The sequence below is a fragment of the Rhipicephalus microplus genome, chromosome 9 (assembly GCF_043290135.1).
Source record: "Rhipicephalus microplus isolate Deutch F79 chromosome 9, USDA_Rmic, whole genome shotgun sequence".
Taxonomy (NCBI): Eukaryota; Metazoa; Arthropoda; class Arachnida; order Ixodida; family Ixodidae; genus Rhipicephalus; species Rhipicephalus microplus.
In genome coordinates this window covers 14,271,641-14,343,729 of record NC_134708.1, presented here as the reverse complement: position 1 = coordinate 14,343,729, position 72,089 = coordinate 14,271,641, and positions in this window count along the sequence as shown.

Here is a 72,089-nt window from a genome sequence, read left to right as displayed (position 1 = left end):
CACAAATAATGGAATCACACACTCCAATTGTGTACGCAATTAGTTTTTTTTTGTTGTATTAATTTTCAAAAAGAAAAGGTAATACTTTTGAAGCTGGTTTTGAAACCCTCCTTGTCGAACTACCCGTTGAACATCGTAGTGCATTCACGAGAATGCTCGGTCAGAGACATACACAGCATACCGAGATTAAGTCAAGGTGTGTCAAGAGGAGCAAACAGCCAATAGGCGGAGGGCGAGCTCCCTGGAAGACCGCGTTACGTCTTGATCGTTTGCTGAGGGAATTAGTAAATACATGTATTCAATGCAAAATAACAGCAAAATTACCATGACGCAATATCAATACTGGGGGACATTGTTTTTGAAAGTTTCAAGTTCAAGAACATTAAAGAATAAAAATTTTGTGTAAATGTTTTGATTGAGCGCTATAGGTGTCGCTCAATCTCACTGTACGTTCGGTGAGAGCACTGTTAGCGATTTTCGATAACTATCGGCGCAGAATTGCCGTAAGCCAGACACAAAGCATGCTAATTCGATGTTCCGGCCCAAGCTCTTGGGCTTCGATCTAATCCAAGTCGTGCGGAGGCCGTTCTGCATACCGGAAGCCGGACACGACGGTGTCTCAGTTCGCCCTGTGCCAGTTCGTTGCCGAATGACAGACAGCACTGCCTTTCCTGGTTGCTTTTCTCACGTCTGACCGTCAGACGAGCCTCGACCGATTCCGTGCGGTAATATGTTTGCTCCCTCTCGTCCACTTGGGACGTTTCGTTCTTTTCTATCAAACGACGTGTGCATGATAGCTGCTGTGGTTTTAAACGCACCTAGGGCGATCTAAGCTGACTTGTCTGTTTGGTAGTCTCGTCCAACGAAGGCCAAGATCAGTACTGACTACCTCAGCATGTACGGAATAACGTTAGATGACAGGGCCAACATCTATAGAGACGATTATTCGCTTTATTGACGTCATTCTTATCATCGACAGCTCAGTTCGGCAGGACAGGTGATACCGCTGATAATGTAGGCAAACAGCGAAAAGCGCGAAATGGCGTTGGCATCAAAAGAACGGTTATGCTGAGGGATAAAGTGAACCTGCCACGTTGATAATGTTCGCGTGAAACTCCAAACTTTAATAGCAGCCATTTCGATGCCACATGATTAATAACAGTTGCTGAGGCTATATGATTTTCGTGATATGAATCACTATATGATTATGAGAGACGTCGTAGTGGAGCACTCCGGAAATTTCGACCACCTGGGTTGCTTGCTTTAAGTGCACGTAAATTGAAGTACACAGGTCTCAGAAATTTTCGCCTCAATTGAAGAAGCGGCTGCCACAGACGGAAGTGCAAAGCACGATCTTATATAGTGGTATGTTGATTATGGCGCTACAATCAATAGTGTGCCATAATCAATATACCCCCGTGGCGGGTTATTCGGACGTCACTGAGTGCTCTGCGCGTTGATGCGAAGCTTGTTTCTGTCAAACGCAAAATATTGGTCAGGAACAGTGAAAATCACTACAGTCGCGACTGACAATGTCAACTTTCTTCTCAACTTCGCCTACTTGAGGTATATCATACACTCTGAACGACCACAGAGCGAACCAGTGTATCACGCCGTTATGTCGCCGGATTGTTGAGAATCGTGGGTCTCGTCGTATGTGACATCAGTAATGTAAATGGCCTGCCGAAAGTCCCGCGTCCTGCTTGCTTATTGTCCGTTCTCGCCGTCCCTTCCGTCTCAAGAACCAGCGACGTGCGGCTCAAAAGAATTGTAGCATCACAAAGACTACTTGTCCCTCGCTCACTGACGCGGTCGTGCCGTAATCGTAACAGCGGCTGCAGCGACTCGTTCGCAGTTGTCCCACCTGCGATGAAGACCTCACCACCTTTCACAGTCTGTCATCCCGTCTACGTCGAGGTCATTACATATGTGTTTATGTATGTGAATGCTCGTGGTTGCACGTATGGGCACTTACATGACGCTTCTGTAGCACCTCTCCGATGACCTACGCTCTTCCATCATCCTCACTCAAAAAGAAAAAAAAAAGACTGCGGGTACAATGCCTGTTCCATTTACCCAACCTCATTATTCTCGCCGTCAACCCGCGTCTCCCCGCCCGTCTGTCCTACCTGGTGGATGCATCGTCGTCAGGAACCCTTGCGCCGTTTCATCTAAGTCGTAAAGATTGTGCAGTGGTCATACACTTCTCGAGGCTTGCCAGAACACGCCCAATTATCAGCAGGCGTAATGAAGAGAGAGGGGGGCAGGCTGGCTAAGGTGCTCTACAGATTTGCAGCCCACTCGATGGTTGGCTTTGCCGAAATGTCCATAGTCGCGCGCGATGTGTAGGCTATCGCGTGGTTGTCGATTCGCCTAACGTCCCAGGGGCCTAACGGCACGTTTTGGAAGAGTGAAAATCGAGATTGCGCATTGTTCTCTCTCTACATCGTGGGCTTTTCCATGCTATAAGAATCACCCCTACGGCAAACTCTATGCCCTTTCTCTCTATTTTGAGCCGTCCATTCTTTGTGATCAAGTGTATATTCTTCGTGAGCTGTTGTCTTCACGGGCGATTACAAAATTGCTGTGAAAGCTCAAAGATTGCGCTTTTGGTACACGGCTTCGTTTCAATAGCTCCCTCAGTGTGGAGTGACTGCAGCTGAAGGAACAGCAAAAACAGGGAGTGAAGCTTACGTCATACCACACTCTCCTTTAAAGAGTATATTCGGCGACGTGGTACTGTTGTAGTTTATAGTCGATGCCCGCGCGATAACCTTAAAATCCTGTTAGACTGCAGTTATATAGCGACCACTGTTTTGGACCAGCGTAAGTGCCCCGGCGTGACTCTCGGCAAGTGGTTTTTGCTAACTCGCCAAAGAATTGCTGCGCCCTCTTCGGCATCGCCATTTGTGCGCCTGTATTCCATTTCCTTGTGATGAAGTGTATTTTTCGTGAGCTGTTGTCTTCACGGGCGATTACAAAAATGCTGTGAAAGCTCAAAGATTGCGCTTTTGGTACACGGCTTCGTTTCAATAGCTCCCTCAGTTGGGAGTGACTGCAGGTGAAGGAACAGCAAAAACAGGGAGTGAAGCTTACGTCATACCACACTCTCCTTTAAAGAGTATTCGGCGACGTGGTACTGTTGTAGTTTATCGTCGATGCCCGCGCGATAACCTTAAAATCCTGTTAGACTGCAGTTATATAGCGACCACTGTTTTGGACCAGCGTAAGTGCCCCGGCGTGACTCTCGGCAAGTGGTTTTTGCTAACTCGCCAAAGAATTGCTGCGCCCTCTTCGGCATCGCCATTTGTGCGCCTGTACTTGCCATGGCGTCTACCTTAATTTTTAACTCGTTTGTCTTGCCGCTTTCATGCACGTAGTCGGTCACGTGGCGTAAAGGAACATGAAAATCCATGGAATGTAATGAAATTCCACCGTAGGATTATATACATCAAGGTTCTTTTACCTATACTACACAGGCTGCAGCCTTACTTGTGCAGGTGCCGTGATATTCAATCATTGCTACGATGTGCACGACGTGACGCGTTTTCCTGGGCCGCTTTGGTGATTGATTTATTAAAACTTTATTTTGGTCCTGAGGAGACGCAGCGCAGACCTCGCCCCACCCGGCTTATCCCACGTATATAGGGACCGTCAAGCCGAGCTTGGCGGCCCGTTCATGGACACTCTGGGCGGCCAGGGTTTGATCCTTAAGTTCGGGGCTGCGCAAGAGCGCAGCCCACTTGCCATCGCTGAGGGCGGGGCCGATGGCTTCCACCCACTTTCCGTAAGTCCTCTGAGAGACCTTACTTGTAGCCTGGTTATGCCAACACCACCTAGTAGTCTAGGTGGTGTTGGTTATACATGGAATTGACGTGACAACCGGAAGTGAAGCTATGACCGGATGGTCGTTCGCGACAGTCACTCGTGTTGGGCAAGCGTCAGCCTGAAGCGGCAGTAGCCCCAGGTTCGGCGACACCCTGCGAGCTTGGCAATGTTACGCGTTCGAAAAGCAGGCGCTCGAAAGTGGTATCAACGGGAAACCGATTGCGACTAATTCTTCATGAAGCCTTCCGAGTGTGTTGGTGCGAGTGGATGTGTGTTGCGCTTGACGCTCACAAGCAGTTGTGCCTGAACTCGCTGGCTGGAACAACACCGATTTGTCAACTGCATCTGCGACGTGGGCCTGTGACGACGTATACGTACGTTCCACCAAGTCGCGTTTCAGAAAATCCCAGAGGTGAGTCTGCCCTGAGGCTTATGGTTCGTTATGCATATTACAGAAGGCTGCTGACAGTTCTCCAAGAGAGAACTCTTCAAGAGAGAAGTTCCGGTTCCGATATGGCTTCCTGTTACACTTGATCGCAAGCAAATGCTGGGAAGTGTGAAAGCGTGCAGTTATTGGCGAATAAGCTATTGAACCTTTACATTTCGCGTGCATTGCTTGACTAGTTTTACTAAACTCGGTACTCAAAGTCAGCCGTTAGTCGTATTTGCCACTTTGGCCGCCGCAGCTTGTGTGCAACAGTACTAGGATTAAGATAGGCGAACCTTACGATGAATAATTGCACCGGTTAAAGGGACACACAACTGACAGGAAATTTGCCCTACTTGCGATTGGGTTTATTGATCCCGGAGGTTGCGGGATCAAATCCTGGCTGCTGCGGCTGTATTTCTGATGGAGGCGCAAAATGATGTAGGCCCGTGTGCTCAAGTTTGGGTGCAGGTTAAACAACCCCGGGTGGTCGAAATTTCCGGAGCCCTCCACTACGGTGCCTCTCATAATCATATGATGGTTTTGGGACGTTAAACCCCACATATCACCAAAACGAGCCGTCGACGTCCCAATTTGATTACGTCATGCCTCATCGCAGAAGTATGGTGTACTGGAATGGGGCAGCGTGCCTGCTTTGCAGCAAACTACAGGAACAATTGGGCACACTGTCGAACGGTGTGCCCAGCGCGCGTAATTTGAATTTGCATTGCAAAACTTCCTGCAGCTTTTGAGTAAGATAGTCACATCACACGATTGAAACTAAAAGTATTATAAAGGAGATTTATTAAGCAGAAAGGTTGATGCTCGGAAAGCGATGCACCAGCCGCAATTTCCGAGCTTGAGCCGCTGCTGCACACTCGATGCTGCTGCCTCTGCGCCGGAGTACTTCCTCTTGTTTACAATATATGCATGAATAAAACACGTTTAACGCATTTCTGTGTATGAATGACATAAAGCAAGTTGCTCCTGTGTCGTATCAGCTTGCACAATTCTTATTGCAGAGCAAGGACTCAGATAGGGTGCTTGCTTACTGTTTCAACTGCAGAAGGGATATAAAAAAAAAAAAACTTTGCTGTTCATTCCATGCATATGTACGCCTGCCTAGCGCTCAGATTAATTGAGTTTTTGCGACGAAACGAACGAGGAGACCCGGAAGGACAACGTCAGGACCACCCTCACCAGCATGATCCAGAAGAGTAAGTAGTCTCGATATAAAAAAAAAAAGCTCAACGATGAATACTGGTCTACATTTTTATACTATTTACTAATTTTTTTTATACATTTTATATAATGACCAGCGCGGTAAGTAGAACCGCCGATCTCAGAGGCTGCCCCGCCGCGTTGGTCTGTGGCTAAGGTACTCGGCTGCTGACCCGCAGGTCACGGGATCGAATCCCGGCTGCGGCGGCTGCATTTCCGATTGAGGCGCAAAATGATGTAGGCCCGTGTGCTCAAATTTGGGTGCAGGTTAAAGAACCCCGGGCGGTCGAAATTTCCGGAGCCCTCCACTACGGCGCCTCTCACAATCATGTGGTGGTTTCGGGACATTAAACCCCACATATCAATCAATCATATCAATTGATCTCGGAGGCTACGCCTCTTATCTTCTCATAAATTACCTCAAGGGGAGCCGACAGGTGGCGGCCATAGCAGTGCGATGTGCTTCGGCAGTCGCAAAAAGAGCCATGGCTTTTAGGGCCAGACAACACACTGCCCCATTTAAGTACACCATAGCAGATGGCCCATTACAACTGGCTTGCACAGAGGTCGCTGAACCTACGCTGCAGCACTGAGATGGATCACCCTGGTAAGCTAGGTTCACGGCGTCATAGGTACACTGTCAGTGCATCTGACGCATATTTCTGTCGTCGTTGAAGCACGCAGGTCAACAACGGTTCGGCCGCATCTCTATCCCAATTAAATCGGTTAGGCAAGGTGTCTTTGTTTTGGGCTGTTTCTCTAAATGAACTAAAAGAAAAAGTGTCATAGCGCAAGCAGACACGAACGACTGCTCGTCCCTCTGTGATCTTTGTCGCCCTTGTTTGATAGCGCTGTGATACCTTTGGACGAGGTTGGTTAGCCGCACCAGTCATGACGTCATCGTAGCCTTCATTTGGCAGCAGTACGTTAAGAAGCTGCGTCTGTGACGTCCTGTGCAAGCTACATAGACGTGACAAACCGAAACCATAAACAGCCAGCCAGCCTACTTTATTGGACGTGAATAAGAACGGCTGCTAAATTCAAGGAAAGAGACTTGCAAGGAACAAAAGCTGAAAGAAACGAAATAAAAGGGAGGTCGTGTTGAAGTGGAAGGTAACGGCCATAGAGCGTGTGCGGGGCTTTCGTTCTTGCATTTGCTGTTACGACTGTGTCAACGAAATAGAGTCATGAATGGTGTAAGGATGGAAGGAAGGAAAAAAAAGAAAAAGAAAGAAAAGAACAGTGAGAGAAAGAGAAAAAACGAAAAGAAGGAAGGAAGGAAGAAAAAAATAAAAGAAGGAAATAACGCTGCTTTTTCGCAAGACGGAGTTCAGTAGTTCCATTTCGTCACTTTGTCCCTTTCAAGCTCACCTATTCAAATCAGCTCACGAGACTCATGAAGAGCCACTCTTCTATTAGAAGCAAAAAAAATAAAAATAAAATAAAATAAACGAAAACTTCACAACAATCAAAATCACAAGTGTGTCATGATAAAGCCGCATACACGAATCATATATGCCAATCCATGTGCTACTTTCCATTGCCATTGTGGCTGAACGATTGCAGCGCCAATATTGCCGTAGTAAATGTCATACGGAACTGCATGAAATGAACGAGATGGAAAGTAAGTGATGCGGAGGTGAAAGAGAACTGCCATAGCGCACGTCAGGCATGCAGGGGCCGCCTTTTCCTTCCGTCGTCGTTACATTGTGTCAACCAAAGGGAGGCACGAAAGAAAGAAAGAAAAAAAAAGTGGCGTTCGGTGTCCCTCCACGTAAAACGCGTTTACGAAACGACGACGTTCCAAGGCCGTATACCGCTGTGCGGGCTGCGGCGGGAAGAAATGATGGCCGCCCTCCGTGAAAAAGAGAACGACCGAGAGAGAGAGATGGGATTTCTCACTTTCCTCGCAGCGTGCGGCTCCCCTGATGATGTGTGCGGTGCAGCGACGGTCATTGTGTCACGGTCGATCACGATATGCGGGACGTCGCGCCACGATGGCCCTGTATGACGTCGTGGTCGTGATGGAGCGCGCCCGCATGACACGGGACTCGCCGCTGCAGGCGTGCGTGTGCGATGTGTCCCGCTACGGTGCGTGCTGTACGCAAATCGCAGTGACGGAGGTGACGTCAGCGAAACGCCGAATTCCGATGCCGACTTGTTTGCTTGTTTTGCTTAAGGAAAAACTTGACAATGGGCTAGTTGGTTATAGGCGCGCGCAACCGGAGAAGGGGCAGGGGGACGGTCGACCCCCCTAGTCACTTGAGAGGGGAAGGCTAATATTTGCCACATACTATGAGGCAAGACTGAAAGTTGGGCTAGTTGGTGATACATTATGGGCAGAAACAGCGCACAAACTCACGGGAAAAAGAGACACAAACAGCGCTTGTTTTTGTCTCGTGAGTTTATGTGCTGTTTCTGCCCATAATATACTATGACTTAATAAAAACGGGGGGTGGGGTGCTGTGTCCAACCTTCCTCCCCGTCCCTCCCTTTGCTGAATAGGAACCCCACGTACGCCTATGGTTAAACTTGATGATCGTTTCTTGCTCAAGCTTTGCGAAAAGGAACTGAAGCGACAGCGACAAAAGACGTACAAACACACATTGGCGCGACCGAACAACGGTTTAATACGTAGATGAATAATAATACATATGTTATCCAGAAACTTGAAGCGTGCACTGGGCTGCCTCAGATACCGACGGCCCTTGTCCTTGTTTTACCAGTCCAATTTCCATTTGGCAGAGTGCTATCGACTGCTAGTTTCCTTTGCTCGTCTGCATGGTTGTAAAGGGGTTGGGGTGAATTCGGTTGGCATGGCGAGTACTCCTAACGACGAGCTGCAGCGAGGGTCAGCGAGAGAAGTGATGGCTATGATCATCACTCCATTTCCCCACGCCGGCGCCCCTTGTGGTATTCTGCCGAACTGATTTGCAAGCTCAATGGTTATTGAATCATCTATCCTCGGCGTGCGCACGATCCCCAGTTATTCGGAGGGGGGGGGGGGGGGAGGAGTCAGTTTTATATCGTGCATCATCATCCTCTGCGTGTTTAACGAAGGAAGTTAGTTGGTAAAAATTATCTGGAGCTCTCCACTAGGATGCCTCGCGTAGCCTGATTAGCTCATAAGGGAAAGCTGCAAGACAAGTGCATAATACCTTTTTTGATGCGGTTTTCCTACCGTCTGCTTCTTGCGTCTAGATATTTCACGTTCACTTCGTCATCAATACTAACCCTTGCAAAACTCTATTCTTATTAAACGTATTTCTACTTTAGCGGTACAATGCGTTTGTTTCAAAAAACACTACCAGCCGAAAATTTCGATGTAGAAGTTACACGTCAAGGCTTCGGTAGCATCCCCATTATTCGATGTGCCGTAACCTTTGCGACCACACTTCCGTATACGAGAACAAGCTTCCGTAGTCACATGTGACGCACTTTTCACCCGTACAATTCATGCATGGGGCACCAAGCATTCCAAAAATAAGCACATCCATATCACTTGCGTCACCTGCCTTCTGTACTTGTTCCTGTGTTTCCTTGCTTCAAACTCGTGCTTCAGGTTAGTTCTTAGAAAGAAAAAAAAAAACTGTTGACTTCATTTGCGCACGTGCATTGATTTCTGCGTAAACACGCGGTGACTCACCGCTTCCCTTATAACAACCATCTCGCTTGCTTACTGACGCAGGCAGCTGCCGAGTGACATGTGAACTGCTATTCAAACCGCAGTGTGATGCGCAGGAAGTTTCATTAGGATTTCGAGTGAAGTCGCTTGCAAAAATAAGAGCACTAATACTCCTGTCACACGGGCACCCGCGAATACCGTTTAGCTCCTTCGTCCTTACGTCACACGGCAACCCTCACGCAAACGAAGTTAAACGGAGCATTTCGCCAAGGACGTTCGATGATCTCCCTTTGCAGCAGAACGAGGTACTCTCGTTCCCAGTATCGACAGGTCAGAAATAGTCGAGCACGAAACTGCCACAGTGACAACAATAAATACATTTTGGCAATATTAAACGATCTTTTGTTGTAGTACTCATTCATAACGTGTTTCTTTGGCGCGGTGCGGAGGGCATCGTCCATGCGTGCGGTTCTTGTCGTCGTCGTGTTTGCGTGAGCCCGGGAGAGGAATGACTGACAGCGCTGCATCATTGTCACCTGCTTCGACTACTGCACGAATGGGTAATGGCACCAGACCTAATTCAAGGGTGACTTGGGATGCGCTCAGGAGGGAAGGAAACACAAGAACTTTGGTACACGGGCTACAAAACTAACTAGTCGCCGAGCACGGCGCAATTGTAAACAAACATAGCGTTAGGCACAAGGTGACCAGCGTCACTGCCAGCATTGCTTCAATTAGCGAATGTGTTTCTATTTGAAATAATTTTTAATGTTTTGTTGCTTTCAGACGTACTTAATATTGTGTTTTCGTAAAAATCACATAACGAAGATTCGCAAAAAAAAAGCATCTAGAGATGAAATTCAGATACTTCTGTGAAACTCAAACAGTGCCGGCTGAGCCCCCTCGCGGCAACTATTCCAACCTTGTTATTGCCGTGTGACACTGATACAACTCCATCTCCGTCGAACTACCTAGCGGAGCTTTACGGTGACGGAGTTTAACAGAGTTCTGTGGTGGCCACTAACTACGGCAAAGAAATGCTGCGCTTCCTCCTGCCGTTTCACTTGAATGCCATATCGTCTTCCATTTGAGTGACTGTTCTGATTGTAAGTGTAGTAAGCGTATGGGCACATGCCCCATTATTTTCTTATTTTTATTTTTATTTTTTTTTACTTTGGTGCTAATCTTGCGATCTTCTTCTCTTGCATCGTTACTCTTTTATTGATATCGTTTGTGCAAGGAAATAATTACGGTCATTTTTTTGAGTTTATTACTTTTCAATCTTCAAGCTTTATTATGCTTATGCTTTATTATGCTTATGCTTATTATACTTTATGCTTTATGCTTGCTCAAATTTTTGTACATTGTCACTGCAATAAAAGTGTTGCCTATGCTGCCCATTTGTAAGGGGTCGTGGTCCCAGTCAAGCCCATTAGAGGCTTTTTGACCACGGCCCTCAGCATCCCGAATGTTGAAATAAAGTTCAAAGTGTTGCCGTGTGACAGGGGTCAAAGATGGCGGTATGCCGTGAATATCGTTGGCGTTGCCGTGGCAGGGAGTGATAGAAATATAGCGTCCCTTAATGGCTTTGCAAACACGAAAATTCTATCTCGCATTGTTTGCGGTTCAGTTAATGAATGACGGTGGTGATAAGGCCGCGAAGAAAGGTTGTTTAAAGAGTGCTCTTGCGTTCTATCTACACTCAAGAAGAGAACGTCTCGTTTTGCCACTTCTCTGATACTCATTCGATTCTTCGGCGTATAACTGTACTTGAACAGTCTCGCGAGCTTTCCAGAGAGTCAATGTAACTCTCTATATATATTTTTTAAAAGTTTGTGAACATAAGTTTAATGATACATTTTTTTCTTTCACTCTGAAGACGTGAGTAGGCAATACAGAAAGCAGATGCATATCCATCATCAGCAGCGTGCATTATGCACACTGGAGGACTCAATCCTCTTTTACTCATTTTATGATTTACGCCATTTTGCCTCGGCTGGTGAACCGGAAGTGACGTGTTCGATCTAGGTCGCCACAGTCGCATTTCGTTGTAGGTGAAATGATTGAGACCGCTGTACTTTTTGTGGAGCAAGTGCAAGTTGTATTGTGTGAGCTTGAGCAGTTAATTGCAATGAGCACGCATTTAATTACATCATCATTCTGCACTGAATCACATTTCGTTTTGTCATAACCGAGAACCTTAGGCTCTGAAAGTGTACGCAATTAATTTTTCTTATTTTTTATGGCATTCATTTCAAGGGGAAAAAAAAGGACTTTCGACGTTTGGTCCCGAACGTGGCACGTCGGACGACTCCGTTGAAGATCGCAGTGGCTTAACCCAAGTGATCGGCTAATATCATAGGCAGTACACTGAGGTCAAGTAAAGTCGTACTGAGAATGCAGAAGGTTCAGTTCATCTAATGGACAATATATCTGCTTCTCCTTTCGGCCACATGCTGACGTAACTGGTAGAAACAAGTTGTGTGCACAAACAGGGGCATTGCCACTGTAGGAGACATGTTTGTACAAAATCTGTTAGTACATATCGCTGTGATGTTAGTACGAATTGTCGGTTGTGTTGAAATCGTCGATAGATCACGTGCGCCTGCATGACGCCATTATTGTGGGCCCCTGGCTTTATAAATAGGGCAACCACCGTTGCATGCTCGTACGACTGTTTTCACACTGTAACAGTCATTGTGATTCATCTCGTCAAAGGAGGCTGCCACGATGAGCGAGTTTCCAGAAAACTGCCACTGTGCGTCAATGTATAGTCATTCTATCCCATGCATGATGCACACTTTTTGACGACTACGCGCTAACCTTTCTGAAACGGTGGTCGACGTCATGAATTCGCCCATGCGTGTGTGCTGTAAACGATCACAGAAGTTCTCTGCGTGACTCACCGCTTTACAGAGGTCATCTTAGTTACCTTTTAACGCTGCCATGAGAATAACAAATAAAGATGCTTTGAAAACATCCCATCGAATGTATCGTGCATATCACGAATAAATCATTGTACATGCCAATGAACGGCGCACGTATTTTATTCACTGCTGGCCTGAAGGTCGCGGGATCGAATCCTGGCGGCTACGGCCGCATTCTAATGGAAGCAAAATGCTGGAGGCCCGTGTACTCAGATTGAAGTGCTCGTTAATCAACTCCGTGTTGTCAAAACTACCGAAGTCCTTCGCTACGGCGTCTCTTATAACGGTATAATTGTTGTGGCATGTAAAACCCCTACAGTTATTACACGCATGTACTATTTTATTGGGTCTTGAATACGCATGGTCATGGCTTATCAACATTCCTTAATTAGGCGGCGATAGTCAACGCTAGCAAGTTATAGTTTATGCGATGAAATACTACCACGCACGTTTATAAACATTAACTTGCTTTATGTATTCGAGTTTCATTTAAAAAAAAAGACTGCTAGCACTTGCTCGACGTGGACCGCGCCGCAATTCTTGGGAAGTTTGGCGATTCTTCTGAGACCATTCTGTTAAGATTGCGCGCAGCATGCCAGTAATCATGTTTCTTCGGGAGCTTACGTGAACACCAGCGATAGCGCTGGAAAGTTCATGATTGATTGATGTGTGGGGTTTAACGTCCCGAAACCACCATATGGTTATAAGAGACGCCGTATAGTGGAAAGGCTCCGGAAATTTCGACCACCTGGGTTTCTTTAAGGTGCACCCAAATCTGAGCACACGGGCCTACATCATTTCCCCCTCCATCGGAAATGCAGCTGCCGCAGCCGGGATTCGATCCCGCGACCTGCGGGTCAGCAAGTACTTTAGCCACTAGACCACCGCGGTGGGGCAACGCTGGAAGGTATGGTGACTGCTTCCCAAAACACAACGCGATGATCGGATTATCTACGGACGACCCTCTCTATCCGTTGCTATCGGTGTACAGTCGCGCGCTATAGAAAGGTTATCGCGAGAGCGTCGACAAAGAACAACAACAGCGTCACGTCCCAGAATACTCTTTCGAGGAGAAAGTTGTATCACGCAAGCTACGCTGGCTTCTTTTGCTGTTCCTTAAGCTGCGATGACTCCAGTCTTAGGAAGCTGATTAAACAAAGCAGTGCAAAGCAACAGTTTTAACACATCTTTCCCAGCAATTTAGTAATCACCTGCAGAGATAAGAGCCCCCGAAAAATACACGTAATCGTAACGAATGGAAGGACCATAACTCAGAAAAAGAGTGCGGGGTTTGTCTGGGTGGTTGTTGTAGCATGGAACAGCTAAAGAGTGGGCGAGAGGCGCTATCTTGATTTCCACTGTTCCAAAACATGCCGCAAGGCCCCCGGGACGTTAGGCAGGTCGATGCTCAGGCAATAACCTTCGTATCGCGTGCGACTGTACAGCGCGTATCACGTGTTTGCAGTTCGACGCCCCGTTTCCAGGGTACAAGTTCACCGAAATAAAACGTTCCGTATTGCCTTGTCCTTCCGGAGCCTTCTTCGCCGTCACGGCTACTTGGCAGTATACGCTGCGTTTCCCATATTGTGTACACCATTTCAGAAATAATTGACGTTTCATTGTGTATGCAGCCTTGATTACAATTTGACAGGATAATTCACATGTACTGTTTTGCATCACGAAAGAATTCTTTGTCAGCTTTAATATGGACGATTGCCTTTTATTATGTTAGCGCAGACAGATATTTGTACCGAAACACCACTTCAGTTCCACAGAATTGTTCGCTTGGTTTATGGCACTCGACTGTTAACCCGAAGGTCGCGGGATCGAATCCTGGCTGCGGCGGATGCATTATCAATGCAGGCGGAAAAGCTGTATACGTATACACGTTAAAGAACGCCAGATGGTCGAAATTCGCGGAGCCTTCCACGGCTTCTCTCACAACATTGTGGTTATGGGACCTCAAACCGCAGACGATGACGAGAAAGACTACTACTACTACTACTACTACTACTACTACTACTACTACTACTACTACCACTATTACTACTACCACTACTGCGACCACTACTACTACCACCACTACCACTACTGCGACCACTACTACTATCACTACCAGTACTGCGATCACTAGTACTACTACTAGTATTATTATTATTATTATTATTATTATTATTATTATTATTATTATATCGTTGTTTTGTGAATCAAAACCACAACGATTAATAACATCGCTTTGCATTAAAAGGACTGAGTGTACCACGTGCACGTGATGCTGAACATTATTTCCAAGGAACTCGGCTTCGGAGAGTACAGTTGGCGCAGCAGTTTGTTCTCGTGAGTGGCGTTTGCGCGCATGTTGCGGCTGACTCACCGCAACACTGCGGGATGGGAACGGTGAAGAATGAAACCGGTTCACGGAACGCGTAACTGTTTCGACGACGGTCCCAGTGAGTCGAGCGAGAGGTTGAAAAAAAAATGACGAAAGATTTTTCGTCGTCGCTGTAATGAACAGCCAAAGTTGTGTTTGATTGAACTATACGCTGCTTCTTTCCCTCTACAATGCCGCTCCTTTTAACTATTTTTCGGCGTTATGCGCAAGTGTTTATATCTATTTATTTATTTATTTTTATTTATTTATTTATAATAGTACCCGCAGCGTCTAAGGGCATAACACTGGGGGGGGGGGGGGAGAATACAAAATTTCAACACTGAATACAAACAGTCACACTTCTACATCACAATAATAAAGCAATTCATTGTCAACTATACGCAGCGGCACGTGGGAGTACACAATACAAAGCAGCTTCACAGTACCGTTTCGTCCCTACACATCCTCGCGAGTACACTACTCTAGACCCTCAAGTATTCTTGAATATATTTCATGGGAAGTAAGCTCCGCTACTGCAGAAGGCAACCTATTCCACCGCGCTATCGTGCTCGGAAATAAAAATGACGCTTTAAATGCGTCAGTGCTAACTGAGTGCGTAATGGATGACTAATGCCGACTTCTACGTCGAGCAACAGTCTGGAACCGGGTTCAGATTCGACGAGGGCGCAGCTGGCGGCGAGTGCCTCGAAAATTCGAACAAGTTATCCTAAGAACAATAACAAATAAAAAAATGAAAATAAAGCAGAAGCTGTCATTTGTGACCTCAGCTTTCGTGCTTCTGTCCTTGCCGCACGTGACGTCATCGTAGTGCTGAGCTTTGAGAGCTCGTTCGTTTGTGAGAATGACTTCGTTTAAGCCTTTGCCAGCCATAAATGTACTTGGGTGATTGATCGTGATTAATTATCGACGGATTGATTAGTCGTGCGGCTGACGCTGGATAATCTTCTTCGTCCTTTGTATTTGCCGTATAGCATCGTTCGCTCTCATGCCTGTTGGCGCTGTCGGTAGTAAAATAAATAAAACAGCTGCTTTGGTAAGGGTAGTTATTCTTCCTCCAATCAAACATTGGCTTAACCAGCGCAACAACTGTCGTGATTCTTAGGTCGTAACGAGCTGATGCAGCGAATCAATTGTGGCCTAATTGACCCCATGTCCTAAGACTATTATGAAAGAACAGCGTAAAAACACGACATTGAACACAACAGGACACGTCAATGTTTTTTTATCAGTTACGTGACGCCTATTATAGGTAATCATCTTGAATCTTCATAGTCAACATGAACTTCATAGTCAACATGAACTTGGCGCGGTCGTGTTGAAGTAGAGGCAGAGCACTTGCGTGCATCTTGATAAACAGTTTGGTTTGTAAAGTCAAACACATTGGCTTGTGGGGTTGATCGAAAAGTCCAGGAAGCGCATACTCGGACCGATAAACTCGATAAAATGATTGATTTATTGCTGGACAACGACTCATATTCGACAGGATCATGTAAAGAGATCTCCGACGAACGTGATCCTAATAAAGTTACGCAGCAGCGATTTACTAATTTAGTTTTGCATATGGCTATTCTGTTTCACCTGTTTTAAACGACTTGAGCTGAACACGTGCCATTTTTTTTTTTACACGGTTGCGTGAAAGGTAAGCCAGCTGATGTTGACCAACTCATTCACTTTCCTATAAAGTGTTTTATGTTTGTAGAGTAATTTTCATGTAAGATTTGTGGCCAGTAAGCCAAGGGCGACGGAACGTTTAGGCATCATAACCATATATATATATATATATATATATATATATATATATATATATATATATATATATATATATATAATTCAAAAAATAAATTTTGTGGTTCTGGTGCAAATATATTTAGGAATAAAGGAGCACACTTACGAAAATTTGATAATTGTTTACTCCACGTTTCGGCCGTGCCACGGCCGAAACGTGGAGTAAACAATTATCGAATTTTCGTAAGTGTGCTCCTTTATTCCTAAATAAATATATATATATATATATTGTGTGTGTGTGTGCGTGCGTGTGTCGTAAACAGGCTTTAAACGGCAAGCAAATAATTGACACCTTACTCTGCACACCGCACAAATTTCAACTAAGCGGCTTCTACAAGACAAGGGCAAATAGCTGCAGCGTCTTAAAGTATTGTTACGGGCGATACAATATTGCCAGGTACATTACAAGTAGTATTTGTAGGTGAATAATACGATAATTACAGATATGGTTTAGGAAGGGGAAGAATTCAGGCCCTTGTACTATGCGAAACACGTTTAAGCTGCTTCGCTCCGTAAAATTTCACTTCTGGGAATTAATCAATCAGTGAACTGAAGGCCAGCCATTGCCATGTAGAGCGTGTCATAGCGTCTATAAGATAACATCTATTGCCAGTGGAAATTTAGTTATCGAAAAGGTGTTTTTTTTTTTTTCGCTTACAAATTATCAGTACTTTGTCCACCAGCTACCGGCACAATACCTGTTTGACGTCTGTTCGTGAGACAGTGCCGGCGAAGCATTTCTGTGGAGGTGAGGCCTAAATATTAAATTTAGGTAATTAGTTAAATAATTTGTTTGTTGCCTGCTCTCCCTAGGCACACAATATAAGCTGGAACACCTTTTTTTTGCGCCATATATGTTATACTGCATATTATCGAAATTCGCACTCCTTGACCGCGAGGTAAAATGTAATCGAAGCGTTAAAGAACCCCAGGTGGTCTAAATTTCCGGAGCCCTCCACTACGGCGTCTCTCATAATCATATGGTGGTTTTGGGACGTTAAACCCCACAAATCAATCAAAATGTAATCGAAGCTTCACACTTTGTTCGCCTTGCTGCCTATGATGATGATGAATTATGCCTGAACGCTTTGTAATGACGGCGGCCTCGAAACCACCGACAGGTCGCGCAATTCATATCGTGTGACGCTTGGTGCGATTTTATGTTCTTGCCATGCAATATTAAATGTGCTAGCGCGACTTCTCGTGCTACATAATGTTCTTCTAAAACGATTTCAAGCTCCGGCATAACTTTGTGGTGGAACATGAATGAATGAATGAATGAATGAATGAATGAATGAATGAATGAATGAATGAATGAATGAATCCTTATTCATTCACAATGCATTGCACAATATGAGGATATACAGATGAAGGTCCTTGTAGTGTGAAATAAATATGGACGTCCTGTCAGCTGATAATAAATATTTTATTAACAACGACAGTATCAAACGTAGGAAGATTACAAAATAATAAATGATGAGATAGAGTTAGCAAAATGACGATTATTAAACTAAGTACGTCATGTTACAGAAGAAACTGGTTGAGCTCCCTGCCTTCCTTTTTTGTTTTTCTCTCACACACTCTCTCTTTTGCATATATTTCGATCTTTCGCCTACAACAAACGACACCCACGCCAAAACAAGAATTTGATCGAAATGATACCTCTAAATCGGTGGTGTTAAAAGGTGCATCTGTCGCTAATGTAAATGCTTTCCGTGCAGACAAATGTGGTGCTCAAAACTTCATACCCAATGGGTCGGAACACATCGTTTCATCATTAATGTAACGTTTCCATCCCCGACCGTAATTATGTGTCATGCTTTGTTCCAGCAAGAACCGCGATCGGAGCTTGTTGCGCGGGCCATTTAACATGGCTGTGACAAATGATCGATCATCGCACAAATGCAGTTAAGGGGTTCAGTTATATCTGCAGAAGCGGTACCCTACATTCGCCCAACTCACATTTAATTCTTGCAGTACATGTGTGGTACCTGCCTCCTCAGAAAAATGAAGGAAAGAAGTGCAAATTTAAGGATTCGTATTTTTTGTTAAACACAATAATACTGAGAACTAACAGAGAACGATGCCAAGGAAAGTATATGGGATGTTATTAGAAGTAATTTTAATGTAAATGTGAAGGAAGAAAAGTTGACTAAAAGATAACTCGTGACCTGCAGGCAGCGAACCTGCGACCTTCGAGCAACGCGTCCCGCTCTCGGACGCCTCTTGCCATGCTCAAAAAGTGTTGCTGGGCCCCTGTAAAATGTTTATGCGAAAAAGAGGAGATCTAGGCTACGTTACAGCCGGCTGCTCGATTATTCCGGCGTTGACCAAGTTGCGGTGTCATGTGATGACAGTACAGCGTGACATCATCACTTCACTGTAACAGTACTAAACGATACAGTACTGCCGTCACGTCACGTCAACTCCACTGTGACGTAATATGGCGGAGATGATGACGTTACGAATTCTGCCAATAGTGACGTCGCATGGCGACGTCTACTTGATGATTTTTTCTCATCACTCGTGTTGACGTCGCATACGTGGAACACCAGTAAATTATGCCGTTTGGTGAGGAATCCAAGACTTTCATCTGAATAAAGATAAACTCGCCACCCTGAATGTACTAAACTCTGTCCTTGGACAGAGTTTAGTACATTCAGGGTGGCCCGTACAGATAGGTTCCTATGCACCTGTATTACCTACGCTCCGATGCTACACTATTATGCCGCCTTTGGCTGGGTGTTGCATTCACAAAGGTGTACTCCTTTCGCATTGGTATGGCAGACACCCCTACATGCGGCTCCTTGGAGCTGAAGAGACCATCGAACACGTCCTGTGCAGCTGCGCTTGCTACGACACACAGCGATGCCAGCTCCGGATGGTTTTGAATCGACTTGACCCCGGACCATTTTGTGTGCAGAAGATACTAGGACCTTGGGCGTCTGCCTCAAATGCGCAGAAAGTGACTAAAGAACTCCTACTTTACTTGAAGACAACAAACATGAGCGTCCGCCTGTAGACAGTGTGTGCTTCCCCGACTGTGCTCGTGATTGTGTGTACCTTCTTATCTCTCTGCAACCTCTTTTCTCCCCTTCATCCCTTCCCCAGTGCAGGGTAGCAAACCGGATGTGTCTGGTTAACTTCCCCGCCTTTTATTGCATCTTTATATACACATCTCTCTCCACAGCTTTCATATGATTACATTAAAGATCAGTAATGTTATGTGTATGGTTTTTCACGCTGCTGCATTTACCGGTGTTTTCGACCGAATTGCGTGGTGTTGTCAAAATATGTGTACGCGCGTGGTAATACTAGCCTCTTAAGTATTGTTAATTATTGCCCACTTTTTTTTTGCTTTGGACTCCTGACTAGCTTTTGGCTATGCATCCGAGAAATTTCTTTAATTGTGTATGCTTCACGTCTGCTAATAAAGAAATGGAACTAAATCAAGGTTAAACAACAAAGAACGATTTGAATTACAAGCCGACAGCTCTTGGTGAATGCGAAAGATTGATAAGTCTTGTTTTTCAGGCCCTCCATGCCATGCCGTTCAGGTGCCGCAGCTTATAATTTTTCCGGGAAACCCTTTACTGAGCCCGAAAGGCGTCTGATTCATTCCGTTGTCTCTATTGGAGACGTCTGCGGTTGCACCTGCAGCAGCGTGCAGTGTTTGTTATTTCCCGGAATCATTATGCGCCACCTAATTGGCTCATTTCAGAGCGTCGAGGCAGGGCGTGCTTTCTATTAAAAGCCGGTCGCGTCGCTGACGTGCCAGCGAGGATGACGCGATTTTCTGAGAATCGCAGTCGGTTCACTCTGTTAGTTTATAGGTGCACGTTAAAGAACGCCAGGTGCTCGATATTTACGAAGAGCTACGGCGTCTCTCGTAATATTATGGTGGTATTCTGACGTTCAACTCCAAACAATTATTATTATCATTATGTGAATCTATCAGTGGCTTGTAGGTAACGAACACCGTGGATCTCGGGGTAAATGCTTGGCCTTTTTAGACGTTGCCGACGGTTGATGACCATGAAAGTATGCGTCGGTCTCCGATACATGTTTAACACGGTAACTTCAGTAAGCGTTTGAAAAGAAGATTTTGTAACTCGGAATATTTTTATTGCGGCGGCGTCAGCGTGAAACCCGGCGCCGGCGAGCATGCGGAAATGCTGTCTTCCGAATAGTCTCGCTCATGTGCGTATTTGTGGGCCCCGTTTTCCAATGATTGTTCCTGTCTCATACGCACGGGTATGCACCACACCGGGCAAATCCTGACTACCTGTCCACTAAAATGGAAGAAGACGATAGTAAGCCCAACAAATAGTCGTCGACCTTATAGTTTCGCTGAAAGTTACGCCCTTCCATGCATACCACACTGAAACCAGATATGTATAGGGAACAAGATGAAGGTGATGATCGAGGTGGGGATGTAGAAGTTGATGAGGAAGTTGAACAAGCACCACCCTGTAGGGTAAACATTTAGACACTTTATTCAGAAAAATAAACATTGCCCTTAATTTTCAAAATCTCTTTTCCCTTGGGGCTTCTTTTCTGGGCCACAGCAACAGGAGCGTCTGCGTAGAAGTTTGTGAACTTCTCAGACACAGGAAGGGTTGCTTGTTTGCCTATTTTCCCCTTTTTTACCTAATGAAATTATAGCTTTCTTGAAATTGTCATCCATTTATTGACTTGAATTATTAGCTATTTACCTACTTTATTCATAAGTCACCCTATGATTATCCACTTTTATATTGCCTAGACGACTGAATATATGTTTTTCTTCTTCAAAGTTTAACCATTCGTTTTCCCCATAACAATAACCGCCGGTTTATTGGCCAATCTCCCAAAAGTGGATACGAGCCGAGGCATATAGGAACAAGCAAGCAAGCAATCTATGTTCCGTCTCAGTTTTTCTTTGCCGTAAATGGAGCGGAGACACCCTTTCCTTCCCGGTTTCGCGCATGGCACCCCACTGGGGCCCCATCAAATAAATCTCTCTCAAAAGACTGCGTGCTTCGTCCCTTCCCAGGTTTCACGTTTCTGAAGCCGATTGGTTGATTGATATCTGAGGTTTAGCGTCCGAAAACCACCATGTGATTCTGAGAGATGCCGTAGGGGAGGGCTCCTGAAATTTTGACCCCCTGGTGTTCTTTACCGTGCACCCAAATTTGAGCATACGGGCCTGCAGTAGTTTCACCTCCACCGAAAATGCGGCCGCCGCAGCCGGGACTCGATCCCGTGACCTGCGGGTCAGCAGCCGAATACCTTAGCCACTAGATCACCGCGGTGGGGCTTTCTGAAGCCTAAGCAACCTTCCTATACGTGCTTCGTCCTTCACCAGTTTCTGTCAAGCATTTCTGGTCGAGCGCTCACTTGTGGTTTTCAAGACAATAAGAAAATGCGTTTTTTTTTGTAGCATCATAGGCGATCAGCCATTTGGAATGGCGATATAATCTTTTATTATCGAGGTCACGTGTAACTTCACGTTATTACATTTCATTGTTGCCTGGATATGGACGCATGCCCGTTCGTTGTTGCTCGTAGCAACTGAGGTGTTGCCCTGCTAAGCACCTGGATGAAAGTCTGATTCCCGGAATGGAGGAAGGAAATTTTAGGAGGGATCGTTGTGCAGTGTGATATAAAATATGAAATCATAGAACAGATGCATTGATGGATGTCATGACTGGATGAACTATGTCAGGCAAGCGGGACACCAAGCGTAGTGTGCTACCGATTTCTTGATACGGCAGGAGCTGCCGAATTTTAAACTGGGAGATAGAGACGGATGAAGAAAAGAGGTTTGGCGGTGCGATTGCGGAGGTAATGAATCGAAGACATCTTGTGCCACATGGATCAATGGAGCCCTTGAAAAGGGGAATGTCGAGAAAAATGTGAGCTGACGGGAACAAACTTGATGTTAACTAAAGTACACATGTGGCAAGCAATGCATAACTAGACAGGGCTGAAGTATAAAGATAAACAATATATATATATATATATATATATATATATATATATATATATATATATATATATATATATATATTGAGCAAGAGCGACAGAGAGAGCGAACACGCGACATGGGCTGAAACGTGATCGCGCATGCAGGTTTCTGTGACAGTGATTCTTGACTCTTCAGCAGCCAAAAGATCGTTTTTGTTCCCTTTAAGAAGTCGAACATTGAAAAAACGAACATTTTAAGGACCTTTACTTTCAAATGCAGTCCTCGTTGATACTGAACTTACTTTCAGTTTTTTTGTCGTTGTTGTTGCGGAGTGTGGAATATTTCGAATGATATAGCTCTTAAGCTGCTCTAAATGTCACTCTACTGACTGAATGACTAACAACTAGAAAGACTAGAAAGAATTGCTTCCACATAGGTATATCTTTTTAATTTCACCTCGTCAAGGAATCTGAGAACCGTTCAAATAAAATATTTTAGGGGAATAAATGTATTTGCTTTTATAGAATTCTGATTTGGAGTATAGGTTCCTGTTATTCATATTTCTCCTATCCAACTGGCACTTACCAACATAATAATTCTCTCCTGTAGTTGTAACTATACAGTTAGTGCGGTATATTTTCTTCCAGCTTTTCGCAGAAATAAAACTTATATAGACGAGAATGAAGAGTTTTGACGAAGGTGTTAGCGGTGCCTCTGTTGGGGGCTCCGTTCGCATGACGACGTGATTCACGAGCGCATTTCGTATTTTGTAATCGCGGCCGCCTGTTTGTCGAACGAAACACCTGGTACATCGCGTGATTCGCGGAAACACATTAATGCCACGCAGGAGCATGCAGCAATAATAATATTAACAATCAACCCGAGAGAAGCCACAAGAGTTTGAAGCATAACCTGGGGATGTCTGCACTTCGTTAAACAGCCGCTAGGGATCTCCGTTTTTTTCCTGGAACAGCCGCGCTTCGTTAATTAGTTTGATTCAGACATGAAATTAGGAATCCTTACCGCGCCCTTCGTTAGTTGACGTGCCTTCGCGCGCGAAACTATTACGACGTCAGTAATTATTTATTCATACCGGTCTCTCAATAGATGTCATTGTCACAGGCATATTGGTTCGTAGAAAAATAATTTCGCCCGAGCTCGTGGTTGGGTGGAAGGGCTGTTTTTTTATGCAGCAGGCAAAGAAAAAAAATTGTATTCTGGCTTCAAAGTACTATACAGAGACGCTAACGATAATAAAGGAAAGCTTACTTCGCTGCGCTTTCAAAAGAGTTTCCGCATAGATTGATTTAAAGGTGAATTTATTTCTTGTGGACGTGAATGCAACTTGATGGCGACTAGAATTGTCTTCATAAGTGAGTTTTGAATACGGTGCTTGAAACCGTATAGGATTTAGTCTGAAGCCTAGCAGCGTCTCAAACAAAAGTTTCTCATCACAGTGTCTTTCGAAAGTGTGCTTACTGTTGGGCCACATGCTCCATCCTTGTGAAGTAGGTATTATTAATGTTGTTGTTGTTGTTGTTGTTGTGTATTATACACACCCAAATATGCAATGCACACAAATGGGCCTGACGAAGTCATCAGAGACTTGTGCGCTATAGGGTGGGAAGAGTCGGTTGCAGCAACGTGGTTGCATGGTTACATCAAAAGAGCCAACAATTTTATGTGTCACATTTATGTCCTTTTACCTTCAGGCGAGACTAATGCTTTTTACATGTAACGAGTATAAAAGAAAAACGGCAAACAGCACAGATCCCCTAAAACACCGAATAACGGGCGTAATTCATTGATTGTCCATTAACCTTGAACACTTTCGTTATATATGCACTGCGGAGAGAGAGAGAGAGAGATCTAGATGCTAGGAAAGACAGGGAGGTTAACCAGACGCACATCCGGTTTGCTACCCTGCACTGGGGAAGGGATAAAGGGGAGAAAAGAGGTTGCAGAAAGATGAGAAGGTACACACAATCACGAGCACACTCGGGGAGCACACACAGTCTACAGACGGTTGCTGAGGTTTGTGGACTTCAGGTAAAGTGAAAGTGCTTTAGTTGCTTTCTGCGCAACTGAGGCAGATGCCCAAGGTCCTAGTATCTTCTGCACACAAAATGGTCCGGGGTCAAGTCGATTCAAAACCGTCCGGAGCTGGCATCGCTGTGTGTCGTAGCAAGCGCAGCTGCACAGGACGTGTTCGATGGTCTCTTCAGCTCCGCAGTAGTCGCATGTAGGAGTGTCTGCCATACCAATGCGAAGGTAGTACACCTTTGTAAATGCAACACCCAACCAAAGGCGGCATAACAGTGTCGCATCGGAGCGGGAAAGTTGTGATGGTAGCTTTAGCTTGAGCGAAGGATCCAGTTCATAGAATTGACACCTTTGGAAGCTGGTAGACGACCAGAACGTGCGTGTGAGATCTCGAGCCAGCAGGTAAAGTTGTCTTGCTGCATCATTCCTTGATAGAGGAATCGGGACTACATGGGATTCTTCATGGGCTGAGTGGGCTGCATCATCGGCTAATTGATTTCCGGTAATACCGATATGTCCAGGCAGCCATTGATATATAATATCATGCCCTCGTGCTAGAGCTTCATGATGGCAATGTCTTATTTCTTGTACCAGTTGGTCATGACTCCTCCTACGCATGACAGACTGCAAACTCTGAAGCGCTGCCTTCGAATCACAGAATATGACCCATTTTGCTGGACGTTCTTGAACGAGATATTGTAAAGCAGCCCTTATAGCAGCAAGCTCTGATGCCGTAGAAGTAGTCATATGCGACCAGTTCTGCAGTATGCACTGCAGAACATTTGTTTCAACCAACGATCTTCCTTTAACCGGCTGTATGGTCGTTGCAGACAGCGCCACTTATTTCGGTCAAAATCAAATCAAAGTGAAGGTTAGGTACAGGTTTAGTGCGACGAGGAATTCCTACAGCTGACATAAAAAAATTTAAGGAGCACGAAACGTTACACAAAGATGACGCTTTGGCATTCGGCCTAGAACATAGTTCGCACTTTGTAGAACAAGTTAGGAACATAAGTTCTGTGCGATTGGACCGGATACATTAGTGAATTGCTGAGAAATTTAAAAGATTTATGCAGACGTACTGGCTCGTACAATTTTCGACGTTGTCTGTACGTTGGCGTGACACATAGGTCGTCACGTGGAGACGCTCCTTTCGCGGCCCGTTACTGCTGCACGCCGTCGGCTGCACGAGGTTCGAGTGATGACGCACGTGGGAACAGAGTCATAAATGCGCATGCGCGAGTGGCAGTCTGTCTATCATCGCGTGCTCGCCATAAAGTAAACGCGTCGGTGAGAAAAACGCAAAAATGGAATGCATCTCGCGCCGGCTGCAGCCACGGCGAGTATGGAAACAGATGTGCGACGGCGGCCCGACGCAATGAGCTCGGGAAGTGCGCTTCTACTAATGCCTCGCGCGCATATGCATAGCCATACACTACCGTCACCTCTGCATCACTGTGACTCATGTGAACAGCCCCCTTTTTTGCAGTTGTGAGCCGTTCCTTTTATGCTCGCTTTCGTTTTACTGCCTGGGCGGAGCAGTGGTGTGTCTTCCGCGTGACCAAAGCGCGCACTTTTTCAGCACGAGGTGTAGTAACTGAACAGTTTCGAGCCTCGAGGTCGCACGAAATGCGTATATGGAAATTCGGTTTATACTTACGATAACTACTATCGTAATGTTGGGCCTCAAACCGTTAGCTTTCTGTTTTGTTGACTCCCTCTTCCTTGCAGACTTGGTGTTAAGTCACTGCATGTATACCTTCCAAGTCTCCCGGATTTCGACCAGTTCTACGTTTGTACAGCTGTCAGGAAAAATATCCCGGAAATCGAAATTTCTTTGCCTGATCTGGCCGCATGGACAACAAATGCAGCCCGATCCGGTCCAGGCTTTTTTGCGAACACACCTGATATTGTTGTAAACAGATTTAAGAGGCGTTCATCCAAACGTACAGTAGAATCTAAATGATGCGAGGCTGGCAGATACGAATTCGTGAAATTCCCCAGCCAATTTACAGTGTGTCCAATGGGCCAAAATTTGAATGTTCCGAACACCTTTATCGCGGCTGGTCGTATAAACGTTGGTATGGAAACCGTCGAAAGAATACCGAAGCTTCGGATGGACGTGCGCGGCCAGCGCATGCAGTGTCGGAAACAACTGCGCTTATCGTTTGCCACAACTGCTGTGGACGAAACCTCGGTCATTCTTGACGCGATTAAGTGCGCGGCGATGGCGTAACTGACTACTCCGAAAGATCACGCGCTTCAAACGCTGGACCGTGCAGTCAAAGCGACGCGACTTTCAACGAACGCTGCGGACAAAACCGCGGCAGATGCGGTCATAGATGGCGAGAAAACGACTTGGTTTTGAAGGCACGTGCGCAGCCATGCAGCGCACGTGGATTGAAAACGGAACTACCGTTTGCTGCAACCGCTGCGCGCGACACCGCGTTTGGGACATAGCGATTACTAACCGGTACATTAAACGATGGTTATAGCGCGAGAACAGAACGACGACACATAGACAAGGACACGAAGGACACAAAGGTGTCGTCGTTCTGTTTTCGCGCTATAACTATCGTCATGTCATACCAACTAGCGCAAGCTGCCACTCTTCAAAGGTAGATTAAAGGCACACTTCTTTCTTACATCCCTTGCAAACGGCATCCATATCTTTTATATCGTACCATTCCCTTACTTGTGCCGATGAGTAAGAAGACTGTGTCTGTAATTGTCTAAGTGTGACCACTTGTGCCCTGTTTAGTGTATTGTGAGGGGGTGCAAACTCTCTCCTTCACAGGTAGTAACGTTTAGTGATTTCATTATATGTCGTGGGCGTATTCCGTTGTAGATTTCTAATCCAGCAGAATCAAAGCCATGGGTAAAAGCGGCCCGGTCCGTAAGTTCGCGGGCAACGCAGTTGGCCGAATAATTTGGATTCAAGGGAATGTCATCGAGTGGTCCAAGAAGCGCCGGGAACTAATATATGTAATGTGTATCAACGACCTGTTTACTATTAATAACTCGAACTGCTTGTGGTGTGATCCTGCCCCTGCCTAAAGCTCTGATGGCTGGTTTTTGAGTCACTGTATCTCGATGTATCGATAATCTGTCAGGGCCAACGCGATGGCAACGTGTTCAACGATTTCCGGTTTGGAAGTGTAAGCCATGATGCAATTGGTACACTGGCCATGGTGGTCTACTACCACCGCTGTGAACTTATGGTTCGGTCTTTTTATGTGGCTCAGTTGACAATAGAAGCCCTGCTTCCTCCCTTATCCAACTTATACAACAAAGCTTTAGCTCGGGCTACCCTTGTGGCTATGTTGAAGGTTTGATGCATATTTCTTGGCAATGGGGCTACGATGATGCTCTCAGCAAAGTCATATGGTATCTTGGTGTATGTCTCCTGGTCGATGGTAGGGTTCTATCGAGGATCGATCTCCCCGTGCAAATTGTAGAGAGTTTTGCTATTCGGGGCCTTTCGTGAGCCTCCACAATTTTCCTAGTCGTGTTGTGTACCCCTAACGTCAGCAATTTTTGAGTGCTGGTGCAAAGTGGGAGATTCAGTTATAAATCGTAGCCGCTAATGAAATATGATATAACACGAAAGAGTTGATCAACCTGATAAGATTGTCGTCTTTCATGCCTTTTTGTCTCCCTGTAAGTCGCCCCATCATCCAGTAAGCGTTCTCTGTCTAATTTTATTAAGTGCTTCCTGCCATTTGTCATAAAAGGCCAAGTACCCTCATCGCGTCAACACGGGGTATATTAACTTTGTTTTCGGTTAATATGTGTATGCCACTTTCGGATAGTGGCTTCCAGTCCTGAGGTCTCTCCCCTTTCCCTCTTTCGTAAAGTAACAACTCCGATTTGTGTGGGGAGCACGTCAGACCAGTGGGCTTTCAGTATTCCTCCATTGTCTGCACCAATTCTGTTAGTGCATCCTGTACCTGTCCTTCGCTAGTAAAGTCATCGGCATAGATAGTGTGGTTTGGTTTGGTTTGGAAAAACTTTATTGACAAGTCCGAAGGCGTGCGCCCTAGCACACGGCGGGCCGCTCCCACGATGGGACAGTAAGGCCGAGCCCTAGCGCCGCATCGTGGGCCCTCTGGACAGCCCAAAGTTGCGATGTTATGTCTGGACTCCGGAGAGCGGAGTCCCACTTTCTGGACGATGCTGTATCGGTGCCACGTACCGAAGGGCACTCCCAGAGCATGTGGTGTAAGGTGGCTAAACCGCCACATTTTGTACACGAGTTGGTTAAATAAACATCAGGATAAAGCTTGTGAAGAAAGGCAGGGTTAGGGTACGTTTCTGTTTGAAGTAATCGCAATGTAAGCGCCTGCGCTCTATTTAGCTTCGCATGTGGAGGTGGAAAGATTCTCCTATCCATAGCGAAATGTTGGGTTATTTCATTATATGTAGTTGGCGGATCCCTGTTTACGAAATCTCCAGTTCGACCCAAAGGTCCTCCATGGCCGCGGACAGCTAACCCTCGCGCCCTGGAGTGGGCCAACTCATTGAGATTTATGATCCCTCCGTCCATGTTTCCCATATGAGCTGGGAACCATGTAATGGTATGGGTTGTAAGCAACTTATCACCGAGTATATTTTTGGCCTCTTTGCACACAGCTCCAACACTGAAGGCACGAATGGCAGCTCTAGAATCGCTAAATATGTGTTCATTACGCTGATCTAAAAGAGCCAAGGCGATGGCAACCTGCTCAGCTGCATTGGCAGTTCTGGCGCATACCGACGCCGCATTAATTGTAATGCCTTTGTGGTTGATTGCCACTACCGTGAATCGGTCTCTCTGGCCATCATATTGCGCCGCGTCCACGAAACAGGCCCCCCCGTCAAGATCCGCAACTTGGCGAAGAAGGGCCCGAGCGCGCGCTCTCCTCCTTCCAACATTACGTTGGGGATGCATGTTCCGCGGGGCAGGCGAGACAATGATGTTTTCCTTCTGATCCCTCGTCAACCCTTGGTACAGAGCCTCAATCTGAGCTGGTGGAATACCCATTTCTGCGAGAATCATCCTCCCCGCTTTTGAGCCAGACAGCCTAATTACCTGTGTTCTTTCTTGTGCTTCCGCAATTTCCTCCAATGTATTATGAATTCCCAACTGCAGGAGACGATTGGTGTGGGTGTAGTTGGGGAGCCCAAGGGCATTCTTTACAGCTCTCCTGATCATTGCATTAAGCTTGTCCCTTTCCATTCTCTTCCAGACATGCATTGCCGCCACATATGCAAAATGACACAGCAGAAAAGCATGTATAAGCCTGACCAAGTTGTCCTCTGATAGTCCTGTCCTTCGGTTAGCCACCCGTCTTATGAGCCTAATAACACTGTCTGTCTTTTTTTCCAACCTTTTAATCGTGATGGTGTTGGTGCCCGTTGCTTCTAGCGTCATACCTAAGATCCGAATGGAAGCGACTTTGGGGATTGATCGTCCACTTTTGGTACGTAAGTGGATGTCATTTTCTAGGGGCGGCACCCAGCCTCGCGGTCGACGGCCCCTCCTGACCGGTTTATAGAGGAGAAGCTCAGACTTTTCCGGAGAGCAAGAAAGGCCTGTGTCTTCCAGAAAACTCTCGGTAGTGTCGATGGCCTCTTGCAGGGCCGCCTCTACAGTGCCATCACTTCCTCCTCTACACCAAATGGTGATATCATCGGCATAAATTGTATGACCAACATCTGAAATTCCAGAAAGCTGCCTCGAGAGACCAGCCATGACGATGTTAAAAAGTAAGGGTGATAGAACAGATCCCTGCGGGGTGCCCCTATTTCCCAGCGCTTGCACATCCGATTCTAGATCTCCAACTTTAAGTATGGCTTTTCGACCACACAGGAAGGATCTGACAAACGCATGAAATGAGGAACCTAGGTTGAGACTTGAGATCGCATCTAAAATAGAATCATGGCGGACATTATCAAACGCTTTTTTTTATATCCAAGCCTAGGATCGCCCTGGTGTCTCTGGTATGATTATCTAAAATTTGACACTTAATGATTTTCATAGCATCCTGCGTACAGAGGCCTGGCCTAAAGCCAATAAGGTAGTGAGGGAAGAGATCATTGTGCTCTATGTAGTCCGCGATTCGGTTCTGGACAACGTGTTCCACCACCTTTCCCACGCATGACGTGAGAGAGATGGGGCGCAGATTGTCCAAACTTGGTGCTTTACCGGGCTTGGGAATGAGGATCACCTTGGCCAACTTCCATTGTTCCGGGATGTCACCTCCCTTCCAAATCCTATTAATCTCATCAGTAAGAAATTCAACAGAGTCATCTTCCAAATTCCGAAGCGCTTTGTTGGTGACCCTATCTGGACCCGGTGCCGATCGGCCATTAAGTTCGTGCAGGGCACGTCGCACATCGCTGATGGTGAAGGGTTCATCCAAATGGGCACAAGGTGTTCCCATATACCCCGGATAGGCTTGCATGGAATCAACTGCTAGCGGTAGATACTTCTCAGCAAGCTGCCCCAATAGCTCCGCGCCCGAGGAGGATTTTTGAGCAAGATGAAGTATTCTAGCAAGGACCCCCCTCTGATTAGATTTAGTGCCCGACTCGTCAAGCAAGTGTTTTAAAAGATTCCATTTACCTCTGGTTCGCATTTGTCCATCGACTGAATTACAAATTTCATCCCACTGCTGCCTCGACAAGTTTTTGCAATGTTCTTCAATTTGTGTATTTAACTCTGCTATCTTTTTCCGAAGCCTACGATTAAGTCTCTGACCCTTCCATCTGGCCAATAGCGACTGCTTTGCCTCCAGTAAATGCGCAAGCCGACTGTCCATTTTGTTTGTCTGTACCTCTGTCTCAATGGTTCTGGTAACCGCTCTAACGTCCTGCAGCAGCATCTCTGTCCATTGCCCCAGAGAGTCCGGGATTTCCCCCTGTTCCGCTCGAGCGCTGCGTGACTCCCGAAATTTATCCCAATCCACGTAAGTAAACTTTCTTTTAGATTTTGCCTCCATCTGTAATTTAGTAACTGTAATATAATGATCACTTCCTAAATCCGTCAGAAGATTTTCCCAACCTACCGAGCCAGCATTTTTCACGAAAGCTAGGTCCGGGGTGGAGTCCCTGGTGGTGGATGTGCCGCGCCTAGTAGGAGACATCGGGTCCGTAATTAACGAGAGATCCGCATCTCCCGTCTCCTGCCACAAGCTCCTGCCTTTAGCTGAATCATACGGGTAGTTCCACGCCCGGAAAGGCGAGTTAAAATCCCCCGCCACAACCAGAGGAGAGAGCCCAGCCAATCTGGTTGCCTTAGCTATGATCGTCCTAAAACGCTGCCTATGATCACTAGGGCTACTATATATGTTCAGTATAAAAATGCTGGAAAGGTTGGAAGAACTCGGAATGACCTCAACTAAGGAGAGCTCCGTTTTATTAGGTCTTACCCCTAGATCATGTGTCACAAAGGTGAACTTGTTGCTGACTAACGTGGCAATCCCTCTGCCTTCCCCTTTAACTGCATGTGCCTTGTACCCCGGGAGGGTTACACTATCAGACAGCGTCTCCTGCAGTAGGATCACTTGCGGCTTCTCGCTGTGAGAGCGGACAAATTGCTGCAGGGTGCCCCTTTTGCTAAGGATCCCCCTGCAGTTCCATTGCCATATACGAAATTCAGCGTGCGAGGCCATCTTGATCATTGGAGGTGCTCCCTGACCCTGCCGTCAGGTTCTGTACAGAAGCAACTGTACTATTCGAACTGGGGATACTCATGGGAATGGGCGCCGATAAAGGCGTTCCCTCTGGAAAGAAATCCGGGTGAATCCGAGCTGCTCCCCTGATATTGGGGCTCTGCACCATAAGGCCGGCGTTCTGTAATTGATTCTCCACACATTGAATTCTGGCATGTTGAATATCTATTTTCTGATCCATAACTGTGAGACGTTGATCGACCGCCGAGAAACGCTCATTAAGTTTGTGAATCTCAAGGCAAATTGAATTTAGAGTCTCCTTAATTTCAGATTTAGCTCTAGCCTGCACATTCTCGGCTGAAGTCGCAGCCTTACGCTTGGCTGGGTTACCCGAGGGGCCCGCTTCCACGACCATGGGAACCTCCATGGGTTGAGGAGAGGGAGAACCTACACACGGAGAAGCAGATGCCAGAGTAGCTTGAGATGTACTGACACGTCTAAGCTCAGCCATTTCGGCTCTCAGCGACTCAATAATGCTGCGCATTTCGGCATTCTCCTTCCTAAGCTGATTTAGCTCCGCTAGACCATGCTCTGGCGCAGTGCCTCCCGTTACCTTTTCACCTCCTCCGCTGCGCACCCGGTCAGCCCAGGAGCCACCCTGCATCTCCGGTTGGGGTGGGCTTTGGAAACGGACTGTGCCATGCGGGTCCCTGGACTGGCTCCTCGAGTGCGATGGGCCTCTGGATTGGGACCGACGACGATCTCTGGACCGGGACTTGGCTCGGCCTTTAGACGAAGTTCCCTTTCGCTGGCCTTGGGAGCGACTTCTGGACCGAGATCTGGATCTGGACCGACTGCTTGCCTGTTGCGATGAGTCACGGCTGTCCACCCCAGTTGCAGCAGAACGACTGTTTGAACTGGAGTTGCGGTGTGCAGGCTGGCTCACACCCTCGTCGGCGTTAGCAGGTACCGTTTGCTGACTACGACGCTCTGATTCCGCACGGCGCTCTCTTCGCCGCCTTCGCACAATAAATGGAAGCTGAAACCTTTGCTGGCAACTTTTATCCGTCGTGGCGTGTGGGCCGCCACAGAATCCACAGGTCGGGGAACATTGATGGTTCTCATCAGGGTTGTTGATTCCGCACCTCTTGCACACAGCTTCGTCCGGTGTCGGACAGACGTCCGCCCTGTGCCCGAGTCTGCCACAGGCATAGCAGCAGTCATGCTGCCGATGGTAAAGCGAGCATCTGACCAGCGCTGTGCCGAAATAAATGAAGTTGGGAACTTTGTAGCCATCGAAGACAATAACCACCGTCTCAGTGTTCTTAATACGTCTGACTCCCAGAGCCGTGGGGTTTCTTTCAGTAAGGATGCTCCTCTCCAGCTCCGTCTGGCTCTCCGATGCGTCAATCTTACGGATGACCCCCTTGCAGGTCTCATGCGGGGCAGCCTCGTAAGTGTTGATGTCATACTTCTTCATTCCCAATGTAAGGCAGCTCATCCTGAGGTAAGAGTCAGCGTTCGCACGGGACGCCGTGCTAATAACTATGATATTTTGCGTTGCATTCGGGCAGACAATGTCCTGACTGATGAGCGTGGGTACAATTCCAGCCGCCTCTGCGATTGCCCGGCCAAGTCTAGCTGAGCCCGCCTTCTCAACATCCAAGCCACCCCTTGGACGGACGATAATCTTCCAGTGCTCGCTAGGCAGTCGAGGCATTCTCGATGATTTGATAACTTGATTCTTCAAGTGTAGAGCTTTTCTTGTAGCACTGAAATTGCCCCTGGCATTCTCGCCGCATGCCGTGGCACGCTCTGTAGCACTGGCGTTCGTGCGCCTCGAGCTTTTCTTCACCGCGGCGGAACGCCAGCCGTGTTCCTCTCCAAACTCTTCCGGAGGGAGTTCATCACCGTCCATAATAACAGCAGCACCGTCCAGCATATTGGCTCAGCAGGTGGAACGAAGGGCGCGTCCAAGGAAGGGCGCGTCCTGCCCGGCAGACGCCAACTCGGCGTTTGGTAAGCACGCGAGGCGTGGTCGGTGGCGTAAAAGTCCGAAAAATGCTCAAAAATGAACCTACCGGTGAAAGTCCGCTACCGACGTGAACCTTGGCAGCTTATGAGTCGACTCGTAGCAAGATCTTGAGGCACAGCACACGAAAAACCACAAAAATCATTTGCTGAAGCGGGAGCCCAAAGACCCCGGACTGCTCCGTTCTGCGCCACCTGGCGTTCCTCCGATAGTGTGGTGAATGTTGCTAATATTGCTCAGTTTCCTGGACAGGCCGATCATGTAGGGGTTGAAGAGGACGGGAAAAATCCCCGAGGATTGATGAGTTCCACGATCACCGAGTTGAACCACATCTGAGTTCGTGTCTCCTACCCCTAACCTCGCTGTACGTGCTGTAAAGAAATATTTGGTGTAGTTATCTATTTTGTATCCTAGTCCGATTTTCTGTATTGTTTGAAGGATGTATTTGTACCTGATGTTGTCAAACGCTCTCTCCAGAACCACAGATGCTCAGATTTGGGTGCACGTCTAATAACCCCAGGTGCACGGTCGAAATTTCCTGAGCCCTCCACTACGGCGTCTCTCGTAATCGTATGATGGTTTTAGGACTTTAAACTCCACATATCTATCATTGAACGCTAATTGTCCATTGATGTAATTCGTCCAATGAAGTTGATTAACTGGCGGTAACAGATGCTAAAAGTGGGAGCCGGCATTTTATTTCCGCAATGATCGGCGCCTGCGGCGTTTCCCCTGGACACGCTTGACCAAAAAGTTACTGTCGTTTCGCTTCGCTTGTTTCAGATCTTAACTTCTTTCAGGGTAATAAGTTACATTTGCTCGCAAGTTAGTTGGTGATGAATGGTTCCTTGGTATGCTAGCACAAACGTAATAACAAACCAGCAATAAATGTTACGGAGTGCCGCATTTTCGGAAGCCTATCAGAAACACAGCACTTCATGGACACAGCACTCCTGCTCGTACACAGCACTCCTCATGACACAGCACGCAGAGACACAGCACTCAGAGACACAGCACTCCTGTTACCTTTCGTAATACTGGAATTGTACGTCCTAAAATCCGGATACATGATTATGGGGACGTTGTAGTAAGCTATGGAAATTCGGACCATCTGGTGTTCTTTGACGTGCACTGCACTGCACAGTACGCAGACTCGTACCATTTCGACGATCGAAATGCCACTGCCGCGAAAGGTATCGAACCCGTGACCTTCGAGTGAGCAGCCGGGCCACCGTAACGACATACCCACCATGGCGGGTTTCACGCTACTTTTGTGCCAGTGCATTGGTTTATAAATCGTGCCAGCTATAACGTGCACGTAATGAGAAAGCATGCGCTGTTGGTGACTGCGGGCAGGCCGCTACGTTAGCGCAGATGCTTTGGGAGTGCGGGTCGCTTGCGCTTCTGCTCAGCCAAGGCCTTCAGGACCAAATCGCGGTCGTCCAGTGCGCCTAAGAAAGGGCCGCCAGGCTTGACCTGCCGGTCGCCACGTGCTAGTAGCCGCGTGGCGCGTGGCAACCTCAGCGCCTGCACTGGACCATAACAAAGATGTTCTCACTCACTCACGTCATAACTATGGGGCATGCCGCAGCGCAGGGCGTTTCGAACGAATCCACGTTGTCCGCAACGCAACTCGGCCACTTGTATTGCGTCAACTCCGTCGCACTTTGGCAGAATCAGGCAACGAACTCTACCCTGGCGAGAAAAGCCCGACGGCATCGCAATACAAAAAGGACGCGTCATCAGGATATAATGAGACGGGCCACGGTTTAGCGCTAAAGTGTCGTTGACGCTGTCCTCCGAGTCCGACAATGGGTCACGCGGGCCTCTCGACCGAGGCACCCGGGGCCGGATCGTGTGACCGGGTCGCGTGATGCTTGTAACCGCACACGCACTGGCCACGGGCTCCCCACGCGTTTGGCCGTGTTTGTAAACACAGCCGGGTCCACGCCCCCGCCGGCTGCCGTGCACTCTGGTGTCTTGGCCCTCAGCGACGCGAGCGAGGCTCGTTCGTGCCAAATGCGTGTGACTCACTAACTCCTCTAACTGTATATGCAGCGCTCCGAAAATGGCAAGTTGGGTGACTTGGTGCGTACTCGAAACGTATTATGGCGCTCTTCAAGTGACACGTACTTTTTAAATTTATTTTTGGTGAGTGAGTAACCAACTATATGCACCAACAACACTTTTAGTTCTTCGTTTTTCCCGCGGGCAGTGCGAGAGTGGAATGCTTTACCCGAGACGGTGGTTGTGCAGCCCATTGTCGACAAATTTTACGAACTCGCTGGCCAAGCCGTTCTATCAGCTACATGATAGCGACGCTATCAGGATTGTACTGATCATTGTCCTCCCTGTCAGTACGTTTGTGGTTTTAAAAAGGTGGAAGTCGGTACCAACTTTGTATGTTGCGTGCTTACGTTTTTCTTTCTTTTTCGTGTTTATTTTTCAGTGTGTGCACATGTGACGGAGACATGCGCCTCGTTAATAGTGTAGGTCCATAATTTTTATCATTTTATACCATCATTTTTTTGTACCCATACAATTGTGTAAGTATGTGAATATAGAATGTTTGTTGACACTTTCCAACTTACTCCTGTAAAGATCTTTGACGGGATTGACAGTATTGTTAAATAAATAAATAAATAAAATATGCGTGAGTGAGCGAGCGAGCGTGTGTGCGGGGGGGGGGGAGGAGGGGCGGGGAGAGGCATCGCTAGTGGTACTTGGCGCGCGCCAGTACTTGCGCTGTCTGGGGGAGAGGCGGGGGGTCTGGCGTATATCTGTTATACATTGAAGGAACGCATAATTTCTTTTAAAGGAACACAGTGATTGATATCTGCTGCGAAAGCAGCCGTCCACTCTGTAATTGTGTGCGATGCAGCGACACAACTGCACGCAAAAAGTACGCACAGTCACCCCGCCGTCTGGCATATATATTCAGGATGACTGCCAGTTGGGCGTGTTGGTAAAGGCTCATGGTGAAAAAAGCGCTAAAAATTGCACACACTCAGAGAGGACACAGCGCTCGTTTGTGTCCTCTCTGAGTGTGTGTAATTTTTAGCACTCGTTTCATTATGGCATATCTTCGTTTCATCTGAAAATTCGGACGTATCACTCTTGTAGAACAACTTCAGTCATATCATCACATGTATAGGCTGCGTGACATTGTAGCTTATTATTGTGGTGGTAGTAACGAGTAGTGAAAATTGAAAGTGAACGATGACTCACCTGTAATCTCTCTCTCTCTAGCGCTACGAGGCACGCCTCCCTGAACGGACAGAAGTAGCCGATCGTACTTAACATTGAATCTCCATATCGTTTAAGGTTATAATGCTATGCGAATGTAGGTTTTACAGTTGGCTTGCCCCTTTTTTATATTCCTTTTTGCCACCTTCAGTTGCTTCGAAAGTCTAGAAAACAAAAACACAAAATGTGGTTACCTCATTAACTGTCATAAGCCGAAGAGCCTGTCCCACAAACGAACACTGAGCTGGCGATGCCGTGGCGAAACAGCTGGTTCATTTAATAAGTAAAACACGAATTCTAAAGACATGTGGGTAGCATAGTTTAACTCTAAACCAAAAGCGATTTTGCAATAGTGAGCTGTTTGAGATTGCAGATTGAAGCGTGTTCGAGCAGCAGCGATCTGACGTTAAGGCGAAAACCCCACGTGGTCTTTTACATAACTTTTTTTTGCGCGACTTTATCAGCAACGCCTCCCCGCCCTAATTCTAAATGTCATTTGAATTCGAAGAACTCGCTAATCTTACGCGGCACTCGTTCCCTTTGGCTATACCGTACAAGCATGCATTTACCGTTGACTCTATACGCGCTAGACATGTCCGGGCAATTGCACCATGGGCAGCGTTGATCCGTTATCGGCTTCCGCAGACTTGCGCATAGCGAACGCGAGAGCGGAGCCTATATGGAGTAACAAGAGAAATGGCACTGGGTTACAGCTGTGTAAATATGCCGCATTTTGCCGCGTGTAAGCTGCTGCTCCGTGCAATATACCAAAAACCCCGAGCTGGGGCATGTTGTTATTGTGTCAAAACAAAAATTCTCTGCCCGCCATCTTGGCTCAGTGGGTGTAGCGATCACGTGAAGTATCAGGAGGAGGAAGTCGCGGGTTTGAAGGTTACTTCTGGATAAAATAGAACATGCTCGTCTTTCTTATGACATTAAAAAAAATGGCCATAAAGGTGGAGAGGTGATACAAGAGCAAGTTTGACAGGGGGATTTAACGTCCCAAAACGACCATATGATTATGAGAGACGCCGTAGTGGAGGGTTCCGGAACAAGAGCAAGTTAGTGTTGAACATTGAATGTGAGAAGTTGTTCAAAGATGGAGGAATCCTTAGCGTATATGGGTGGTAAATAGTGGTGTACTTGTGTTGGTGCGAGAATGGTGAAATTTCGAAAAATAATTTCTCGAAGTAACGTCTCTTATTTTCTAAAGGTAATAGTGATTCAGCGCCATCATATCTGCTAAACCGTAATTTATAAGGCAACTTCATTACATTTAAAAACTTGCAGGAAAGGACCGAATCGCGGCCGCATTTAGACGAATACACAGAATGTTTAATGCCATTTAGGTGCACCTTGAAGACTACCAAGTTGTCGATATTTCCGGAGTTTAAATTTACTTCGTTTATCATAACCATATCGTACGTATTGAAACGTTAAAACAATTATTACTACGTTAAAATTTTCAGAAAATTATTTAGTAATATGATTTACTTATACCGTATTCGTAATTTCGTCATATTTGATACTAAAGCCTTAATGATGTGTCAGTGAAACGCGATTCGCATTCATAACACCAGTCAGTCAGGGGCGTAGGCAGACCTTTTTTCGAAAGGTGAGGGTGGTGGTGGGGGGGGGGAGGTGGGGGGTTGGACGTTGCTTTGATTTGAAGTGGGTGGGCGCTGGGCAGGCAGATATGGTTGAGTGTCACCTTGTGCTCTGTAAGCCATAACAAAAAAAAAATATTTTTTTAGGGGGGGGGGGGGCATGGGCTTAATGTGCTACCTTCCGGCTACGTTGCTGGTCAAAATCTGTCGCAATTAGTTGCTTCCGCGACGGCTAATAAGCGCGAAAGTACGGCATGCACTGACGAATCGGCGCTCCCAACTTCTTCGCCTGTGCGCGCGTGCGTCGCCGATATGTATTCCGAGCTCGGACGTATTGTCGTGGGGGCAACTTTCGCTGGTCACTCCCTCGGGGCATCTGCTGCAGCGTGCAACAGCGTTCGCCCCGAGAACCAGACGCGTTTGTCTTTCGAAAGCGCTTCCGGGTAACAGCGTGCCTCCCCGCACGCACATCTTAAAAGCACGCCGCTTCGCGCACGCGCTGTTCGACTTAAAAAAAGCGAGAAAAAAAAGTTTAGTATAACTACGCGGAGTTCAACATGTGTGGCACGTACTGTGAGTACATGTACTCGCATGCATGCAGCGCATGTACGGGCTTCCATGCTGTCCGCGTATTAGTCTTACCCTTCTTGCTTTACTTTGCTTCGTCTATAGTTCGCTCCGCTTTTCACGTGAATGAAACAATGATAAAATAGCCTGTGAAGGAAGCAGGAAACACAGCGAGAAAGCGGTATGCTTTATAGCGGATTCTTCTATATATAAAGCGTGGCGTAACATTTGACGCCTTTTTTTTCCCCCCGTGATGTTGCGTGTTAGGTAATTCGCGGCATTACATTTCTCGATGCATGCAACTGTCATGCATCTTCACTGAGAAGGTGCGCGAGTGGGCGCGTTGAGATTGTCAGTGAATTCGACAGGTGGTGATTATACGGAATGTTTTTTTTTTTTGATCGCCTTTTCCGTGTCACGCTTGTGTCGAGTTGAATACAGTTTCTTCTGTTTTGCTGCGCATGTAAGAAAGCTTAGATTATATATAAATTTGAAATTTACACAACAACAGTTTTCTTTTTCTGTTATATGTACAGGTACATTTATTATTTATTCAGGCAATGGAGTTTTTTTATAGCCATGACAGTCAGGCACGTGTCATCTTTGCACGCAAGTTCAAGTATTTTGTGGCACCTAGAGTTTCGTTAAAATGGCTACCAAGAACTCGTTAATTGGATTGGTAATAATTAACTTCAGAGCAGTTGTTTACACGAAAATGTTGCAGGCCGTGAATATATATTGCGCAATCATTTTTTTAGAAATCCCTCTCCCCTAAAAAGACGCGTCATTTGACAAATATATTTTTATTGATTAAAATTCAAAAACCCGATTGACGCAATATCGAAACTGCCCCGCCGCGGTGGGCTATACTGGCTAAGGTACTGGGCTTCTGGCCTGAAGGTGTGGGATCGATTCCCGGCTGTGGCGGCTGCATTTCCTATGGAGGCGGTAATGTTGTAGGCCCTAATCATATAGTGGTTTTGCGACGTTAAACCACACATATCAATCAATCAATCAATGTTGTAGGCCCGTGTGCTCAGATTTGGGTGCACGTTAAAGAACCCCAGGTGGTAAGAATTTCCGGAGCCCTCCACTACGGCGTCTTTCACAATCATATGGTGATTTTGGGACGTTAAACCCCGCACATCAATCAATCAATCAATCAATCAATCAATCAATCAATCAATCAATCAATCAATCAATCAGCAATATCGAAGCTCAACACGCCGTGTGCACGAGAAATTCCGCCAATGTGTTACGTCAGACAGGAACTTAACGTGACGAACTTCGAAAGAAGGCGCGTCGCAGCACGATCTCTCCGTGGAAAGCGTCAACTCGTCTCGAGTATAGACCGCCAATTGTTCGCGATTGATGCGCGGTGGTTTACACGCCAAATCACAATAATCGTGTCGTTGTTATCGCTGACATAGCGCACCGTAACTTAATCCCATATTTTTGAAACAACTCATTCTAACTGGACGTACGTGGAGCTTTGCTTAAGCACATAGGCGGTTTACTCATATCATTTCATTCCATTCGTTTCCTATAAGCAAATCTCGCATGACACCTATACCGCATTGGTAGGCCACGGTGGATCAGCGGTTACGGAGTTCGGCTGCTGACTCGAAGGTGGTGGGTTCCAACCTGGCCATGGCGGTGGCATTTCGGTGGAACCCAAATCGTATAGAAGCTCATAATAATAAGGGTTGCAGCGCGAGCACGAATGTGCTAGAAGAAACAGACGAAAGTCGAGGTACGGAAGGCAAAGAGGACAACACGAGGCCATGGCGGTGGCATTTCGGTGAAACCCGAATCGTATAGAAGCTCATGATAATAAGGGTTGCAGCGCGAGCACGAATGTGCTAGAAGAAACAGACGAAAGTCGAGGTACGGAAGGCAAAGAGGACAACACGAGCGCTGTGTGCTCCTCTTTGCCTTCCGCACCTCGTTTTTCGTCTGTTTCTTCTAGCACATTCGTGCTCGCGCTGCAACCCTTATTATCATGAATTCAAACCAACTAGCCCAAATCGCCATTCTTCTTCAATGTATTGAAGCTCGTTTACTCTTCGATGTCAGTGCAGATAGTCGAAATTTGCGGAGCCCTCCACAACGCCGTACCTCGTAAGTATACCGTCGTTTTGGCACGTGAACCCCATTAATTACGTTACATATGTCGCATACCCAATGAACACGTAAGCATCATTGATGTTCTAGGATGCTCACGCGAGGTTATTTATTAGTGGAATGGGCACAGAGTGACATTATTGTCTTTCTTCCACGAACTTTGAGTCGAGCTTTTTGTTCTTTCCAATAGTCATAAAAGTTCTTCAGAAGTATAGGAAATAGACAAATCTGGTTGAAGAAAAGCTATGTTGTATACAGGACACTGCAGCCTAACTCCACGTACGATGAGGACCAATTAGATGTCAGCATAATTAATGATCAACATAGTTCACCGCAAGATGAGAGAGGCTAGGATCTCTGCGACACCTGGCGGTCGGATTTCACGCACGCACTTCTTTCTGCGTGGCCTCCGAGATGCAGTTCGGCAAATAATATTTCACGTCGTAGTCAAAGGTTATTGCTTTGGAACGTCTAAACCGCCAACATTATCAGCAGAAGTGATCTACAGGTCGAGAAATTATTGTAAATGTAGGTCACGATGTGCACCGCCAGAGGGATATTTTAACGTGAAATCCTTAGATGCCTCATCAAACGGTAAATTTGACCGTTGGTGGTGACTGTCCTGCGGCGTTGGGGGCGAGTGATACAAGGAATCATCACCACGCGATGACGTCACAGACAGCAGCAATTCCTGCCGTCTTACGATGGCACCAAGGCATCTCGTTACGTAACGCCACTTGATGACGTCGTCACATGACACGATCAACGGTGCTTGGATCACGGAGGCAATGTGAAAACAGGCTAGGTGCCTCCGATCTCGGAGGCAAGTTGAAAATCACGTAACGTACAGAAAGGTTTCAAAGGGTAAAACAAGGCAGGATCAATACATCGACGCAAAACAAAAAGGAGTTTGCTGCAAGGACGCTAAGGTAAAAGAATGACTTGGTTTGGATTGACGAATTGCATTCTGAGAACACTAATGCCATATAGCACATCATAAGTTTATTATTAACGGAGAATATTAAGCTTACAATATATATATATATATATATATATATATATATATATATATATATATATATATATATATATATATATATATATATATATATATATATAATTTACAACATTGGCTTGATGAAACGTTTTGAAGCTTCGCAGCCTATGTCTGTGGCACCCAAAGATGACTGTACTTCACTTTTATCAATTAGGAGGAGCTACGTGTCTCCCAGCAGACGCCTTCAAAACCTATGACGTCACGGTGCGGAAATCTCACAGTGGCTTCTCCACCCGCATATTCTTTACGCGCGTTTTCTCACTTACCAAGAGAGAGAGAGAGAGAGAGAATAAAATTAGGGAAAAGATGCGAGGTTATCCAGACATTATAACATGTGGTTTTCTACCCTGAACTTTGGGAAAGGGAGATGGGGAAGAAAGAGGAGAAAGAAAGCGAAGAGCGAACGAGAAAGAAAAGTGAGCTGGGGTTCTATAGCCTATTGAATAAGCCACCACCACGCAAAGGGTTACCAAGCGTACTGTCGCGGTAATAGGGGTGTTTTTGGGATTGTGTAATTGTACTTATACGCGAAGAATTGTATTATTGCTCAATAGTGTGTGCCTTTAAGCATGTGCTGAATTCGGGACTCTAAGAAAGTCTCGATCCTAATAACCACGTGCGCTAAAACTACCTATAAAAAAAAACGAGTTACCTTCGCGAAATCATTACCTTCACGAAAGCGTGCAATTACGGATGTGCCAATGACAACCGGCGTTGCGCTATACTGCTAATGAATGTTGCCTGCGGCGCGGGCGCTGACGCGATGTGCAATGTATGAACGTTCTATTGTAGGAAACACGCGGTGAGCTGGCATTACTGCACGGAACGTGCCTGCGTGTTTGTGCGTGCGTGCCAACCGCACACTGCACGCCAGCTGCAGTGTATATCGAGGCTGGTCACGTGCGCGGCCTTAGCTTCGCCCGTCACGTGCGCGGCCTTAGCTTCTACGGGCGAAGCTAAGGCTGCGCACGTGAGCAGCCTTGATATACACTGCAGCTGACGTGCAGTGTGCGGTTGGCACGCACGCACAAACAGGCAGGCACGCTCGCGTTCCGGGCGAAAGCTATAAGCCCGGCGCGTTCGGCATTTACCGATTCGAGCGTTTCCAGGAAAGAGGAAGCGGATGGAGGCGGGCGCTGGCAAACCGAACGCGCGCAGTTACAAAACAGACGAACACGAAATGCCCCTGGGGGCGTAGCTTCCCTGCACTGACGCAACGCAGAGTGCTGCCAACTCGAGCACTGCAGTTGCGTGCGACAAGGGGGTGTTTTGCAACCCTCCGGCCTGCGTTCGGCGGGGCTGGCAGTACGGGGAAGTGAAACTCGAATGAGACGCGGACGCGGGGATTTATTTGAGGCATCGGGGAATTAGTGTGGAGCGTTTTTGTCGAGGACGGCGGTGACATTTTGGAGGCGTCACTTCTTGACTGCGTGTATTGGTCCTTTCTTTCTTTCTTTCTTTCTTTCTTTCTTTCTTTCTTCCTTTCTTTCTTTCTTTCTTTCTTTCTTTCTTGCTTTCTTTCTCTCTTTCTTTTTTCTTTCTTCCTTTCTTTCTCTCTTTCTTTCTTTCTTTCTTTCTCTTTCTTTCTTTCTTTCTTTTTTTCTTTCTTTCTTTCTTTCTTTCTTTCTACTGGGCTGGAGATGAATGAAGGATCTGTCGCTGTCGGTTGGCGGTGGCGCTTACCCCTTATCGCTTGATTACAAAGTATATTTTATTTTATTGCACTTTTGGTGCCCGGTCTGTCATTTTCTGTCGTTTGTCCTTGTCATCTCTTGGCGCAACACAGACAGAACAGTGTACAAAAATTGGAGAAAAAAACAGCAAGCAAGCTTGAAATAGAAAAAATGTGAAAGAAAGTAAAAAAAAAACAAGAAGAATAAAAACAAGGCGAAAGTAACATTGAAACAACTGAGAAAGATATAAAGAAAGACAGAGAGGAGGAAAGATAGCGAAAATCGAATAGAGAAGGCTACCCAGCTCCGCGTTGGCTTCAGGCTTGGCACTCTTGTGTGCAGCCGCCTGGCAGGTACCATTCGGCTATATATAGGAGCCACGAGCACGATATAACCGTATGTGGATCGCGAATGGAATCACTGTTTAATTAAAGGTTGCGACCACGCTGGTGTGACAAGTTAAATTTGGTTGTCCACCACACTGAGCACACCTTATAGAGCTAACGATCGGTACGTTCAGAACGCGGATTACAGCAATTACTAAGCTCGGTCAAAGTTATCGCTATGCTAAACTGGGGCATAAAGTCGTGAAAACCGGAATGTCGCTTCATTTAACAGTTAAGAATTTTGGTTTTGCACTGGAGTGCTCTGTTTCTCGTATGACGTGACATGCTACCGTTAGGGGCACAGGCTGAAATTTTGGCGGGTGGGGGGGGGGGGGTTACGGGCCCCGTGTGCCACCCCCTGGCTGTGGCCTCTGGCTATTGTACATCAGCGGGCCTTTATTACGTACAAGGCGTCGCCCGCTTTTGCCACCGTCCAGTGAAAATGTTAGTAAACATCCGGGTGAGATGTTACCCTACTCGTTCTGCTCAGTGGATGGCGGCAAAGTGGATTAGATTCGTTTTTCAACCGTTATGACCGTGATTTCTCACCTTCTGCGCACTACCGTGCTTTATCGCTAAACTGTTTAGAACACAGACGTATGTGTGATCCGCTTACCATGCTACATAACATCGTGCACAATTCCGTCCGCATAGCCGCACCCATTTCGTTCACCAATCATTCTGCCCAGGTGACTCGCCGATACAATCCGTTGAACATTGTGCCATTCAGATGTGTTATTGATTGTTATAAATACTCTTTTTTTTTCGTGCACAGTTGACACTTGGAATAATCCGGACACTACTTTGAAACGACTACCGCATGCGCTGTTTGTTGAACAAGTGTCCACTTATGTAATGTTATGTTCTTAATTTTGCTGTTCATTTTGTTTGATCATTATTGTTTGTTGAACAGGTGTCGAATATGCAATTTTATGTTTTTTTATTTACTTGTGCTGTTTTCGTTCGTTTATTGTAACCGCTCCTGCAATGTCTCGTACATGAGACAGCAGTATCTATAGATAAAGTGGCCGAAGTCCACCAGAAACGGCTTTCGTGACAAGTGTTCGCATTAAGTGGTTTATATATTCCAGACAGATCGTTCGCCTTCCATCGATCAAAACTGGAATGGCGCCCACGAGTGCGCAAAAAAAAAAAAAAGAAACAGCGTGATATATTAATAGGCTTAATGTTAAAACAGCCGAGCCCACCCGCCGGTCGGTCATTAACAGATGCTACCGCACTTCCCATCGTGCCGCGCCAGCTCCAATTTGCCGGGCCAACGGGCAGGAAAAGTAGCGCGTAGCTTCCGAGCGCGTGTTTTGTCATCTCCTCCAAAAGCGCGCGTTTCGTCATCTCCTCCAAAAGCGCGCGTTTCGTCATCTCTTCCAAAAGCGCGCGTTTTGTTATCTCTTCCAAAAGCGCGCCAACCGACCACGTGCTGCCGAGAAGCGCGGGCGGCGCCATTCTCCCGCGCTTTCGCAAAAAGGAAACCACGAGGCGCAGCACGCCGCTTCCTCGGCCAGCTGCTACCGCTCAATTTTCCGTTGCTGCGCGCGCGCGCGCGCCAGAAACCAAAGCATGCATGCCATCGTGCACCAACGGTGGCGGATCCAGAGGACTCTGGTAGGGAAGAGATTACCCCCCCCCCCCCCCCGTCCCAATGTCAGCACCCTAACCCCTCACTTCAGTGCTTGGAGCCTTCCTCCTATCACCAATTAGAACTAACGAGTGAAATGAGGGAGCACACATTGACAGCATTGTGTATAACAGTATTGACGCCCCCTCTCCTATGTTACTTCAAGGAACAGCCCCGCATCCCCTTAATGAGTGGCTGGATCCGCCCCTGAAGCGTGGGACAGGGAGAGTGGACTGTGGATATAGTATCAAAAACAATCGAAAATTCTGCGGAGCTTGTTTCAACACGCATCAAACCATGCCCACTACCTCGTATAGGGACCGGAACCGGAAGGTCAAGCCTCTCGACCCCGTCGTGAGCCTGTTGGTCATCCCACAGTCAGAAAAATTACCCCCCCCCCCCCTCCTGTAAGTGAAGAGCCCTGTCCAAGCTTGTGGGGGTTCTTTAACACAGACACCCCTGCTCAGTGAATGCAAAAACGTGCATGGCTTAACCAAAAGACCGTGTTGGAACCAAGGTGTAACACGTACGTGTACCTTCTCTGCCGACTTTACAGATTTAGAGCAGACATGGTAGCACGACCTAGTCAGGCGATTACTCAGCCTTTAGTCGTGTCCCCAATGGCAATGACTTACAATTTTGCCTCGAATAAATCAAATGAAATCAAAACACAAAAGATTGTACGCACGAGTAATACTTTTCCTTTGCGGAAATGTAACGCCAAGCTCGCATATAAGTGACCCTTCTGAGGTGCCGTTAGTGGTGCCAAGGAAAGGAAGCGTAGAGTTACTGAATGTGGCTAAATTAGCCACACAGTAATTCTAAGGAAGCGTGCATACCTACGACATCCGGCGGGTGTTCCGACCCTTCATAACTTGGTACGAAACGGCTCGAGTGGGCCGCTCTTACGCTAGTATATTTCTCAACGAGTGCTGCGAGCGGAGATCTCGTGGAAGCAGCTGCACCGCTGCAGCGGCCAAGTGGCGCGCCTCGCCGTTGGGCAAACCAACCAACCGACGGCGCAAAAACCGCGCGGAGGAGCCCGCGCCGCTGGTGGCGACGGCTGCAAGCGCTCGGGAGCTGACGACACGTCTCGGTGACGTCAGTGTTGTGACGCCACGCCAGGGCTCACAATTGTCGCGTCATGGCCTTCGCTCGCCGAGGGCGCTCTGCCAGACCTTGGAGACTGCGCTCTTCGAGGACCAAAGTGATGCCGCAATGTAGGTTGAATGTTGCTCCAGGGCGCACTCAGGCGATAATCGGCGCGAAAGCATGTTGCTGAACACAATGCACCGACAGAACACATCCACGCAGAATAGACAACCCCGGTGGCATTCTTTCTCTTTCCTTCTCCCCATGGCGTAGGGTAGCGAACAGGGTGTTGTACTTCTGGTTGACCTCCCCGCCTTAACCAGATTTTGTCTTTCCGCATTGGGATGGCCGACACCGCAGCCAGTGGCCACTGTGGCAAAGAGGAAACAATCCAACATATTCTTTGTGACTGCCAAGCGTATAGTAAACAACGACTATGCCTTCGCAAGGAACTCAACAAATTAGATGATCAACCTCTGTCGGAGCAGGGAATTCTGCAGTATCGACAGGATGCGACTTCACAGAAGAGGGCCCTGAAAGCGCTACTACACTTTTTGCGACCGACCGGCCTTTCTGAACGGTTGAAGCTAGGACGCCCTTACTGTGTGTGTTTTCGTTTTCTTATGAGTGCGCGTGCGTTTTTTTCCTCTACCTACCCCATCTTTCTTGCCCCTACTTCCCCGCCCCCAGCGCTGGGTAGCAAACCAGATGCCAATATCTGGTTAACCTCCCGGCCTTTCCTTTCTCACTCTCTCTCTCTCTCTCTCTCTTGTCGCTCTCAAATGTATTTTCATTAATCTAACAACGACGTGTTGTGTTCTTGTTTTCAGTGTTCAGTTCTTCGCTTAGCTTGCGTTATTTAACAATTCGACCTTTGTAATTGGAAGACTCTTTTTCATGGTCAAGGGTATGCCCCGTATCTTCTCACACTGTGCCATCTATTGTGAATAAAACGAGGTCTTCGTGACGTCCAGGGCAAGTAAGCAAAAGGCTCCTTGCGACTGCGCTTCTTAGGAGCGTCTAACACGTGATTCGGTAATTTTCAGATATATGCCAGGACCAGCGGCTGCCGACATGGTTAAAATACAACACGTTCATTTCAGCTTGGTCGACCCGTCCCAACGAGGGAGAAGCCCGCTGTGTGCTAGTTGTGTCTATTAGGACTATGAATAAGGTTTGAATCCATCCATTTCCATCCATCAATTCATCAGTGGAGGAGGAGGGAAAGGAAAAATACCCCCCCTTCCCGAAAGGAAGCGTGAGAAAATGTGAATGCACTTCTTGCGCCTAGAGTACGCGGCGTATTGATTTTAATGGCGTAAATTAATGACGAGCAGAATATTTGTACCGTAACCATTTATTTACATATTTATCAGCCAGCGAACGGTTGAGAGTGAGGCGCGCGCAGGGAGGATAGAGAGCGAATGGCGAGAGAAGGAGCGGTGGACATGGCGGCGAAGCAATGCACCTACCCTCTCCTACACTCTCTCCACATACGTGGGAGCTCCACCGAGCTCCAGCAATGCGAGTGCCCTCACAAGCCAGAGTGCTCTCTTCCTCTCCGCTCATTCTCCGCTACTCCGCCCGCTCCACCTCCTCTGGTTGTTAGGTGCGAGGGTAAGTGCGCGCGCCCGCAGCTGTCGCTATGAGAGAGTCAGTGAGAGGGGAGAGATAAGACCTGCCGGCGTGCAGACACCGACAGACGCCTGATATGCCGCGACTAAGAAGTGCAATTGCATTCAAAAAGGAAACGCCAGGCCAGCGCGGAAAGCGCAGCACATGTCACGTCTAAAGCTGGCAGAGCGGCACTTCTAGAACTCGTTGCAAACTCTCTTGAGGCTATAATACAACTAAGCTTGCAAGGTACCCATCACTCCATTATTTATTCAACTGCTGATGAGTGATGTCCATGAATTATGAATGAGCCATTTGTAATGGGTCTGAAGCATACAACCACCCACTCAATACACAATTCATATGGCGTGACGCCTGGTTACACAACTCGCATTCTGTGACGCCTGGCTGTTACTTTATTATTCTGCCCCGCTATATTGCGTATGCTAACGCGGTTTCCTTCCGACAAGACGCTTGTATAAAGTTTTTGTGCGGAAGAGTTTTGAGCACTGGAATGGCTCTGTAATAGAACACTGAATTGGTACGTGGTAACAAGCGCCGTTTCATCCTGGACATTTTTTTTTTATTTCGCGTGATAGCTGTTACGGACACCGGCGGTGGCGGACAACTACGGCACCCTTGTTGTGATCTCGCAACAACTTTCGATGCAAAAGAAGGCGGGCGTCTGCTCGCATTCTATCGGTACGAGATCATCACAATTATCCTGACCATCACTCTAGATATCGTATGAATGCTAAATTAATTTCGAGAAAACTGACTGGTTGTAGATTAGAATATCGTCACTCGCGGTGGACATTCGCCTAATCACGAAGAACAAGTCAGCCGTGAGAAATAATTATGTTCACAAAATGCCGTGAGATCTGCAACCTTGTCCAGTTCTCTTCCACCGACACAAAACAATGCATGGCCGAAAACGCCTGTTTTTTTTTTTGAAGTCATTCATTTACTTATTTATTAATTTTCGGCGGCTTACAAAGCCTCCTTGTCAGGTGTGGTGTGAGGGGGTGCGCTACATCGTTAAATACAACATGTGGTGCCAAGTACTGAAAACAAAATATTTTACGTACGTTCTAGAAAGCGCAATGTGGTATTGTCTTATGTATTCGAATCTCAGAGAAGGTACGATTCAAAGACAAAAAAAAAAACGCGATGCGCACCTAGATAAGATTGGCCACAACGGCCTAAGAGTATACAGGCAGATAAGGACGAGATATACACTACAATGTTATTCTGCGTTTCTCATCCAACCGTTCCAAATAGTTCGCCATTCGCGAAGAGGCGACGATAGCCTGTTGACGGCAGCGTCGACATGTCTTTCTTATTTCTGTTTTAGTTTGTCAGTCTTTTAAACTGTACCTAGTTTTTCTTTCCTGCGACGGCACACGCGTCCGTAGGCCTCGTACCGCGAGTGAGAAAAAAAAAGAAAGAAAAGATTAGGTATTGCTTTTATTCGCCCAGTCTCTCCTTTTGGCATGAATACGACTTAGAAATTTGTCATGTTTGTTCTTTTTTTTCTCCCTTTCTTTCTGTAGTTCACCTTGTTGAACGCACGTGAATCGTCCGTCGTGCGCTGTCAATTCGTTATCTGCCAACGGCAATCCCAGGAAGAAGCATATCATATATATATATATATATATATATATATATATATATATATATATATATATATATATATATATATATATATATATATATATATATATATGCCTGAAATGTACGATACAGAATCACTCCCGACCGCTCGCCATCCGTTACATCATTACTCCTAATTATACGTTTTCGTATTAATAGCTTTTGCGTTCTCTCTTTTATTAGTTGTTTTTTTTTTTGTGAAGCGTTGTTGCCCGCTCCCGTTGTTGCCACACCCTTGTTGTCTTGGTAGAAAGAAAGTGTGCAGCTTTGCGTGAGCTGTACGCCGTCGTAATGCCAAGTTGACGACGGCCAATCAGTGCGTGCTCCAAATTAAAAAAAACAAAAGTAACCAACTTGTCGATATATCCCGATAGCGGATCGGCTCGTGAGCTGATTGCGAAGCAACTGCGATAACACATTGTCGATCGCTGATTACTGATTCGATATTTTCAAAGCACGTTATGGATGAAAAAATATATACAGAAGTTTGTGTCTAGATGTGCAAACTTTACGGTCTTGCTTTTCCACGAGCTAAACTTTCCTACATGTTCTGTAGACGTTCTATAGATCTTAAGTTACTTGAGGAGTCTCTCGAAAGGCTTGCGTCTCGAGAAAACCATGAATTTTGTCTCTTAATCTGTAGAAACAAAATTTGGCATGAATACATGAATGTTAATGTGAAGTTAGTTTTCGTACTTCATAATGTTTTCCATCTGATATATTTTTACGAATTTAGGCACGGCTTGAGATTGTCACGCATAGGAGCTGTTCCACATAACGCTAGAGAAGCACAGCCCGTAGCAAATGAAACAGGTGGAGAGTGAAGAAAAACTGCGGAAGAATTTGCTGTAGTTTTATCCGAAATGCAGAAGTAACGTAAAGGGAAATAAGATAGACGATAATGAAATGCAACAGGGGATCGGGTGACCCTCGCCGAAGAGACAGTTCATTGACCCTTTTCAGCAACTGTACATGGACTGCTTTCTATAGGATAGCTGAAAACAGACAGTCTGCGTACGCTTAAATCATTATATTCTTCGACTCAACGGCGACTATGAGGCTTTCATTGAAGTGATAACCTGATCACTCGAAGATGCACTAACGGTGACGACTTGATGACGTGTTGTGTCGCAAGCATACTGATTATAGGCCGGCACAGTAGATTAGGTTTCGAGCTTTCAATTGCTAGCGTACTTAAAGCAATATTCTCAAGAAACACGCAGCTGGGGCAGTATTATGCATGGATGGCTATAAGAAAATTAATATCGTTAAAGATATTACCGCAAAGGTCCGGGATCTGCTCGTTGTTCAACGTGCGATAACGGCAATAACTACGACAGCTGATACAAACGTTGATGTACTTTCCCTACTAAATCGCCTCGATCGATTTCTTTTTTCTTTCGAAGTGGTGGTTGTAGCTTCGACTGCGCTGCGCCGTTTTTCGGTTCGTTTGCTTTCCCGCCGTTGACGAGACCTGTTGACGAAGGAGCATACCCGAATAGTGGTGTACCACCTGCCGCGCAGAAAAATAAACCAGATAGAAAAAAAAAACGTTGTGTCATCTGCAATCTTCCTTCTCTTTAGATATGTTATTATTATTTTTTTGCTCATTGAAGCCTCGCGTGTTTGCGTGATGACGTGCCAAGTCATGAGACGGAGTTCCCCCGCTCACTGACGGCGGCGGTTGAACGTGCCAAGCATGGCCGTACTGTACATAACAACTCTGCTGTCTATTCGTGTGTGTGTTTTTAGATGCACTCAATTACAAGGGAAAGTAAGCTTATTTCGTTATGCGCGCATTTTTAAACGCTTCGTTTGTTGAGAGGTGCATAACTTTGTGCGCTCATGTAGGCTATAAAGGTCTCCCAAAATTTCGTTTTGAGTGTGCGGAACTTTAGGGGGCCTGCTATGTCATGTATCCATTCAACTCATGTCACGTGATCACGCTCGCAGCAAAGCGCTCGATACAGGTCGTAACTTGACTAACGAAGCTCAAATCTGGGTTAAAGAGAACGAAAAATGTGTGAAGTAATATAATTAACGGAAATAACCGACGCCGCTGTGATAGCTCAGTGGTTAGAGCATCTAACGCGTTATTCGAAGGAAATAACCGAGAAACAATCGTAATAACTAAATGAATATAATTAGAAACGCTTCAGAAACACTCGCCTGACTCTCGCACCGCACAAGAGATGGCGCTACCGACTCGTTCACTTGATGGAACTCGTTCGAAACGACACGTATCTCAACTGCCGTAATAAGAAGGTAGTCGATAAAGCGTATCATAAAGTATTGCGCATGCTGGACACTGAGTTTGAGAACCACCCTAACAAGATCCTACAAGTGCCAAGGGGAGCTTGCATGCTTGCACCAAACGTTATCGTCCTATTCGGAGTGGTAAACGAAGCAGTACCCTGTGCTCAGATTTGGGTGCACGTTAAAGAACCCCAGGTGGTTGAAATTTCTGGAGCCCTCCACTACGGCGTCTCTCATAATCATATGGTAGTTTTGGGACGTTGAACTCAACATATCACCATCAAGTTTGCTTAGTAATGTCGCTCTTGCAGTATCTACTCGGAAGGATGGAATATGCTTTGGAATCATCTTAGAAGGACCGACAAGTGGGCAAGTTGGTATGAATTCATACTACGGGAACGGCTCCACAAAGTACGTCGATTGCACACAAAGGGAATACGAAACACAAGCGCCGACTCTCAATTGAACTTTTGTTCGCATTCGCAAAATATCAGTAGATACCCATGCGTGGCTTCACACAGATAACAATACCGTAACCAACAGCGTCAAATGAAACCCGAACAGTGGCAAGCCTTTGCGATAGCGTAGTGCGTTCCGTTCATTTATCACCATAGGCAGGCGTGCGCATCCTGCTCGGCATCTTTGCGCATATATATGCGTGCTTGTTCGTAGTGATAAGTGGACGGCGTGCACTATACCTTCGCGATGGCTTGCTGCTGTTTGGGTTTTATTGGACGCTGATAGTACATAAACCGTGACACAATGCTGGTTTGAACTGAACTGCAATTCACATTCACGCTGGCCACAATGCACAGCCAAAGCAATAGGCCGTTGCTAAGTACAAGTATATATTATGTTCGCTTATCCTATCATTAACACACCTTTATGTTAGGCCTGTGTATGTGGCGATGCACAAGTGACACCCGAGACAAACTAAACTGCCTGAGATCGGTGCTTAATTAACCCCACAGCCTATATTGGCCTTCGCTTTTTTTTCATTTTTTACACGACCATTTCTTATGCATTCGTCGTAATTAGTGGCGCCGTTTCAGTAGTTTTGAATCAACCTCGCGATGACGTGTTTGCCGATAGTGTCACGCCCGAGCACACACACACACATCCCGAGGATCAGTCGCGGAGTGATACAACTCACGATTAAGCGGAACGGCAAGCGACTGATTGCGACACTGTCTTAACTGAGGGAATGGTGACTCCGCTGCTCGTGCTGCAAAGCTAAACTGAGACATCTTACCCGACGAGCTGGCAAGTGAACGCGAATAAGGGCAACTGTCGGCTGACGGATCGCGGCTCGTTACCAAAGCGAGCAAGATGTCGTGCATCGGGGTACCGGCGGGCAGAGCGAGAGGCGATTTGTTATGCGCCGGTCGCGACTGCTAATGACCGCCACTCTGGCGAGGCCATTTAGGCGCTCGGACGCGGCGCCACCACCGGTTTCGAACGACGCAGTCCCGAGTGAATGCACCACGCGTATATCTCGCTGGAACAACTGCTGATGACCTCACGTGTACGAACTTTCTGACAAAGAACCACGGGATCGTTTTAAACAGATGATTTAGATTGTGTGTAGGTGTTAGGTAATGATGCATTTCAAGTTGTAAAAGACTATGTCTACTTAGGGCAGGTAATAACCGCGGAGCCGAACCACGAGATTGAAGTAACTAGAAGAATAAGAATGGGGTGGAGCACATTTGGCAAGCAGTCTCAAATTATGACAGGTAGATTGCCACTATCCCTCAAGAGGAAGGTATATAACAGTTGTATCTCTCCGGTACTTAGCTACGGAGCAGAAACCTGGAGACTTACAAAGAGGGTTCAGCATAAGTTGAGGACGACGCAGCGTGCAATGGAAAGAAAAATAGTAGGTGTAACCTTAAAAGATAAGAAGAGGGCAGAGTGGATTAGGGAACAAGCGGGGGTTAAGGATATCATAGCTGAAGTCAAGAAGAGGAAATGGATATTGGCCGGGCATGTAGCGCGTAGACAGTATAACCGCTGGTCATTAAGGGTAACTAACTGGATTCCCAGAGAAGCCAGGTGGGTTAGGGGGAGACACAAGGTTAGGTGGGTAGATGAGATTAAGAAGTTTGTGGATATAAATTGGCAGCAGCATGCAGGACTGGGTTAACTGGCGGAACATGGGAGAGGCCTTTGTCTTGTAGTAGACGTAGTCAGGCTGATGATGATGATGATGATGATAGTGGGTATTTTTACAGATGTATACGCGCTGCTAATTTTGTGATAGAGAAGCGTGGTAATTAAGTACTTTGCTGAAACGTATTGATTGTGTATAGTGCTTATCATTATTAAAAGCAGCTCCTTTTAATGTGATTTTATTGATTGATTTGTGGGGTTTAACGTTTCAAAACCACCATACGACTATGAGAGACACCGAAATTTCAACCACCTGGGAGTCTTTAAATTTCACTCAACTCTAAGCACACGGGCATACAGCATTTTCGCCTCCATCGAAAATGCAGCCGCCGCAGCCGGGATTCGATCCCGCGACCTGCGGGTCCGCTGCCGAGTCCCTTAGTTACTAGACCATCGTGGCTAGGCTCCTTATTATGTGATGCAGAGCAACATATCGTACTTTCTCTAATATAACCTGTCCAAGAAACAAAAGAAAAATGATTTAAAAGTGGGAGAGCGTCATACATACCGTGAATACAATAATGCTTTTTGTTCTTTTTGTTGAATTAAAGTAAAGTTGCGGGTTATACGCGAGAAAATGTGGCATAATGTTGGAGCGGTGTTCCAGTTTCTATTCAAATAAGTCGTGTGTGCGTGTGTGTGTTGATAGCACGCTGTTATGAATGCAAAAGATAGTTGCACGCTCTTAATTTGTTTTTATTTTGTTTTTGAGAAACATGCAGGCTGCTTTCGTGCTATGCGAATTCGGATGACGATATTGCAACGATTGGGATCGATTCATTCACTTGTTAAGACTTCGTAAGTTGTCTAAGATTTTTTTTTTCTTTCAGACATACAAGAAGCGGATTGATTCGCGTATCGATATACATATATTTGCACGATAGAATGGCTTACTCACCGATTATTGTTATTAACGTTGAGTTTTGGAGCATTCACGCAGTTGGAAGTAAATATGAAAGCAAAGAACAAAATGCAGCCAACTGACATTTCAAGGTCGATGTCGTCTACCTGCTAATAAAGAAGAAGGCTTAAGAAACGAGATATGTGTAGAGATGAAACAAACATACAGCACGTTGGCAGGTATTTCAGATTAAACTAAAATATCGACAAATAATGGCAAATACAATTCTGGACGCATGCCCGAAATTATATTTTCAGGTTGCGGCCTGACTGCTTGAATTACCACTCACTCACTCACTAACTAACTAACTAACTAACTAACTAACTAACTAACTAACTAACTAACTAACTAACTAACTAACTAACTAACTAACTAACTAACTAACTAACTAACTAACTCACTCACTCACTCACTCACTCACTCACTCACTCACTCACTCACTCACTCACTCACTAACTCACTAACTCACTCACAGGCTCCGTACACGGCAGCCAAAATTAAAATCGGGAGTTTCACAGCCGGGGCCATCTCCACCTGCCCGGAGGCAAGAGGACGTTATCAACGCAGAAGTACAGAAGCATAAAAGCAATCAGAACATGTAAAGGAGAGAGGAAGACCTATCGCCAGGGGAGAGAAACGGGTGTGAAAAGCGAAATGGCGAGTCCCGGAGAAAGGAGGGCAAACGCAGGACGCAGGGCAGCAGCGAGCGGCGAAAGCGTCGGCAAGGAGAGGCGGTAGCGATAGAGTCTCTGCACAAATGTGGGCTAGGTTTCTCGGTCAGGGTCGCCTCCGTGTTCCGTCGCGGAAGGGAAGCGGGGCCAACCGGCGTCTACTGCCGAGGCACGCCGGAACGAAAGCGCCTTTTCTTTTTTCTGGGTGGTGGGAGGAGGAAAAGGGGGTGCGAGTAAAGACAAAAGGAAAATGACTGTTACATGAGCACGTCGTGCTGCTGTCGTCGTCGTGAAAGGCACTGAGCATTTTACGCGTGGTAATCCTAGAAGGCCGCCTACACCGCGGCGTGTCCCTGTTGTCTTCCGCCGCGTGGCGCTTCGTTTCATTTCATTTCATTTTTTATTTCCTCAAAGGCCCCCGAGAGGGTATTACACGAGGGGTGGGTAACATACAATCGATATTTTTTGTCACAATGATAAATGTGAAGTTACATTTGAAATATTGTAACGGGTGCAAGAGAGGAAAAGTCGAAAACTGGTTTATTATGGGCGAACTTGTGCCCTGAAAATTATGTGCGAAAAGATGGAAGAGTCCGCTAGAGTGTTCCGAAAACAAAAACTGTGCCTCTGCCCACGCACTTTCTTCTTCGCAGCTCCAACCCATATGCATGAAGCTTGATAGAGGGGTGATAATGGCGATATCGTGGGAAAGGCCATTCCAGTCTTTTGCTGCTCTGGGAAAAAAAAGAAGTTGTTTGCCCAGCCTGCATAGGTTGTCTGTGACGCTGTAGTGGACGGCACGTCGATTGAGCTATAACCTCTCTTTACAGGTCGCCCCCACCGAAGAAAGCATGTTGACGAAAAATTTAATACTGAACTTTTGGTAGAACGTTTCTACGTTCCATATTTGTACCTTCTACCAAGTCATCATGATCAGTTCGGTGGAGGACGATTACTTGTATATATATATATATATATATATATATATATATATATATATATATATATATATATATATATATATATATATATATATATATATATATATATATATATATATATATATATATATATATATATATAGAGAGAGAGAGAGAGAGAGAGAGAGAGATTCTATCGGTGGCGCCAACGTATATAATCATCCATGAAGGAAAGACAGAGGTGGCCTCCAAGTTTCTCGTTTTCGTCTTGATTTTGAGCAGGCTAGTGAGAAAGTTCCTGAACTTCTTGTTGGATGAACACAGCAGACAGCGTTTGCAGCAGAAACCGTTGACTTGTGTGCACAGAATCGAAAACGACGTAACACTGGACTATAGCATCTGATCAGCTGCGATCCGCCCCATTAAAGGAAATAAGTTTCAGTTTCCATCGATTTTTTTTCCGTTGTCTTGCCTTGCCCTGTCTCTAATAGTGAGGCGAAAGGAGGAAAACAAACGGTGAGGCGTAGAGTTTCGTTCAGGCTTCAGTTTATTCAACGTACTCATGTAGTGAGTTTACATATTAGGATGGTAACGCGTACAGAGGTTACCTATTGTGAACACTGCAGAGAAAACTCCCGTGGTCTCAAGGTGGCGCAATGTGTCAACTCTGAGTAGTGAATGGCACATACATTTAGCGGGGAGCATTGTGGACTACACCTTTCCCGCTTGCGCCCCTTTAAAAGATACACTGTAAGCCAGTGTGCACTCTTAAGGGTGCTTGCCGTGTCTATAACTAATACACTACAATAAGGGTGTCAGTTATAGACCCGGCAAAACACCCTTAGTTATAGACTCGGCAAAACACCCTTAAAGGTGCAAACTTCTTTACAGGGTACCTCAGCAGATACGAATGAATATCGACGTCTCATGACGTAGTCGTGTTGACCTTCAGGCCAAGTGTGACGCCGCAATATGCAAGAAAAAGTCCTTCTTGCGCTCCTTTAAAAGATACACTGTAAACCAGTGTGCACTCTTAAGGGTGCTTGCCGTGTCTATAACTAATACACTACAATAAGGGTGTCAGTTATAGACCCGGCAAAACACCCTTAAGGGTGCAAACGTCTTTACAGGGTACCTGAGCAAATACGAATGAATATCGACGTCTCATGACGTAGTCGTGTTGACCTTCAGGCCAAGTGTGACGCCGCAATATGTAAGAGAAAACTATATAACCACGTTCTTGTGCTAATGTATGTCAGGCGCCAATAGCAAGGGGGCTTGGGGATGGGTGGCAGTTAGTTGCAGTAGGGCCCCTCCAATAACTTGTATACCGAGTGGAACACAAAGTGAGACAATAGTTACCGGTGCCAGTTGGCCAAAAAAACACCAAGACTTGATAATTGACATTTTTTAGCGACTGTAGCAAGCAGACATGCTTCTATCGAAACGTTGGAGGCGGTCACGTGCATACTCAGTTCCACTTGGGAGAATTATTCTAGCGTCATCGGTGCTCCGAGATATCTCGCTGCAAAGTTTAATTGTAATTTAGATTTTTACGCATGCAACACTGCCAGCACTGGCGCAAAGCACCTGCCGATTATGCCGCTGATGCGTGCGCAGTTTAATCTTACAACGAGTGGGTCGAATGTACAGACGAAGACTCCATAACGGCTGGCGATAGCAAGCAACGACTGTTCGTCACATCGTGGAGTAACATTGCAGCGATCATCAGCGCCCTGAATGCGTAATCACGTAAGCGACAATTAAGTTTTGCAGTGGTATATCTCGAAGCGCAGAGATGCTAGAAGAATTTTTTTCAAGTGGAACTGTGCTTAAACGTGTCTCTCTCCAGTTTTTTTCGGTACTAACGTGCCCCCTTGCTGCAATTGCTAAAAAAGTTGATTGTTAAATATCAGTTCATCAGGAGGCTGATAGCGATAATTATTGTCTCCCTTTGTTTATCTCTGACTCAATGTCATTTTAAAAGACCGTTTTCATATTCTTCTTATAGTGCTGAACTTACAGAAAATTACAAAGAATATTTTTCAACACCCGGTATATCGGAATCACTGACACGGAACGCTTAACCAGTCCCCGCCGGTGCTCCTGCCCTGTCAAAGAAGGAGCGTAACTTTGCAAACATATAAAGTATTTTCGCATGTCTGTGCGTGAAACAGCGTTCCACGAAGCCTGGAGCGCACAGCGTGTGTGCGTTCAACGTCAAAAGATTGCTGTGTGAGCAATCTGAGGAAACGTTAATTGAATTGCCCAGGACTCTGCGGTGATCCCATATAGAACGTTTTTAGTATACAGTACGTTACTAACTCAATTGCAGGCCGTTTGCTCATGCAGTTATGGAAATAGTTGTTTTTTCGCTTCGGCAACGTGCTCTGCAAACAACTGACATGGACTGTGTGCATAATTACGTGTGTAGTGTGCGAAAACGATAGCCCCTTTTCCCCCTTTGGCTCCGTAGTCCGTATAAGGCAACATGCAATGCAGTTATAGTGATTTGACAGCAGAGCACACAGCTTTGAATGTAGAAGCGGTCAAATTGGGCCCGGCAGCGTATTTTTCTTATTGTCACGGACACTCGCAACACCACAAGAGGAATTATGACCGAGCCTTCATTGAAGTTGTGGATATAAAGTGGACACGATGTGTTCTGCAAACGCTCGTGTCTTTCGTGTCCTTCTTGTCTCTGTGTCGTCGTTTTGTTCTCGCGCTATAACTATCGTCATGCCATACCAACTAGCCCAAGCTGCCACACTTCTAAGTCTGCTTTCCGTTTAGATGATTGGATTGGGACGAATTTTTTCTCTCCCATAGTAGAGTACCAATTACACTGAATCGCTAAACACTTTTTCGAAACACATTTTCTGGGAAAAAGTGCAGGTAGATGGGCCTATTAGTTGTACATACATCAAAGGTGGAGCGCAATAAACGCCACCACAACAGCACCAGACGCAAGAAGCACTGACTCAATTTTCCATTTTCGGGGTGTTTCTCGAAGAACGAATTTTCGTCGCGCCCCTGGCGACCAACACCGACTACACCGAGGCGGTAAGTAAGAGCTTTAACACGCCCTCTGGTCAGTGACGGGTGCATATGTGAATAATTTCGCGTGCAAACGAGTGTTTACGCGTGCAGCGATAAAAAAAAAGGAAGAAGAAAACCGACACCGCAGGTTCTGTTTAGCTATCAAGGACCAGCCTGTCGGGGCGGTCGGCAAGTGGCGCCGAACGCCGCCGCAAGCCATCAACCGCAATATATATCGACGCGTCCAGCGCAGCCGCGTCGAAAATGAAGGCTCGTGTAACGTAGCCGCCGCCGGTGTTTCGTTCGTCCTGACGCATTTGAGAACGGCCATCCAACGCCATTCCCATGGCTTCTGCCGTCTGCCCGTCTACATGCAGGCGGGGAAGCTTGCGATGCCGCTGCTGCCGATGCCTAGGGCATGCATAACGTATGCCGAATGGCCTGCTGGAGAGCGGCCGAGAGAAAAAACAACAACGAAGAAGCACACGGCCACCGGCTAACCTTGCGCCCGGCGAAAGTCGGACGATGGTCGTCATCGTTTCAATCCGGGCGGCGCGGGGCGTTGCGCGCACGCCTGCACGCAGAGGCCGTCGATAACTCGGCATTGCTCCCCCGGTCAGACGCCTCTACACAGCTTACCGTCTTACTGTGACCCGTTAGCACTAACCGAGAGCGTCTATAACATTCGTTAAAAGCTGTACAGTTCCGAATCAAGGAAAGTTAGAACTTATTTGAGTCCCCCTGGGTGAGAGGCCAGTTCCACAGCATATGTAAAACTCTGTTCCGCTTATAAACGCCAGCGGAAGTCCGTTGTCAAGAGAGAAAGAGAGAGAGAGAGAGAGAGAGAGAGAGAGAGAGAGAGAGAGAGCGCTTGTGTTTTTCATACACCCATCTGCATATAACATTCATTTTTCCTGTTGTAGAGTACACTCCAAGAACATGGCTATGGATAAATGGTATTTTGTGCGCCGAAAGTAAGTTTTAACAAGTTTAGAATGTATGCTCTCAAAGGTAATGTAACCATTACGATGTAGGTGCACAAAACGTTATTTTGGACTTCTCCCCGTCTTCACATCCTCATTTGTTGTCACTTCATTCACTGGAACACCGCTGTACACGTGAGAGTATTATCTTGTTGCACAAGATTGTACACAAAATGACCCGCGTTCACGCGCCCTTATCTTTCGCTGATATACCAGCGCGTACAACACGTAGTACAGACGCTCTGAACCTTGTACCTTTCAGGTCTCGTTTGGATTGTTTCAAATTCTCTTTTTTTTCCGCGTGTGGTGGAAGTTTGGAACAAGCTTGATGGTGCATTGCGTAGACTGAACACTGTAGAGTTCGTGAAAAATGTTGTGTTAGTCACATAAATTTGTGCGCACTATTGTTTGTTTCTGTTCTTTCGTTGATTTTTCTGTACCCGCTCCTGCAATGTCCCAGACATGGGACAGCAGTATTTGTAAATAAATAAATAAATAAATAAATAAATAAATAAATAAATAAATAAATAAATAAATAAATAAATAAATAAATAAATAAATAAATTATCGGTTACCATGTTTAGAGTGCAGCATGATTCATCTAGACTGGTTTCTTAACATCGCCGCCTTCCCCCTCTCTTTCATTTATGTCTCTTTCTGCCTGTCCTGCTTGACAATATCCGACGTGGTACTTTGTAAAGTCGTACTCTCTCACTCTTCAGTAGGCTACAGAATGTTTTTTTCTGAACGCCTATGTTAAACACGCTATCACGGTCGGGCAGACAGTGTCGACGTGTTTGGATTAACAAAACAAGTCACGAATGCAGTGTTCGCAATTCCAGATTGCCCGTTAAAAACTTCCGAAGTGGTTCATGCCCTTCAACAGTTGCAATTAGGTTGGAACTTGGAAGGTGGCCCTGAACTAACGTTGTACTGGGATATGAGGCCCCGCAAGAAGTTCATTCAGGGAATTCAATGAAATGTCTGCTGTATGTGCAAACATACGACATGAGCTCACGCATGTCCACACAGTGACCTCCTGAAGTCCTGTGGTCCTCACGTAGCTCAGCTAGACTATCCATTTCTTCTTTTTTTTTCTTGCTAGTCTATTTTGTCTATTATTCACCACGTGGGCACTGCTGGCAACATGTGGGACGAAAAGTGAGAGCCCTAGCCAAAATAGACTAACTAAATAGACTAATAACTAACTAGCCATATAGACTAACTAACCAACCACCAACTCGTTCCCGCGCCCACCGATCGCCTCCCACAAGCCTCGGTTAGTTAATTGCGCTCGCCGAAACTCCGGATGTTGTACGCCGTAAGAGACACGCCGGCGACTATGCAACAACGCTTCACGTTGAGTGCTGTTGAGTGTTGAGTGCGGTTGAGTGCTGATGCGAGCATGCGTGCGCGTCGACAGAGAGCGAGCATGCGGGTAACAGCTGCGGCAGCGGTTACCACACTTCCAGCTGGTTGCCTCCCCCTCGTCAGTGCCAGGTATCGCAGGTGGCGAACCGCGTGAATCTCGCCCGAGCAGCAGCACCAGCTGACTGCAGCTATAAGACGACTGATGCTGGCTTGCGCAGTGGAAGTCCCATTCCGGTATCTGTTCTCGCGTGTTTGGCAATGGTGCCACGATCGCGGTATAGCCGCCTAACGATGCGACAACGCTCGGCGATTAACTGTGACGCCGAACAGTGATTTCCTCGTGTTATTTTCGGAGTACTCGCGCCGTGGCACAACGCCTGCCATACACAACGGGCAAGGCGCAATGTATCTTGGCCGGATGCTGAACGCTCCCTATGTTGTAATGAACCTAGCGTGCGCGATAAGGGGGAGAGGGGGCACAGTCTACCTCATACATTGGCTTAATGGCTAGGGGGTGTGCTGCGATGATCCTTTGCCCCCCACCCCCTTCCCTGCACATGCCTATAGTAATCTGTGTGAGGTTGAGTATAGTTGTAGATAATGGGGGCGTTAATCTGAGTCTGTGTTGCGCAGTGCGCACAGAACTAGGATGAGAGAAAGACAGAGAGAGAGAGAGAGAGAGAAAGAGAGAGAGAGAGATAATTTATTTACAGAAAGGTAAACTAGGATAAGGTTTATCTATAACTCAATTTGGTATCGTTGTGGAAAGCAGAGCCTGACTGCATCAACGACTGCCAGAGAACGTAATGGCGCGACTGGTTTTCATGATTATCACAGATGCAAAAAAATGATAATAAAGGATACTTTAGAACGAAGAAGTTATCCTGTGCTACATTTCAAACAGCGCTGAGTTGCGTCGAGTGTGCCTTCACGGCTGTTTCTGCTTTCAGCCGGCGCTTCTATCGAGTACAATGCAGTACCAAAAAGCTCACAGACATGAACACGCACGCATACACGCGCGCATGCACAGCACGCACACACACACAGATTAATATCCTGACACAAACCTGTATTCCATTATAGGAAGATAGTAGATTGGTGTGGAATTCCTTGCATGAATTTATCGTAAATTACAGAACTCTAGCAACGTGCTGCTTAGCTGTATGCGTTTATTCTGATTTAACAAAAAAAAGCTTTCTCTGTTCTTTTCCTCCGCTTTACCTCTTGCCCCACATAGGGTAGCAAACCGGCTACAACGTGGATACCCCCCTCCCCCCTGCCTTCCCTCTACCTCTCTTTCATCAAAGCAAAATTGCGATATATACTTTGTTGAAGCAACCTTTGACCATTTAGTCGTGCGACTACATGTTATTTGCGGAGATGAAACCAGCAGGTCAGTTGGATGGGCCTGTGCCTCCCACGTGGAGTCGTCGAGCTCTTGCCTCTTAGTAGCCGATGACACATTATTTTCGAACATTTTGCGTGCATCCGCTCAGATAAATCAGTGAAGCTCTCGATCCCGTCGATCACACCGGGTACTCTTCCTCGACCGGCAGCGCCAATGAGAGAGGCGCACTTCGCGAAACGCGTGTATTCCCGACTGCCGACCCACTTCCGCGGCGCTGCACGCAATTAAGTTATTAACGGAGCACCTGCGCCTTGGGGCTACGATACAGTGCGAAGGACTTGCGCTATGGCTGCGGGTTCATTGCTATAATTAAAACTACCCGGTGAAGCGTTGGCTGTTGACTATCCTTGGGCAGCGCTTTGACTAGAAGTGAAGGCCGCCGTTGCAAAATCGCAAACAGGATCTGTGCGAGGTTTCTCCTCCCTCGGACCGTTGGATGTAGGTTAAGTGACCGGCAGCCGTCGTGGGCGTTCTACGGTGGCTATACGGAAGTGGCAATCAGAGCGAGCGCATAAAAGAACATGGCTGCTGGAGGGCAGATGACGTTGAAGGATGCCGAGCTCGTCCTGGGTGCTTATATCGAGGAACGGAATGATGCGCGGGTGATGCATGTGCCTGGACAAATTACGTGATGCGTGAAACACGAGACTGTGGTGGTCGTTTGTAGAAATCTTCAGCGCAGCAAGATGACGTGACGAATTCAGGACGCAGTGCTGCTCTTAAGTTACATTGCAATATTTTAATGAGAACTGCGTGAGGTGAGTGACGTGTTGTGCGAGGGATTGTTGGTCAGCTGCCGTCACGTGATAAGATCACGTACTACGTGATGCCACACGCATTAAGGGTGCTCCACATTCGCCGCAGTGGCATCAGGTGTCGCCGACTCAAGCTCCCACGTTTGTATGTACATATTTACTCTATAAAAAGCGGAAGAAGGGATGAAAGCCCCCTAGAGGTAGTGCATCGTACGCGCTATTAAAAGGTCGCAGGTTCGGATGATCCTGCCGGTGGAAAGTCATCTTTTTCGTCCATTTCTCTCTCTTCACATTTACATTCCGAATACGATAGGAGCCACTGTACTTCTCTGACATTCTCTGTTAGTTATGATTAAAATATCGTGTAACAAACACAACGAACCCTCAAATTCACACCTTCCTTCACGAATTTATTGCGTGGCGCGCACACTTTTATAGAATAAACACATTAGCAGACCACGAGCAGGGAGCACAATGCACAGACGTTATCACGACACAGGACCAACGGAGCGCGATCATTCAGTGGAAAACGACAACAACATAATGATATTATCTGCGCTGTTACGTGCCGATACAGCGATACGATCATAAGAGGCTGTTGCGGCAGGTCATCGTCGTCGTGCTCTTTTTCCGATTCTGGAACGCCTCTACTCTGAACTCTTATCGTTTCTGTCGGAGGAATTGTTCTTCCTTGGGGAGGAAGAATTTCTGCGACAATGGTCATGCCGCTTTCTGTCCGTAGTTGACAGATAGCCAGGTCACCTGTCAATGTCTGATTGGTGCATGTAATCACTATGTGTTTACTATTTTTATGTGTTTGTGTGTGTTCCATATGGGTGTGAGCTCTCCTATATATGCACTTCATTCTAACGTTGCAAGTTATGTAACTTTTATGAATATTGATACCTGTTGTACATAATTTCTAACATCTTCACCAAGTCTTATAAATTCTGTACATATATCATCATGTACATTGTCCATAATGTGATTAGTGCATTTATGTAGTGTATGTACAGTTATTAGTACAATGGACTTTGGACATCCTACGGACTTGGACACTTTAGTTTAAATGTGTAGTGTATGTTGTGCTTTGTCTTTTGTTTGTTATTGTGCCTGTTATACAGACGCTTGTCTCTTAAGTTTGTTGCGTCCCATGAAAGAATAAACTTTTTTTAAACAAGAGGCGCCGTAGTGGCGAGCTGCCGGAATTTGGACCATCTGGTGTTCTTGAAAATGCACTTACATCGCATGGCACACTAGCGTTTCGCCTCCATCATAAAGCGACCGCCGCGGCTGGTATCGAACCTGCGACCTTCGGATCAGCAGCCGAGCACCGTATACCCATATCCATCATGGCGAACCACTGTAATGCGTTAGTGTGTCTTGTTTACCCGCTGTAGATCTACCCGATGCATGAGATTACCAGGTTCACCTAAAGCTTCTGCTTGCAGTTTTTGTTGCCTGGTCATTCGGGCAATTAGTTTGCGGGTAACTCAAATAGTAAACGCAGTTGACGGCAGAAAATCAGGTACTGCAATAACATTAATGTAATACAGAAATTTGTGGGCATATATATATATATATATATATATATATATAATCGGCTCGCACATAGCGGGCTAAGCTGGGGACGACTGAGAGATAAATGACGAGACGAGACAAAATGGGATGCCGCTGCTGCTGCTGCTGCTGATGATGATGATGATGGTGATTGTAGTACGCATTGAACTCTTTAATGTGCACCGCTTGACTTGCAACTCGTGAATGCGAGGCTCTATGCGGATCAGTGTCGGATCTCCTTATTGCCCGACGAAAGTTTTTATGCGCAACTCCAGCGTATACGGCGAGGTATAAACTAATGATGTCCTTCTTCCCAGCTGAGAATGAGTCATTAGAATGGTCACAGTCGTACGAATGCATATATAGTTGTTACTGACCGTGTGCATCGGTGTGATCTTATCTATGAATCGCCCTGAGCTGACTGGTGAACCCGTTTCATGTACAAAAGAAAAAAAAACAACGGGATCCGTTACTGTTCATACGGCTGTGCCAAAACTTTGAATCGAATTCTAATATAGTCTGTAATAAAATATAATATGTAATATAATAATATGTAATATAATATGTTTCACAAATGTCCTTTTTTCGGGCTGCCTTCGTTTGTTTCGTTGTCGGAATACCGGATGGGTAAAAACAAGCTTTCTTTCGGGACGTCAGACCCCATATATCATCATACGAATTTTTCGTCAACTGGAATATCTTAAGACACGTGTGTGGTTTTCTTTCGTAGCTTCTTTATTAATTTTTTGATTGATATATTCGACAGGTGTGCTAGCACTACTATTAAATGGCGCTTTTTGTTTGTTTTACCGATATTTAGGAAGTGTATTGGCATGCAGTATATATCCGTGGATTGTCCTTGGCAAGTCAGAGAGGAGTTTGCGTTTGAATTTTTTTGTAGGTCTGCATAGTTATTTCGCAGAAGCGCCTTTTCGTAGAGATTCTATTTGTGTGTGTGTTTGTAAGCGTGTGTGCTTGTATATGTGTTTCAGCGTCCTTTTGTGGAGTTTCCGGTGATATTTCACCTACGGGCTGCTTCGTTTTGACGCAGATTTATTTTGGACCCCCGTGAAATACTGCGAAAGGACAAGCTGGGAAACATATGAATCTTTTTCGGTATTTCTACCCGCAAAACTATGGCAACACACATGATGTAGTACTTCCGTGCGCCACAAGCTTAGCCCTCGCGACGTTCTAAAACTGCAATGAAACATGGCGCGCAGTATACAAAACGTGGACGAAATGACATACAGCATAACGTTTTTGTCCCTTTTCACAACTCTTACCACCTCACAATTTGTGACCAATACATCGCAGTTCATGGAGCCGTTTTGTTAGAATCTAACCAACCGACCAGCCAACACTGATGTCACCTATGTGGGCACGGTGTTCTCAGGACCAGAGTTTTACGTAATGCGTTACAAATAATCAATTACCTGTAATCAATTGAATTTTTTTGTAATTTCGTAATATCATCGATTACATCTGCGACACTGCAACGTCCTCCGCAATTTCATTTTATTTTCTTGTAACCGATTGCTGGTAGTCTATCACGTTAATTTTTTCTCCAAAATCAATTTGTACCCAGTCTTCTACGGTAGTTGTCGTTCCGAAAAATACACGACCGCTTTGTAAGGACTACCATTTCTGTCATACCGAGAGTGGCTTTAGAGCAGGAAAAGGCGATTTTTTTCCTTCCTTGGCTTCACCTGCAACGCCGTACCCGAGCGCTCATATCGGACAGGCACAACATCATTGTGCGACAAAGAGTGGGCGCCCTTCGCTCCAGTGCATACATGGAAATAGTTCACTGTAGCAGCTGATCTCCTAAACAGGAAAGGTTAAGAAAATATCCCCGCCGACAACTTTGAAAAATAACTCAGGTTGAAATTTTACATCGTGTAACACAATATCGCGAACGCCACAGCAAGCCTTCCAGCCTTCACACAAGCTTTCCCAGCCTTCACGCAAGCCTTCCCAGCTTCTCTCTACCATCGAAGTGACAGTAGATGGTGTTAGTTTGAGTGAACGTGTGTCACTGTATTACAGCAATAAAATTCTGGGAGAAAGCAACGCGAAAGTAATCTCTTACATTTCTGTGATTGCTGAAAACACTTTCTTGGTGCTGTTTTTTTACCACTCTAATAAATTACACATAAATCACGTAATTGTAAGTGCACTCGATTATATATTTTCTGTAACGTGTACAAGTCCAGCTGATTGGGCAGCATTGAATTCAAACCACATTGTTGCGATACTTGGTTGAACGCCGTTTCTTGCCTCAAGTCGTCTCTTCCTCCACCGTTGGGTGACATTAGATGTTTCGTTTTCTTTATTGAGGTTGAATAGTAAGCTTAAGAAACTGTGCTTGATGCATAACACAATTGCGCTGCGATGCCTGGGCTGTGCATGAACTGAAGCAGCTTGTCGCGGTATCTGCTGTTACGTCTAGCCAGCGATCACATCTGGTCATGGCACTGCCTTCTACGTTGGGTAGATGGCGCTAGAATGTTGACCCGAATAAGGCCCGTTTCGATGTAGGTGAAACGTGAAAGGTCCGTGTGCTTAGATTTATGTTCACGTGCTATACCGTTCAAGCACTATACCGGGGGTCGCAATTTCCGGAGCCCTCCACTAGTAAGCCTCTCACAACCTCATCGTGCTTTTCTCCAACAGGCATTATTATTATTATTATTATTATTATTATTATTATTATTATTATTATTATTATTATTATTATTATTGTTATTGTTATTATTATTATTATTATTATTATTATTATTATTATTATTATTATTATTATTATTATTATTATTATTATTATTATTATTATTATTATTATTATTATTATTATTATTATTATTATTATTATTATATTTGATAGAACCTTCAGTATTCTATCAAAGTGTTGTTTAAAATAAATGCTTAACACTATCAGTACAAAACAAGCAAAACTTCAGCAGACAAAGTTAATGGATCCAAGTATAACCCACACGTGCTAGGCTACGCCGTGACATGTACATGGTGTGACACAATACCGTATTTTACAGACTGTCGTTCCGTCGGACGCCGAACAGTTGTTTACGGGAGCCACGTAAAGCGGATGCTGGTACAGCGCAATTTGTAGTCTCGTGGCGCCTAAACAAATCGAATAGAGCGCGCGCGTCGTCCGTGGCCTTGCGCAAGGCGCATGCGATACATGCCCGTGTTTACATCTCTGTCGCTGGCGCTCGGCTCTTCGCTCTGCCACGATATGAGGGCGGAAGCCGCTCTCGTTTGCCTCCACTCAAGGTCTGGGTCTCCCGTGATTTACGATCGCCGAGAAGAGGAATGCGCTGGTTTGCATGCGCAGGCATCATTGGGTAGACGACACAACGGGTTGAGCGAAGGCAGAGATTAGCCGTGAGTGATCTTTGTGTTCAGTTCTGTAAAGATCTATCTATCTATCTATCTATCTATCTATCTATCTATCTATCTATCTATCTATCTATCTATCTATCTATCTATCTATCTATCTATCTATCTATCTATCTATCTATCTATCTATCTATCTATCTATCTGTCTATCTGTCTGTCTGTCTGTCTGTCTATCTATCTATCTATCTATCTATCTATCTATCTATCTATCTGTCTATCTGTCTATCTATCTATCTATCTATCTATCTATCTATCTATCTATCTATCTATCTATCTATCTATCTATCTATCTATCTGTCTGTCTGTCTGTCTGTCTGTCTGTCTGTCTGTCTGTCTGTCTATCTATCTATCTATCTATCTATCTATCTATCTATCTATCTATCTATCTATCTATCTATCTGTCTATCTGTCTATCTGTCTGTCTGTCTGTCTGTCTGTCTGTCTGTCTGTCTGTCTGTCTGTCTGTCTGTCTGAACACATGATCTATCTTATAGTATAGCCTTCATGTTAGTATATTTTCTGGTATCTTAGTTGTCTTGGTGTCCCTCCTTTAAAGAAAGAAAGAATGAAAGAAAGAATCCCACCAACGTGCGGTCTCTTACAACGACTTCGAAGAAGCCCATGTTATACCCCTTCTCTCTGCAATGAAGTCGCGTAGAGCTTGTATTGAGATAGCTTTGCGATTGTATGGAATCTGTGAAGAGTGTGTATTAAGCCTGTATTGCGTCGATATTGAACCCTTCCGAACGCACCGCAAACACGGGTGCAGGAGGTACGCTTGGACGAAATCGTGTGCGTGTGAGGCGATGCGACGAGACGGCGGTAACAATAATAATAACAAAAAAAAAAACGTCTGTCGTAATCAGCCTCTATTCAACTTTCGTTTCGTCCGAATCGATTAGTGACGTTACGTGGCTCTATAAACCGTAGGTAGGAATGAAGAAACTTGGCTCGAGCTACGGCCACAGCGAATAAAAGGAAAACAGAAATAAAGGATACCGTCCCTGGCACACATCGTCATTTGGGGGAGAGAGAATCTATAGCCCCCGCTCCCCCCATTTTTCGAAACACTGATGACACTTCTTTCATTGACCGAGCAGCTCGCTTGGAAGGGCCATTCGTCTTGATGGAAGCCATCGGCTTCGAACACGTACACCCCCTCTCTTTTCCTTTACGACCTCTTGCAAGCGCGTCCCCAGGGAGGCTTTTCCAAATTAAATGCGCGCTACTTCATAGCCAGTCATAAAAGTCCAATAGTTCGTATCGAGCCGCGCGTTCGGCAATACGCATTCCACGGTTTGCGATTTATTCGAACACACGCCAGCCCGCTTGATCGCTTCGAAAGAGACGTTCAACTCGCTGTGTCCATCTCCCAGTTCCTTTCTTTTTGCTTTTCTTGCGATGCAGAAGCATGGAACGGGTTGCTGTGAGGATGGATGGGAATCATTTCGTCAGTCAGCACTAAATTATATCAGTCTGTACTCTACGCGAAGTCTCGCTGGGAAGTATGTACCCCAATCGCAAACGTGTATTGCGGTCACTGACCATGTCTAAAGGATTAAATGGCCGTTTCAGAGCACGTGTACGTTTCTTCACAGTGGTGCGAACGTATCATATGCGAAGAACTCGCACGTGTTCTGAAATTTGAAGCGATCATTCCGACTTGATCAGAAATCGCAATATTTTTTTGCTACCTGACCAGACGAGCCTTCGACCGGTTATTGGCTGTTTGAATCGCACTTGTGTAAGTCCAGGAATTGGTGCACATCGATGTAGGACCACTGTCAAGCACCACCGAAATGGTTAACCAATACGTTACTGTAGGAAACTTGCCAGGATAATATGTTTAATCTGCTGACTAATACGGTTAAATACTTCATACGCGACACCAGGGTCTCTCAAAAAGTACTGAAAAAGTCTGACGATACGGATCTGTCCGTACCTAGAATTAGCCAAGTCTGACCGGATATGAGGCACCAAGTTCTACTAAAATCCAGAGCCGGCGATACGAGCCTACACACACACACACGCTTAGCTGACACACTCACTCAATTGCACATCTCTCTGCACCTCCAAGCCTTTTACGTTTTCTCCAG